The sequence below is a fragment of the Mya arenaria genome, chromosome 4, assembly GCF_026914265.1.
Source record: "Mya arenaria isolate MELC-2E11 chromosome 4, ASM2691426v1".
Lineage (NCBI taxonomy): Eukaryota > Metazoa > Mollusca > Bivalvia > Myida > Myidae > Mya > Mya arenaria.
The window spans coordinates 9,153,880-9,225,968 of NC_069125.1; the positions used below are offsets into that span (position 1 = coordinate 9,153,880).

A 72,089-nucleotide genomic window follows, 5' to 3' on the forward strand; every position below is an offset into this window, starting at 1 on the left:
TTTGAACATATTTACAAAACCGTATTTATGAGGAATAAACTACCACGAGTGTCAGAATATGTATTCACAAACATATCTCTAAGGCATATATTTCTTACCGTAAGACAGTATATTGGTTACAGACAGAGTGTTAGGAAGTTTTATTTATACCTTTCACTAAACGTATCCAGGTCAACGAGTCAACCTGACCCTCAAGTGCATCGGTGGTGCAGTTTCTGATGAACGCATGCTCGGGGTCAGTTTTTATATGTATTTGTTCAACCAAGTACTTCCCTGTTTTGTAGCTTTAAAACATAATATCTCTCCATATGTTCATTTTATAAAATCACAATTTATAGAATATAATTTCATCAAATATTAAAAAGACGCTATTTGCAAAAGGATACGAAGTAGAGTTGAATATTTATTTAGTTTGTGCATCCCCCAGTGTACCCTCAGGCCACGATAGCAACTTGCAGTATAAAATTTGCATTTTATCAATATGATGTTCTAGCTTGAATGACACATACGAACAGACTAGCGTAAACTTATACCAAACAAGAAACTCGTAAGAGGGCACTGTAGAAGCCATTTGCTACACATCGTTCGTCAATAAGTATTGAGAATTACATTGTCAGTCAATAAAAAACAGTTTGTGATGGCTAATTACACCGTAACTTGGTCAATATGTATAAAACCTCACCAAAACAAACAAAGGCAACAAGTGCATGAATTTATTTGCGCCTTAACTTTCACTTATTGGACACAAACACTTTCTAAGTTTTTACGAAATTTACTCAATATTTTTAGTCGCCAATGAATTGTGAATGTTTTATGTACTTGTGAGACTTCCTGAGTTGTACAATGGTTGTTGATGTATACTTATCTTTGTCGCGCAGGCATAGTTTACCAATAATATAAAATACTAATGAATTATTAAACTACATAACAATTTAATTACGCTGCCACATATCATAAATGTATTTCAAAAATACATCAATGGTGAATGAAATGCCTAAAATATTAAACTTTCAACATGGCTCGTGCATTCGTCTTTCATAAGGAATGACAACTTCATGATAACTTTTTCAAAGTATACAAAAACAATCGTGTTAAATATTGAATACTTTTTAAACAAAATATTAATGAAAACATTGAAAACAACATATATGAGACGACGCCTGTGAAAAGGGGTATCAAAGGTGGAACAATTACAATTTTTATTTTTAACGAAACCTGAAACAGTACTCTTTTGGAAATTAGATCAAAATATCTTAAATATTGACGTTGCTTTTGCAATTTTTGCTTATCTTGAGTACTGTCAAAAATACATGAAACGTGTCATGACAACAACAAACACATTCATCAATAAAAAATAGATGTTGCTATAGCAACTGATTTCAAAAACCATCTTAAAACAAAAAAATAACGTATTCATACATAAAATAGTGTCATTTTAGAATATAACTGCATGATGAAACTGCGTATTCGACGTTCGCTAAGAAAAACACTTTTTTATAAAAGTATACTTTTGTTGCCATAGTAACACTATTGAAATGTAGAAATTAACTCATTAATCTCCTCATACACTCTAAACATACCTTAAAACAAAGCAGTAACAATGGCATTTTAACTCCGTCAAAAATTATAAGTGTTTTTGTTTAGATATTATCTTAAATCATGAAATTTTGTACATGATGTTGTTTCTTTCAATTTTGATTCAATGGAGCGGTTATAAATTTAGATGTATAGATTTATTGTAACCACAAAGCCGGACGCTGCATTGGAAATGAAAAAAATAACACATTGACGTGTTGCAATCGTTAATTCTAAGATTTACGACCACACAATAGGATGCTGCATCGCAATTGAAATGAAACAGTTTTGTGGTTGTTAATTTTAAGATTTATTTTAAACACAAAATATGACAGTGAACAATATTTTGGATTTATTTCACAATAACTGCAACGTTATCCTTATATCTTTCAACAGCTTAGGTTTGTCGAATGTTAGCGCCATTTGGGCCTGACTTTTGACATATGATCAACCCTAAAATGTAAACATGTTACTAGATATGTTTAATGTGATAATTGCGCATTTTAACGTTTATAACATTAAACCAAAGTACTTTATATAAAAAATGACACACACTAGACATGTAATTCAATGCATTGTCTAACTTATTTTCACTGTAACAGGTAAATAATTACAGGCATGTTTCACGCACTTTGACATAAATGCACCAAGAATGGACCGTTGATTTATATAGCTGGTGAACTGACCGTTTAAGTACTGGTATTAATACACACCTGAACTGATATATGGATGACCCTTGAACCAGGGATGGCTAAGTCGAAACTGATGACTTGAAACATGAAAACAAATAAAACAACAAAATAAAACTGAAAAAACGTTTACTCAGATGGTGAAGTCATTATATGCAATCGAATGAATGTCTTATGAAAATAATTGAATAGAAAAACAAAAACAAAATTTAAATAAAATAAGTCTAGATAACAATTCAACGTGTATAATAAGATATTCAAGCAACATTTCATTGCATCAAGCAAAATTCTGTACATAATTGTGCGTTTGTTTAGGCACGTTTAAACTTTTTAATTTGTACGTTAATAAATTTGTACTTTTTACAATGTGTTGCATAATCACTAAGGTTCGGAATCATTTACATTTTGTGTTATATAATGAATGTAGATATCCAAATCCCTGTACCCATATATGTATTTTCACAGCTTTTCCAAACCAAGGGCCTTAAAATAGTTACAAGGGGCGTAGCCTTAATAACAAGATGGTTTCTATGGCAGCAATATCAATATACTTAACCGTTTTTAGAAGTTCTAGTGCAACCCATCAAATGTAGGATTGTGCAAAATACTTATTCGTGTAAATCAGCCAACACATTCACATGATTTTCCCTGAGTGTGCACACATCTGATCCATGTAAGTCATTTAACACATTCATGGAATCATAAAAATTCATACACAAAATGTATCCAATCAATACATCAAATCCATCTGAGTGCAGTCGTACGAAAACAAACTGTAGGACATTACAAACAGTGATGGCCCATATCAACCGCCGCATTGAAAATGCATCTAATGAAGGTCAATACTGTTTGTAATGATAGTGCAAGGCAGAGTAGGTGCTGATTGCTGGCAAACAGTGTCATCCCTGATCTGATGCCGCATTTTCATTGCGGTGGCTGGTTTGGGTCAACGCTGTTTGCGACATTGTAAATTAGGGTTTTCGTACAGCGGCGATCATTAACATGCCAAAAGCAAACACTTTGAAACTTTTGAAATCTGATATCAATGTACACGCAAACGAGCCCATGTGATAAATTCTTAAGCAGTGTACATTAAACCTTTGTTTACAGAATACATATAAGCAATATCCCGTTTTTCAAAACTGGATTAAATATGCTAACTGTTTGGACCTAGATCTGATGCTGAGTATTTAGGCATCTGTACTGGTATACAAAATGTTGGCCAATTTGACTCTGTGTTACCTCGAAATAGAGAACTACTTTCAAAACTTCGGAACAGACAAGTAAAGGACGATTTTGCCCCAGGATGAGAGTTGTTTACTTTTGTACGTGTTCTGCAACCCCGTTGAGCACTATCAAAACATTCACTGCCAATAGGTCTCAGCTATCAGCATGTGGTAACTGATCATAATACGCATGGTAGTCTTTTGGAATCACCTCTTTTTTAGGAACGTCGGTCATGTACGGGACACGTCGTCTTTATTTACCGAACAAATGTGCCAAGTAATTGAACTCTTTTAGTGCATGACGAAGTAACATCACCGAAACGACCGACTATATGTGCATTATTGCAGCATTCCATAATGATTTAATTCTTAGTGTGACCTTGAGCTTTAAAGAAGGGTTTAGGGTCATGCACACGATATGTTGCCTTTATGTATTTTCTTTTTAATCCTTTTGCAAATGACAATATTTTTCAGCCCAGACACAAACAAATATACTTTATATATTCATACATGCAGCATTTCTTAATAAAAAACCTGTGAGTGTGACCTTGATATTTTGAGGTATGAAAGTGAGTGAAAACCGGACGGACGATCGTTCGTACGGTGCGATTTAAATATGACCACCTTTTAGAGCATTAAATACCATTGCATGAACAAGGCAGGTTATCAGAAAGTCTAAGGGTAAGCATTTTAAAATGATAAACAAACTGCACAAAGTATGTCAAGTACAAGTGGCATTTTTCCATGATTAATATATTTATTTCCCTGTCGCTGTATATAGAGAGAACTCGTTGTTAAGCAACTTTTATTACGGGAACTATTGCAAGACATTTTCAAAGACAATGGCCTTGTAAATGCAAGAAGGCAAGTACGTCGACTACAATGTACGTAGTGTTACTGATTACAATTTGTGGCTATCATGATGCGTAGAATGTTTGAAAAAGTTTGTGCCGTTTAATTATGGCGACACTTGGTCATTTCGAAAAGGAATGGTACTTTTTCCAGAAAGAGAGACACACTAGTCTTTTCTGTCTTCACAGTCGGAGATACATTGTTAAAGTTTAAACAGTTTTCCCGGCAATAAAAGGACATAGAAAAACAATTATCATGTTTGAACATATTTACAAAACCGTATTTATGAGGAATAAACTAACACGAGTGTCAGAATATGTATTCACAAACATATCTCTAAGGCATATATTTCTTACCGCAAGGCAGTATATTGGTTACAGACAGAGTGTTAGGAAGTTTTATTTATACCTTTCACTAAACGTATCCAGGTCTACGAGTCAACCTGACCCTCAAGTGCATCGGTGGTGCAGTTTCTGATGAACGCATGCTCGGGGTCAGGTTTTGAATGTATTTGTTCAACCAAGTACTTCCCTGTTTTGTAGCTTTAAAACATAATATCTCTTCATATGTACATTTTATAAAATCACAATTTATAGAATATAATTTCATCAAATATTAAAAAAACGCTATTTGCAAAAGGATACGAAGTAGAGTTGAATATTTATTTAGTTTGTGCATCCCCCAGTGTACCCTCAGGCCACGATAGCAACTTGCAGTATAAAATTTGCATTTTATCAATATGATGTTCTAGCTTGAATGACACATACAAACAGACTAGCGTAAACTTATACCAAACAAGAAACTCGTAAGAGAGCACTGTAGAAGCCATTTGCTACACATCGTTCGTCAATAAGTATTGAGATTTACATTGTCAGTCAATAAAAAACCCCAGTTTGTGATGGCTAATTACACCGTAACTTGGTCAATATGTATAAAACCTCACCAAAACAAACAAAGGCAACAAGTGCATGAATTTATTTGCGCCTTAACTTTCACTTATTGGACACAATCACTTTCTAAGTTTTTACGAAATTTACTCAATATTTTTAGTCGCCAATGAATTGTGAATGTTTTATGTACTTGTGAGACTTCCTGAGTTGTACAATGGTTGTTGATGTATACTTGTCTTTGTCGCGCAGGCATAGTTTACCAATAATATAAAATACAAATGAATTATTAAACTACATAACAATTTAATTACGCTGCCACATATCATAAATGTATTTCAAAAATACATCAATGGTGAATGAAATGCCTAAAATATTAAACTTTCAACATGGCTCGTGCATTCGTCTTTCATAAGGAATTACAACTTCATGATAACTTTTCAAAGTATACAAAAACAATCGTGGTAAATATTGAATACTTTTTAAACAAAATATTAATGAAAACATTGAAAACAACATATATGTGACGACGCCTGTGAAAAGGGGTATCAAAGGTGGAATAATTACAATTTTTGTTTTTAACGGAACCTGAAACAGTACTCTTTTGGAAATTAGATCAATATATCTTAAATAGTTTTTGCAATTTTTGCTTATCAAATAACGTATTCATACATAAAATAGTGTCATTTTAGAATATAATTGCATGATGAAACTGCGTCTTCGACGTTCGCTAAGAAAAACAGTATCAAAAGGATGATTTTATCACCTCAAATAACAACTTTCACAGCAATATCATTTTACAAAATCGAATGAATTTATTTAAAAAATACAGAACTTGGTGAAAATTGATAATCTTTAGCAACGTAAATTATAAATGTTATTCAATACAAATTATTTAAACTTAAAAGTATTAATTGTTCGGTCAATACTAAAATTTCTTCAATATCTTCAAGATATTGGAAATAGTTGCAATGGTTTAATATATTATTTAAAATAAATGTTGTTTTCGCATTGTTGTAATGTTCAAGCATACAGTTAAAATTAAATATATAGCATGCTTTGTTAATTTATGTTTTAGTAGTTATATGTGTTAGGAAAAAAATGTTTGTTTTTTTATAAAAGTGTACTTTTGTTGCCATGGTTACACTATTGAAATGTAGAAATTAACTCACCAATCTCCTCATACACTCTAAACATACCTTAAAACAAAGCAGTTACAATGGCATTTTAACTCCGTCAAAAATCATAAGTGTTTTTGTTTAGATATTATCTTAAATCATGAAATTTTGTACATGATGTTGTTTGTTTCAATTTTGATTAAATGGAGCGGTTATGAATTTAGATGTATAGATTTATTGTAACCACAAAGCCGGACGCTGCATTGGAAATGAAAAAAATAACACAGTGACGTGTTGCAATCGTTAATTCTAAGATTTACGACCACACAATAGGATGTTGCGTCGCAATTGAAATGAAACAGTTTTGTGGTTGTTAATTTTAAGATTTATTTTAAACACAAAATATGACAGTGAACAATATTTTGGATTTATTTCACAATAATTGCCACGTTAACCTTTTATTATTCAAAAGCTTAGGTAGTCCTTATGTAAGCGCCGTTTGAAAGCTATTGGACATGACATTTGATATTGATAAATGATCAACCCTAAAATGTAGTCAGGTTACTAGACATTTTTAATGTGATAATTGAATATACGTGCATTTTAATGTTGATATCATGAATAACATTAAACCAAAGTAGTTTATATAGAAATGACACACCCTGGACATGTAATTTAATGCATCGTCTTATTTACTTTCACTGTGACAGGTACTTAATTACTGGCATGCTTCGCGCACTTTGAAAAAAATGTACCGAGGATTCACCGTTGATGAATACAGCTAGTGAACTGTCCGTGTAAGTATGCACCCGTGGCAATCTAAATATATAGGACAACATCTAACAAAAACAGGTAAACTGGAATGAATAAACACCAGAACTGATATATGGATGACCCTTGAACTAGGGATGGCTTAGTCAAAACTGATGACTTGAAACTTGTAAACAAATACAACAACAAAAACATGAAATATGAAACACATTTGACCAGACAGTGAAGTCATTATATGCAATCGAATAAATGTATTATGTAAATAATTGAATAGAAAAACAAAAACAAAATTTAAATGAAATAAGTCTAGATAACAATTTAACGTAAATAATAAGATAGGCATGCAACAATTGAATAGAAAAACAAAAACACAATTTAAATGAAATAAGTCTTGATAACAATTTAACGTATATAATAAGATAGGCATGCAACATATCATTGCATAAAAGCATCAAGCTGTACATAACTTTACGTTTGTTTAAAATTTGTAATTTGTACTATAATACAATTGTAATTTTACAATTTGTTGCATAATCAGTAAGGTTCGAATTCATTTACATTTTGTTTTATATAATGAATGTAGATATCCAAATTCCTATATCTAACAGATATGCAAATATGTATTATCACAACTTTTCCAACTCTGGGTCTTAGAATGGTTACAAAGGGCGTAGCCTTAGAACCAGATGGTAGTAATATCAATATACTTAACCGTTTCAAAAGTTATTACTTTCAGCTTATTACTTTCCGCTTAGTACATTCCGCTTGTTTCTTTCCGCTTGTTTCGTTCCGCTTACGAACTTTCGGCTATAGTTTATTTTGCTAGTATTGCCGAGTCACCATTTAGTTTTAGTTGTTGGTCATGATTTGAATGAAACCAAACCATATGTAACGAGTGGGATTTGTGTTTACTGTGTTGTTTGCTTAACGCATGAATAAATCCTTAAGTTCTTCAATTTATAATAAATATAAATAAACAGAAGTGTTAACTGCATCAGCTTGAACATAGAATAGTAAATTCATAACATAACTATGCACTAATATCAATACAATACCATGTAATACAATATAGTGTAAACAATACAATACAATGCAATACAATACAATACAATACAATACAATACAATACAATACAATACAATACAATACAATGCAATGCAATGCAACGCAACGAAAAGCAATACAATACAATACAATGCTATACAATATAATGCAAAACAATACAATACAATACAATACAATACAATACAATATTAGTATTGTATATACCAACGAGATTGAAAGTGTTGCACCCACTAACGGGCTTGACAGTGTTTCATCAACTAACGGGCTTGACAGTGTTGCACCTATCAACGGGCTTGACAGTGTTTCACCTATCAATGGGTTTCACAGTCTTTCACCCGCATACGTGCTTGACAGTGTTTCACCCGCATACGTGCTTGACAGTGTTTCACCCGCATACGTGCTTGACAGTGTTTCACCCGCATACGTACTTGACAGTGTTTCACCCGCATACGTACTTGACAGTGTTGCACCTATCAGTGGGGTTCACAGTGTTGCACCAATCAATGGGGTTAACAGTGTTGCACCAATCAATGGGGTTCACAGTGTTGCACCAATCAATGGGGTTCACAGTGTTGCACCAATCAATGGGGTTCACAGTGTTGCACCAATCAATGGGGTTCAGAGTGTTGCACCAATCAATGGGGTTAACAGTGTTGCACCAATCAATGGGGTTCACAGTGTTGCACCAATCAATGGGGTTCACAGTGTTGCACCAATCAATGGGGTTCACAGTGTTGCACCAATCAATGGGGTTCACAGTGTTGCACCAATCAATGGGGTCCACAGTGTTGCACCTATCAATGGGGTTCACAGTGTTGCACCTATCAATGGGATTCACAGTGTTGCACCTATCAATGGGATTCACAGTGTTGCACCTATCAATGGGGTTCACAGTGTTGCACCTATCAATGGGGTTCACAGTGTTGCACCTATCAATGGGGTTCACAGTGTTGCACCAATCAATGGGGTTCACAGTGTTGCACCTATCAATGGGGTTCACAGTGTTGCACCTATCAATGGGGTCCACAGTGTTGCACCAATCAATGGGGTTCACAGTGTTGCACCAATCAATGGGATTCACAGTGTTGCACCTATCAATGGGGTTCACAGTGTTGCACCAATCAATGGGGTTCACAGTGTTGCACCAATCAATGGGGTTCACAGTGTTGCACCAATCAAAGGGGTTCACAGTGTTGCACCAATCAATGGGGTTCACAGTGTTGCACCTATCAATGGGATTCACAGTGTTGCACCTATCAATAGGGTTCACAGTGTTGCACCAATCAATGGGGTTCACAGTGTTGCACCAATCAATGGGGTTCACAGTGTTGCACCAATCAATGGGATTCACAGTGTTGCACCTATCAATGGGGTTCACAGTGTTGCACCTATCAATGGGGTTCACAGTGTTGCACCTATCAATGGGGTCCACAGTGTTGCACCTATCAACGGGGTCCACAGTGTTGCACCTATCAATGGGGTCCACAGTGTTGCACCATTCAATGGGGTTCACAGTGTTGCACCTATCAACTAGCTTGACAGTGATGCACCTATCAACTGGCTTGTCAGTTTTTCACTTATCAACTGGCTTGACAGTGTTGCATCTATCGACTGTCTTGACAGTGTTGCACATATCAACGGGGTTGAAAGTGTTGCACCTATCAACAGTCTTGACAGTGTTGCACCTATCAACGGGGTTGAAAGTGTTGCACCTATCAATGGTGTTCACAGTGTTGCACCAATCAATGGGGTTCACAGTGTTGCACCAATCAATGGGGTTCACAGTGTTGCACCAATCAATGGGGTTAACAGTGTTGCACCAATCAATGGGGTTCACAGTGTTGCACCAATCAATGGGGTTCACAGTGTTGCACCAATAAATGGGGTTCACAGTGTTGCACCAATCAATGGGGTTAACAGTGTTGCACCAATCAATGGGGTCCACAGTGTTGCACCTATCAATGGGGTTCACAGTGTTGCACCTATCAATGGGGTTCACAGTGTTGCACCTATCAATGGGATTCACAGTGTTGCACCTATCAATGGGATTCACAGTGTTGCACCTATCAATGGGATTCACAGTGTTGCACCTATCAATGGGGTTCACAGTGTTGCACCTATCAATGGGGTTCACAGTGTTGCACCAATCAATGGGGTTCACAGTGTTGCACCTATCAATGGGGTTCACAGTGTTGCACCAATCAATGGGGTTCACAGTGTTGCACCAATCAATGGGGTTCACAGTGTTGCACCAATCAATGGGATTCACAGTGTTGCACCTATCAATGGGGTTCACAGTGTTGCACCAATCAATGGGGTTCACAGTGTTGCACCAATCAATGGGGTTCACAGTGTTGCACCAATCAAAGGGGTTCACAGTGTTGCACCAATCAATGGGGTTCACAGTGTTGCACCTATCAATGGGATTCACAGTGTTGCACCTATCAATAGGGTTCACAGTGTTGCACCAATCAATGGGGTTCACAGTGTTGCACCAATCAATGGGGTTCACAGTGTTGCACCAATCAATGGGATTCACAGTGTTGCACCTATCAATGGGGTTCACAGTGTTGCACATATCAATGGGGTTCACAGTGTTGCACCTATCAATGGGGTCCACAGTGTTGCACCTATCAACGGGGTCCACAGTGTTGCACCTATCAATGGGGTCCACAGTGTTGCACCATTCAATGGGGTTCACAGTGTTGCACCTATCAACTAGCTTGACAGTGATGCACCTATCAACTGGCTTGTCAGTTTTTCACCTATCAACTGGCTTGACAGTGTTGCATCTATCGACTGTCTTGACAGTGTTGCACATATCAACGGGGTTGAAAGTGTTGCACCTATCAACAGTCTTGACAGTGTTGCACATATCAACGGGGTTGAAAGTGTTGCACCTATCAATGGGGTTCACAGTGTTGCACCAATCAATGGGGTTCACAGTGTTGCACCAATCAATGGGGTTCACAGTGTTGCACCAATCAATGGGGTTCACAGTGTTGCACCTATCAATGGGATTCACAGTGTTGCACCTATCGATGGGGTTCACAGTGTTGCACCAATCAATGGGGTTCACAGTGTTGCACCAATCAATGGGGTTCACAGTGTTGCACCAATCAATGGGATTCACAGTGTTGCACCTATCAATGGGGTTCACAGTGTTCCACCTATCAATGGGGTTCACAGTGTTGCACCTATCAATGGGGTTCACAGTGTTGCACCTATCAATGGGGTCCACAGTGTTGCACCTATCAATGGGGTCCACAGTGTTGCACCATTCAATGGGGTTCACAGTGTTGCACCTATCAACTAGCTTGACAGTGATGCACCTATCAACTGGCTTGTCAGTTTTTCACCTATCAACTGGCTTGACAGTGTTGCATCTATCGACTGTCTTGACAGTGTTGCACATATCAACGGGGTTGAAAGTGTTGCACCTATCAACAGTCTTGACAGTGTTGCACCTATCAACGGGGTTGAAAGTGTTGAACCTATCAAATGGCTTGGCAGTGTTGCACCTATCAACGGGGTTGACAGTATTGCACCTATCAACTGGCTTGGCAGTGTTGCACCTATCAACGGGGTGGACAGTGTTGCACATATCAACTTGCTTGGCAGTGTTGCACCTATCAACGGGGTTGACAATGTTGCACCTATCAACTGGCTTGGCAGTGTTGCAACTATCAAATGGGGTTGACAATATTGCACCTATCAACTGGCTTGGCAGTGTTGCACCTATCAATGGGGTTGACAGTGTTGCACCTATCAATGGGGTTCACAGTGTTGCACCTATCAATGGGATTCACAGTGTTGCACCTATCAATGGGATTCACAGTGTTGCACCTATCAATGGGGTTCACAGTGTTGCACCAATCAATGGGGTTGACAGTGTTGCACCAATCAATGGGGTTCACAGTGTTGCACCTATCAATGGGTTTCACAGTGTTGCACCTATCAATGGGGTCCACAGTGTTGCACCTATCAATGGGGTCCACAGTGTTGCACCAATCAATGGGGTTCACAGTGTTGCACCTATCAATTGGGTTCACAGTGTTGCACCTATCAATGGGGTTCACAGTGTTGCACCTATCAATGGGGTCCACAGTGTTGCACCTATCAATGGGGTCCACAGTGTTGCCCCTATCAATGGGGTTCACAGTGTTGCACCTATCAATGGGGTCCACAGTGTTGCACCATTCAATGGGGTTCACAGTGTTGCACCTATCAATGGGGTTCACCGTGTTGCACCTATCAATGGGGTTCACAGTGTTGCACCAATCAATGGGGTTAACAGTGTTGCACCAATCAATGGGGTTCACAGTGTTGCACCTATCAATGGGGTTCACAGTGTTGCACCATTCAATGGGGTCCACAGTGTTGCACCTATCAATGGGGTTCACTTTGTTGCACCAATCAATGGGGTTCACAGTGTTGCACCTATCAATGGGGTTCACAGTGTTGCACCAATCAATGGGGTTAACAGTGTTGCACCAATCAATGGGGTTCACAGTGTTGCACCAATCAATGGGGTTCACAGTGTTGCACCAATCAATGGGGTTAACAGTGTTGCACCTATCAATGCGGTTCACAGTGTTGCACCAATCAATGGGGTTTACAGTGTTGCACCTATCAATGGGGTTCACAGTGTTGCACCAATCAATGGGGTCACAGTGTTGCACCTATCAATGGGGTTCACAGTGTTGCACATATCAATGGGGTTCACAGTGTTGCACCAATCAATGGGGTTCACAGTGTTGCACCAATCAATTGGGTTCACAGTGTTGCACCTATCAATGGGGTTCACATTGTTGCACCAATCAATGGAGTTTACAGTGTTGCACCTATCAATGGGGTTCACAGTGTTGCACCAATCAATGGGGTTCACAGTGTTACACCTATCAATGGGGTTCACAGTGTTGCACCTATCAATGGGGTTCACAGTGTTGCACATATTAATGGGGTTCACAGTGTTGCACCAATCAATGGGTTCACAGTGTTGCACCTATCAATGGGGTCCACAGTGTTGCACCTATCAATGGGGTCCACAGTGTTGCACCATTCAATGGGGTCCACAATGTTGCACCTATCAACTAGCTTGACAGTGATGCACCTATCAACTGGCTTGTTAGTTTTGCACCTATCAACTGGCTTGACAGTGTTGCATCTATCGACTGTCTTGACAGTGTTGCACATATCAACGGGGTTGAAAGTGTTGCACCTATCAACAGTCTTGACAGTGTTGCACCTATCAACGGGGTTGAAAGTGTTGCACCTATCAAATGGCTTGGCAGTGTTGCACCTATCAACGGGGTTGACAGTATTGCACCTATCAACTGGCTTGGCAGTGTTGCACCTATCAACGGGGTGGACAGTGTTGCACATATCAACTTGCTTGGCAGTGTTGCACCTATCAACGGGGTTGACAATGTTGCACCTATCAACTGGCTTGGCAGTGTTGCACCTATCAAATGGGGTTGACAGTATTGCACCTATCAACTGGCTTGGCAGTGTTGCACCTATCAATGGGGTTGACAGTGTTGCACATATCAACGGGGTTGACATTGTTGCACCTATCAACGGGCTTGATAGTGTTATACATGCAACTGTTCTCAATTTTCAGTTGCCACAAATCGCGACTGCAAATTTTATACTGCGTATCTATTTTGGCCTCCCGAAGAATCACTTATCAATGATACAATGACATGTATATAAAATAAACCCTGTTTAAGGGTACAAGGCAAGGGCAAAAAAGACAATTAACTGTATACATACACATATTGACATCACATGCAAAAATACATACACCACAAACAAAACATACCCTCATCAAAATTGATTAATCGTAAAAATATGGTTTGAATAATCTGGCATTTGAACGGTGAAATCCATGTTCATAAGTTCTGAACTCTTGATAAGCCTCTGTAAAGTATCCTACAAAAACAATATAGCCAAACCAAACCATCTGGCACGGAGCACTTTGACAACGTCATGGTGTCGTGAAGAAAATGCTTTATTTGAAAGAACTGCCTTTTATTTTTGCCAAACAGTATTTTACTGTTGTTGTTGTTGCCTCAGTCTTTAATAATCTGAACATCTAAAATATCGTTCATAGTCATACAGACAAAACGTTTAGATGTTTTCTTATGTTTTGTCATCACTATCTATGCACGTTAAATTATGCGTTCGTATTGTTGTTAAACAACATCTCATATGCATTTAAAACGGTTTCAAGGTCAGTGATATTTTGTTTAAGTCTAATAGATGTTACTGAGAAAACGTATGCATGTTCGTAAAACATGTAAAAGCATTCGAATTGTGTACAATGTTTCAAGAGGTATTCAGTTTTAATATAATTTTTAGATAAAGTAATATTAAACATTAAATGTGTGACATACATTGAAATGTATTGTTCAACTTCTAAAACACGGTAGAAACGCTGAAGTACGACGAAACAAGGTTTTTAATATGGGCAATCCAAAATCATAGCCATTAAATTCCTATATCAGTTAGGAAAAGGCTATTTTTCTATTTTTAGTAACAATGAATTTAACCTCAACCCGTCCCTTCAAAAGCAATCACAAGCTAGCTCTTCACACAAGCTATCTACATGGCAATTTTTTACTACTATCCATCGACGCTAGCTTAAATTATTGGGCGAAATTCAATCCGCCATTTTCCTATGTTTAGTAGCAATGACCTTGACTTTGACTCCATCCCCTTAAAACTAACCCTTCGCTAGCTTTTCACATTATTTATTATCCTCAGACAATATTGTATTATTTTTGAACTATCTTATATTCTACAAAATTAATATGTATTTAATGTTGTTAAATAATTTGTTTGGACAATGTTTTTTTTAAACAAGGAATTTATGGTACTCCAAAATGTTGATGAACTTGAACATTGTATTAAAAATGTTCATAATTTTCTATTTCATGGCAGTATATGCAAAAAGAACAGTCTCTGCATTTTCAGGTGAAAAGAGTCAGGTTCTTTGCTACAAGATTGTGTACAGCCTTATAAAAGAATGCCGAATTTGTCATTTCGATTAGCATTTTACAGTCGAACCGTTATTAAGTGGCCACCTTTTGGAAAAAGGTCAACGTGGGTGCTTGAGACAAGCGGCCACTTAATCCGGGTGGAAATTTCCGCCAATTCAGCCATTTTTATACAGAGGTCGATTATACATTTAAACAACCAACCATTACCACCATCATTATCATCATGATCATAAAAAGAGTTTAAATGAAATGGAGCAAAATTCTCGTTGGTAAATACAATACTATTAAAATAAAATAGAATGCAGAAAATAAAATCAGTCTACGAATATATACACAACTACAAAACCAGATTCTCTTAGTAATGTTTTATTAACATTTGCTTTTACACCAGTCTTTAATTTTAAGTGCATGAACAAGCCCTGCCAAGCATGTCACTTTGTAAGCATTGTAGAGCAAATGTGTTAATAATGTCCATACGATCACTCACTTCACTTAGTGAAACCACTTTTTCTGACCTTATAAACTCATCATCTTGAAAGGTGTTTTGCTTACCCATAATACTGGCAAATCTGACAATAATAGTGGATGCACCTTCTGACCCACCTCTGGGCAGTCGCTGCGCACTCTTTATGCAAATGATATCGACGTTGTGCATTAAAAGGGTGTCACTCAGAAAATGCTTGACTTTATTTTGAGTCACACTTGACGATTCGTATATCTCGCCCTGACATCCATCAATCAGTAAATTGTTTCTGCGTGACTGACCATCCATTCCGTCACCAATTAATTCAGGCTTCCCTAGTTTAGTTTGCAGCTGAACATTTTTATCCTTCAATAGATCCTTCTCTGCTTTTATGAACATGCAAACCGAAAATACTTCATTAATTTTAAAGTTCACTGAATTGAGAGAAATGTTTCTATCGTCCATACCTTTGTTAAAGTCAGATTTCAGTGACATCATTAACCCAAAAATATTCTTATCGCCGCCATTGGCAGCATGGCCACTGGTCGATACACCGATAACCCCACTTTCATGTGTCGATAACCGAGCTTCGGCGGTTTCTCGTTGAGCTACGAGAGCCCATCCATAGGGACGACGACGACAAGCCGCTAGGAGAGCCTCTACCCGGCCCGGGATTTGTTTCTGTAGTTCCACATGTGACCACCAGCATGGACTAAACAATCGCGGCCTCAAACACAGAGAGACACAACGCTTCTGCGCTATAAATCCATGCATACACGACTTGGTATGCAATGTCATCCTAAAAATCCCAATATGCATCCTATACAGGGATTAATCCTCTCCCATTTGGAAAAAAAGTGAAATTGTCAGAGCAAATAAACACGTGTAACCACGGGACGAAACTCTTTTTCCTATAAATATCAAAGGATAAACAATTCGGTTTAAAAAGATAAACAAGGATTTTAGGATATACAGTATTGATATGGGCATTGCGTTAAAGTATCGTTTTGTAGATATCTATCAAAAGGTAAACTGTTCGGTTTAACAATATGGTAGACGCAACAAATCATGTATGATCTGTTTGTACAAAAAAGTGTGTTATCTACGCATTACAATACGTATTATAAAACTAATGTACTTTGCATGCAGTGGTAAAATATTTTAAATACCGTTAAATGTAATGTCAATTAGAACAGTTGAATAAGCTGGATTCAATATAATACTTGACATCTGAGTAAACAATCTGTATACGTATATTGGACAAAAGGAAAAACAAACAAATTTATTTTGTTTTTTGAAATAAAACTTTGATCAAATTTATTAAAAAGGACATGCTCCTATAGTGCAATATACTAATTGTGTGCAATATTTTACTTTATCTGAATTTATCAATCTAACTAATGCATAATACATCTATATAAAATAATCACAAACTTTGTGCAGTATTTTACATGGCTATATAAAACGTGCGCGCACACTTCAATAAATTTACACAGTTTATTGTTTGTTATTAAAGTCTTAAAGCTGCACTCTTACAGATTGAATGCTTTGCCATCTGCCATTAACTTCACCTTGTCATCTTAATTAACTCAATATATATATGTCACTTGTTGCGAATTCTCTATTAACCTTTTAAGTGTGAAGATTCAATCTTTGGTGCAATGTCTTTGAACATTTCTGTATGACTTTTTCATTCGTGTTTCTCAGGTTTTCTTTACCCAATAACCGCTCATATTCCATAAGAAATACGAGTCTTGTTTGTTTTGGTCAACAGTTACCGAAAATTGACCACTGTTATTTTTGATTTTGTTTCAGTGATAAATGAAAGCGTTTAAACAACAGTACCTTTTAATTCCTAAATACATATTGTCCTCTTTAAAAAATCTTTTGGCTATTGATAGCTTGTTAATATGAGGAAATAAGCATAATTATATCCTTACGAAGAAACACAACCATGGTACATGCCGCTAACGTCACGTAATCAACAATTTTTTTCATTCATTTTGTTTCTATTGCAATAGGAAGTTTTATGTTTGAGGTTTGCCTAGACAAGCGTTGGTGGTCAAGTGATAGAAAGGAACATGAGAATAAGACGTAGTAAAATTTCGTATAAAATGAGTATGCTAAGGCCGCATTTACACTACAACTCAAAATGCGATATACACTGAGTGTTTGCTTCTTGATACTTGCTCTGATTGGAAGTACGTGGGTTCGGCGTGTCGAAGGTAGGTTATATTATGTACATTTATAAACAAATATAGAAAGATAAAGTCAGATTGTTAATGGGAGGTTATTAAAAGAAAACTATTAAAGTTATCTCTCTGCGAAATAAAAATAAATGCGATTTTGGTGTCGCCTTGAAAGGTGACATAAAGGTATCATTTTATAAGGTATAACATTATTCAAGTTCGGTTCTTTGGATATTCGCATCAGGTATTAAGACCAATTACATTAGTAAATTATAGTCGGTGGTGTACGTACTCGTCTTCCTCGGGGAATGTTGCCATAATCACCTTTACTTTCCTTGATGATCTCACGGATGGAAAAGATAATCATCATTGCGGGAAGGAATTTCCATAGGAAAATGTTACTATATATAGTAACATGTTTATTATAACGTTGTGACAACAATCACACGGATGGAAACGATAATCATTATTGCGGGAACGAATTTCTATAGGAAAATGTTACTATGCCTTGGTAATGGAGTAAACCTCCACATAAGTAACATTGGGAAAAGTAATGGCATATCATTGCTACATCTTTGTCACAGCGCTGTTACAACGGCATGAGTTAATAGCGGAAGATGGAAACATGTTGATGATCCAACACATGTATAATACAATATGATTGTAATAATATGACTTTATACTACTGAATTGTATAATTATAATATCTTCAACATTGACGTTCTATATAGGCAATGGAATCATTTCATATTATTGTTTCCATAAAAAGTGCAAAATAAAAGCAAAATCGAAATTAATTTAGTGAAATGGGAGATTTTTAGCCTAAAATATTGACTGATTTTTATCACTGAACAACATCAGCAATATTTAATTTGAAACTGTTTGTATTAACTTGTTTAGGAATTCTAAAAAGATATTAAAAAGAGGCAGGAATAAGGCAAATGTTAAGTTATTTGTTTTCATTGGAGTAAAGAAAAATGAAAAATATGAATTTCGTTACTAACGTTCTAAATTAAGCCCTTTGTTTTGGTCGAGTTGACACTTGCAATATGTTTAGAAGAATGCACTTGAACGCCCTTGGTGGCATAAACATAACAGTAACTTTCGTAACGTGCATGAATCAATGTTCTGTGTATATCAAAACGTCCAGGACAATGTTATTACAACGTCATGACAACGTTATTTTCATGAAAGGAAACCATGGAAATAAACAAAGTTTGTCAAAGTTTTAAACACAAATGTTGTACAATGTTAATTTAACGTTGTCCCATTACAGAAAAAAGTACAATATCTTTTTAACAATTGTATATTATTATTAGATGTTTGCCTTTAATTTAATATTGCATAGTTCATACTGAATGATAATTAATGTAAAATAGCTACACAATGAATTTTGTCACCACGTTGTGACAGTGTTATACAATATCTTATCATGTTGCAATATTCACAAAGTGTTATACTAAGTTATATGTTTGCTGGGAATGAACTAGTCGTCACGATGCATATACATACTTTCAACATAGAACAAACGCCATTATATGAGGATAGAGTTGTTTGAATAGTCCAAAACATGAGGTACACTGACGTACAATGATATATGTACAAAATGGTTCTCTCTTATAAATGTTGAAGGAATCTTTATCATTGAACATAAGAACTATACGCACAATACTATTGAGCGGTCACTTGTAAATCGTCGGTGTAAATGAAATCAAACACACAAAAGAGTAACCGATTTTGACCGTGAATTAAGTTTTTCACTTATTTCAAGTCAATTGGTGGTTTTCGTTGTCCTCATCAGCAACAAATATTCATTTGATGCAAACGAGGCATGTCGCCATACCAGTGCATAGTGATATGTTACAAAAAACTGTTAAACTACGGCTACTTTAACACGTTAACTGCTCCAGGAATACCAGTCTCGTGGCCTTATGGCACGTACGGACTTATCAAAACTCGTTCGGGTTGTCCTGGCGACCAAATCAACTGGCAGTCGGGCTGGAGATATCAGGACACAGAGAATCGGCGTAATAGGAACGAATTCAGTAACAATATCGCTAATTACCTGGCAGGTAAGGCATTATGTTTGTATTTACAATAACAGTTGTAATACAGTAGTTTTGTTTGGTAATAAATTGATGTTGCATGCGTACATTTATTCAAACAATCTTTAGTATGATACACTTGATAAACTTAAGCTTAAATTATTGTCATGAATAAGCATACCTTTCAGGTGATTTTGGATCCGACATCAAAACAGAATTTTGCATCAAAACTCGCAGTAGTACGCCAGATAACGGGAGTAGGTGGCCAGCGGGCTCATACTGTATTCTGAAATACAAAATATGCCCGTATGGTAAGTAGTCAAATTTAGTATATTTCAATTAACCTGAATTAAATTGTTTTGCAGTAGTATGAATCAAATTGCATTTTGTTTTCGAATTTAGTTGTCGGAATGAACAACAGGGATTGAAACCGTGTTTTTTAAAAAAAACATACTTGTTCTAAAAAAGGATGTAAAAGCACAATTTGGTAATTATCTTTACGGAATGGTCATACGATGATAAACAATCCATTGTTCACTATCTAAAAGCAACTAAAATTTTAACAATATTTTAAAAAGTCGTTTTTTCTACGGTCTAAATTAAAGGAAATGATTGGCTACAAAACATGTATTTTAATTACTTTAATTAACAGTAACTGTTATTTTCGTAACCTTTCTCTGAAATCAGTCCTTCGTTAGTGAAAGTTACGTTTGATTATAGTTAGCTTAAAATTGTAATAACCTAACAATATCGACATTATCGTTTAATTAATCATAGGCCGTCATATAACTAGCATTTCGTACAAGATCAAGTTTTCTAATATAAGTAGTGTTTAGTTTTGATTGTAATGCGATGTTCATGCGGTTATGAAACACCCTTTTCACATCAATTTCCCAATTTGCAAAAATAATCAAGGTTTATAAGTTATGAGAAGGGGGGGGGGGCAATTACTAGTACTGCATTTCCCTTTATGTTCCCAACAAACCATGCTGCAGAGGCAATAAAACAAAGTTTTGTTAGTAAGTCTTTTTCTGACGAGATATTAACTGAATAAATGTCACTTTTTGAAACTAAGGTTTCCATGAGGGGCACATTATCTGGGACGATGAGGATAGAAACAATAAAAACGACAAATGGGGCGTCATGCCAGATGGGGACTTTAACAGAAACACTCGCATAAACTACTGCTGCAGGTACGTGGTTCACGTATTGCACATCGCAACAAATGTTAAGAGGAGTTAGTTTGTCATCTAACGAGCTCTTTTATGTTTGTATAACGCTGCAGGATGGAATCAGAGACACGCACACGGGTACAAATTTCACTCAACACACATCATAACAATGACTATTTTCCGGCTTCAAACCTATGAAACAAAATATAGACGTAGTATTTGTGCTTACTTGATTTCACTCAATATATATTGCATTTCCAATAATCAACCTTTAGTCCATGCTATGTGGCTTTGGTTATGAATCACGTGATAAACTCACTGTTGGCAGCAATATAATTTCACTGTTTTTAATGTTTGGACAATTACATTTTAAACATACAACATACAAAGTGCTGAGCATAAAACACAAATGACGCCATTTCTTCTTATACGTGAGGTTCTCAGGCCGTTGTTCAAATGAGGCTATATCCCTGTTTTACCAATTTGAAGCAGTTTATGAAACAATTAGTGTTAGATAAATTTAAAATAGTAATAATTAGAAATGAGAGAGAACCAGAAGTTATATTTCACGGAATGAAACATTGTCTTCTATGCAGTGTATAAATGCAACAACAACAGGTCACTGACTAAATTACCGATGATGGTTGTTGATAAAGAGAAATCGCCGCGGGCGGCCGTCCTGGAAACAACGTCGTGATCTACATATCGAAACTCAAATTAACGAGCACAAAGTAGACTAACAATAGCTTTGCCAAACGTATTTCAATTTTATTGTATATTCAATTGTGAGGTTTCACTAAAGCCTTCGGGGAGGTCTAGTGGAACAGACCGGCATTTCAGCGAACCGGTTTTGATCCTCAGCTTCGGGGGCTAATGTTTCACTGCAAATGTTCCTTAGTCGTGTCTCTTTTTCATAAATCTACACTTTAATGTGTGTTAAAGAGAATTATGAAAATGAGTCGGGTATGTTGATATTGTTCGAACTTAGCTCTCCTTTTATATAGTTGTTTTTATCATATATTAACAGAAAAGACGGGCTGTATAGCCACGCCATAACGCTACCTAAAGACCGTCCGTTCGTCCTGTTGCGCTTCGGGGGCACGTGCCAGTCGGTGCAAGGAATGGACGCGCGTGATTTACACATTCGTTGGGATAACGAAGACAAGAGAAACAAAGACAGTGCCGAAGGAATGTATCCAGACGATACAGCCGATCATAAAAATCACAAGTTGCATTTCTGTTACTACCAGCAGTGGGTCACGGGTTTATAATGGGATATTTGTTTGATATAGTTGCCCTTTGACCCGCAGGATATGTTTTGCCAGACCGAAACCTGATTGGGAGTCTGCATGTTTCCTCCTAACGTTTTATTAAATAATAAAAAAAATACCCCTAAACCTTATGAATTCATTGTTATGAAGGCGTAAAAATTTGTTAAATTAATATTTACATGAACGTTACCCAAACATATATCGACTTTAAGTAACCTGTCAATTTTCGCGGATTTGTTTTTATCACAGACTGACAGTGAAATGCTGTGCCCTGTGCTTTTTCACATAAATATTAACTCGGATATGTTGCCTAGTACCAAAATATCCACTTAGACAATATGCAAGTCTGTCAGACAGACAAATATGTTTTTACTTGTATGTTATTAAGATATAATATAATCTGTATATAAACAAAATTAATGACAGACAAAAACGACGATGACTTTAACAAGATCACAGATCGTTCAATTGATATGACGCTTAAATCGGATTACATTTACCCTCAATAATTACCTTCTTTATAAGACTGAACCAGTATTTACTTTATAAAGGAATACATTAATCTTTGAAACTGATGATAAATGAAAAAAATGTAAAGTGAATTGAAATATAATGAAGAACAATGCTTACAAAAGTATAAACTTTACAGAATATTTACAATTGTATTTTTCTTAGTCTCTCTTCATTTCTCCTATTTTGTTTAATAACAGATATTTTGAATCCAAGTCCACGGGAATTTGTTTCTCGGTGATTAATTATATGTCTAGCAAATCCCTCCATTTGTTTTGAATACTTATAGCAAGTTTGTTTATGTGATTTGTTATAGTAATATTTTTACTATAAAATACCATACTTTACATATAGTAAAATAAATGATGACAATATAAATATTGGAAAAGAAATCATTTTGTTTATATATACATATATATAAACATGCAATTTATATATACAGATCGATCATTGCATTTCGGTTTAATCAAAACGTTTCATTGACAGTAATGAACACAGCAACACTTTCACACGCCCTCAACAGGTGTCATGGTGCGTCCTTTCAGTTTGGACGAAGTATTGCGCAACTTTTGTAGCCGCAATGAATGAAACATAGTTTTAGTAGAAACACGGAAAATAACACGAGTTTTAACATTCATACGCAGGCGAGAAAGAAAATATTTTTGAGAGAAATTGATATCAATAGAAAGTATGTTAAGGAAACATAAATTGATAAATTTTGATTAAAAACAAGTATATTTATAAAAACGGGCCCTTGAACGAATAATTATAATGAATCCCTGTGTCTTGTCGAAGCCGAGGCTGTGGGCGTTGTTAGGGGACAAGGGGCTTAGAACTCTCATTTGACCATTGTTCAAAGTTTGTTAACAGTCAGAAATATTTTCACTTACTTAATACATGAAATTTTAGCTATAATATACATGTGGAATGGAAGTAAAACTGGCGTTTATAAAACTTAATTAAGGGATACATATCATAAAAAGGAAATTTCTTAAAGACAAACGAGGCATTTTCAATATCAAATATCATAAAAAGTATGTTTAAAACCTTTTCTCAGTCGTTTTTCACATAAGTATGGAAATGAGAATTCTGCGTTTAGGCCACATGGAAAATTCTTCGATAAAAACGTTATACAATTAACTATCAGACAATGTTAGGGCCTCGATAGTGACAGCAGCAATCTTGCTCTTTAAAAGTTCCGCTAATTTAAAGTATTCTGGTGCCTTTTTCGTCGTTATTTGTAAAGCCTGTGGTGAAAAGCGGAAATATAAACAAATAAAAAGATAAAAGTTTTAATATACAAGACAAAATCATTTATAGTTTAGGCCGTGTATATGATAACAAAAATATTAGATAAATGAGTTATTTTCCGACGAACATACATACAGGTTGCATATTGGAAAAGCCTTTTCTATTTATAATCATGCAGTCAATTACATAAAAAAGCAACATGTATTAGAGCACTGAGATATCAACTAGATTTTTCCCGGCTATTCGGCCAGTCTACACGTGCACAGTTCCGTTAGTTGACATTCAATAGTAAAATGGTTAGTTTTGTTTTCAAAGGTTCAAATTAAGGATGAAAATAGTATTGTTACAGCAGCAAAGTTGAAAATATCATTATTTACTTGGGCATAGTTCAGTAATGAGTAATTGAAAACAGTGTTTTTTTTCACTTAAGCTTGCTAGAAAAAATAGCTTTGAAACGTATGATTACTAGGATATAGGATAGCACTATATTTTGCTGACATCATCATACAAAGTTGCATACAAAGACATGGTTGCTTCTATGATTGGATCAACCCCTTCCTACAGTTAACCACCAAAATGTCTGCCCGGTCATCGTCTTGACAATATTATCATCTTCCAGTCATCTTCCAGTGTACAATGATCAATACATTAGAAACAATCAAAACTACACATCAGTCTTTGTTATTTAATTTTAATAATTAATATTCATATTCAAAATGCCCTCTGAAATATTTTCTGGTATTTGAAAACCACATCTTGTCCAGTGTGTGTAAGCCATCCCTCGAAAAATAAAATTTCATTTTCGTTAAGACAAAGGATAAAAGATACTCAGTGAAACACCCCAATTGAACAACACATTGAACATTTACAAGAGGGATCTGCCAAGTTGTGGAAATTCTAAGTGGTTTTGATAACACCCTTTTTTCTGATTTATTAATCAGGCATACCTTATCTCGGCCTCCGGAAGATCGACTAAAATTGAACGGAACCCGCCTTACTTAAGGGGGACAAAGAATGTTGCAATATACGTTTTATCCAGCTTTCCAAGGTTGGGTTTGGTGTGTCTTTCTCATGTAGCGTTAAATGATGCCAAATATGACCCCATAAGAACAAAAACGACACCTTTCAGAATAGCCTTTTGAGATACCATTCGAAAATGTGTACCTGTAATGTTCCCCTGTCCGCCATCATTATTTCCTTCCACCCACAAGGCAGCGCATGGATCTATTAAAATCGTTGTTAATGTGGACATTATTTGAACTACGTGTCAGATAATGTGACTTTGATGATAAAATTCTTGTTCACAAATAACCCACCCACCGGGAACACCTTGTTACATTTTCGGATAAAACTGCAATTTAGTTTGGACATATGATTTCTTTTACAAAATTTATGTTACAAGCTACAAGAATATTGAGAAAAAACAGAAAACAATTTATTAATTTATAAATATAACTGTACACGTAACATTTTCTTGCCAGTGAGCATTCTATTTATAGAGATATACATTCATATCCTGGCCCTGCCTTTTAAGGTTTTTAAAAGGAATACAAAGATTTCAACAAGCGTTGCCTTTATTTTAACCATTCCAACATCCAAGGTTTTTTTTACCAAATTTAAACGAGCAACGTTCATAGGCTTATATAACTAGAGCTGCTTGTATTTCTATTCCAGAAACTTTACTCGACGAATGTGTTTTTGACTCGGAGTTACTTTGTGAAGATTATGATATACAGCGTTTAGATAGAAATAGGCAGAGCGTAGGTGTTTAAATCAACTTACGAAGTGACCTAGCTTCCGATTCACGAGAAGATCTCAATCAGAAGGAATTAGTTCCTGTTTTGGTCTTAATTTTTCACATAAGTATAAGAAGAGAGAATTAAACAATGGACGGAACCAAGGTTATATATGAACATATGTTTTTCGAGTATTGTATGTTTTACTGTCAAGTTATAAGCAATGTTTCTGTAATTCTGCTTTTTTGTTTTTTATTTTACATTTAGTTTAAACAGTATTTATTTCAAATTTAAATATACAAGGTATTTAACAACAATACAAATAATAAGGATTGGAAAACAAGTTACTTAAAACTTATGTAAATTCCGTTCCTAGTAGTTATTTAGTTCAATAAACATATAATATTCAAATCCGATCAAGATGCCTAAAAAAAGATGTGTGGTATATTTGCTTACATACTGTTATCATTTCTAAAACATGTAGCCATACATTAGGTCTATCATCTCATGCATGACACACTGCCCCCGACACCGAACACTATCCGAACACACCCGATCAAGCATCAAATCTCTTTGAACTTGATATAAACCTCTGCACACACAGAAATATATCCTTGTTTTGTTCAAAAGTTAGGTGATCGTCACCGAAAAATAAATTATGAATAGTTGGTGCACAAGGAAGGTCATTGAAACATCGCTGTCGCTGGGTGGAGTATAAAGGGCATATCATGAGGAAATGGGACACATCTTCAATTGCGGTGCATGTACATGAAGGGGAGTCATTGATATTTTTTTCTGTGAAGATCATGGTTAAGCGAACTACACCCAAGTCTTAGACGACAATGCATGATTTGGTTGCGGCGCGAACCGACATTGTAAAGTAAAGATGATTTTGTGGAGTGTGTTTGATTTTTTTTTTAAAGATTGGACTGTTTCCGAGTGTCTTGTTGCTATTGGAAGGGCATTCCAATCTCGGACTGTAGCAGGAAGGAATGATGATGCATATGACTGGGTGCGACAAACTGGTAGGGGAACATTTTCGGAGTTTCTATGTGGATATCTGACCTGAGACTGGGCGGGAATCAATGACGATAGATATTCGGGTGTCATACCTTTACTCATCTTATAAAAAAGAACAAGCCTATGTTTCATCCTTCTAATTGCAAGGGTGTCCCACTTCAAATCAGCCATAAGACCCTGTATATTACACAATTTAGTGGCACCGGTAACTATCTTCGCTGCTTCGGTCTGAATTGCAAGGCAGTTACGAGAAAGCATGAATTTAAGGGAACGCTTGATACCCAATCTCTTCCAAGTTTTGTCGAGAACCGTAGTGATATGATCTTTCCATTTAGCATCATCAGAAAGGCAGAGACCAAGATGTTTGTGAGAACAAACAAGGGAGGTTGAATCCCTCTATCACGTTTCCTAGAGAAAATAATTGATTCTGTTTTGGAAGGATTGAAAGTGACAAGCCATTTAGTTGACCAAATAGATAGTTTCTGAAGATCAGCATTGATTAGAGCAGCTGAAACTTCAGGTTTCTCGACCACAATGTACAGGCTAGTATCATCTGCAAATAAACGAACATTAGCTTCAATATCATCAACGATGTCGTTTATACAAATGAGAAAAAGAAGAGGACCGAGAATAGAGCCTTGAGGCACTCCCGCAAGCACGTCTGACCAAGATGAGGAAGAATTTGAGACAACGACTCTTTGTTTCCTACCGTAAAGATACGATGTAAACCAATTGAGTAGATTCCCTCTGATGCCAAAAGAAGACAGTTTGTGAATTAGGCCTCTATGCCAGACTCGATCAAAAGCCTTAGATATATCGCAAAAAACTGCCCTCACCTCCTTCCCTTCGTCAAGAGCTTGACGAATTTCATTATAAAGGAAAGTAAGTTGATTAACTGTGGAGTCCCCTTTGATGAAGCCAGACTGATACGGAGTAATGAGATTGTTGCTGACAACGTAATTGTAAAGCTTTTTGTGAATACAGCGTTCCATGAGCTTGCATAGACAGCTAAGGAGAGAAACAGGACGATAGTTTGAGGGCTTGGAAGGATCAGACCTTTTGATTAAAGTAACATTTGCAAGTTTCCATGGCGCTGGAAATGTACAGGAATCAATGAGTTTGGAGAAAAATGTAGACAATGGAGCCACCAGAACACATGCACCCTCACAAATGAGTCTAGGATTTATTAGATCTGGGCCACTAGCCTTTGAAGTATCCATACAACTAATAGCATCCTTCACATCCTGTTCAGAAACATTAATGTTCTCAAGAGAGCTTCCAGTCACATTAATACTATCAGGAAGTGGATTCTGTGAATCGTGAAGAGAGGATTGTGAACAAAAGAAGTTATTTAACAAAGTTGCTTTTTCGACATCTGTTGAAGCTTCAATGTTGTTATCAGACAAGGTGGGAATGTGGTTTGACGTGTGTCTATTAGTGATTTGCTTGGCAGTTTTAAACCATACCTTTGTTGAGACGTTTGTTGAATTTAATATATCTACTAATTTGGTATTATGGTCTGCTTTTGATTTTCGAATAAATTTGTTCACATCATTTCTTGCTTTTTTGAAATTACTCCAGGCTTCATTGGTATTGAGGCGTTTTGCATGTTTGTGTAATTTGGTTAGTTTTCTGATAAGCTTTCTGATATTATTATTCATCCATGGAATATCTTGTGGCCTAATTGTTGCTATTTTATTTGGGACATTCTCTGAAGCACACGATAAAATGGATTGAGCGGCAACATAGTCAAAATCATCGTTGTGTATAAAACTCCAGTCTTTCATCGCCATTTTGTCTCTGTAGTCATCATAATTAACATTGTCATATAACCAAACACGACGTTTATAACAGGTCACTTTAGGTTTGTCGAATTTTAAAACACAAACAACAAGACAATGATATCTTGTAAGATCAGGAATAAATGGGTCAGCAACGAAACTTGTAATAATATTAGTTGGTGTTTTTACAAATATAAGATCAATAAGTGAGCATGACCTTTCGGTGAAGCGAGTTGGTGAGTCAATCAGTTGGTGAGCGTTGTATGACGTTATAAGCCGAGATATTTTGTTTGATACAGACAATTGTACATCTATATTAAAGTCACCGGCTACTACGATGTTTGCACAATTTTCGTTAAAAGCCTGGTCTATACTCTGCTCGAGCAGAAGCCAATAGTTATTGTTAGCATCTGGTGGTCTGTAAAAACCACCAACAAGTAATTTACGATTATTGACTTTGAGTTCAAGCCATAGAGCTTCCAGGCCATTTATGCTCAGGTCTTGTCGAATTAAAGCATTGATTCCTTGTCTAATATATATGGCTATACCGCCCCCAATTCTACCGACACGATCGCAACGAAATGGTAGGGAGAAATTTGGAATTATTAAATCGTTGTCAGAAACTCGATCAGATAACCATGTTTCCGTGAAAATCAATACATCATATGGTTGGGCTTCTATCTCAAGAATGTCAACTTTAGGTTTAAGACTTTGGATATTTAAGTGCATAATGCTTAACCCGTTATTAAGACAATGAACATATGATGAAGAAGATGTGTTTGCAGATACATTACTTTCGGATGGGCCGGGGTTTGGGTGAATATCGCCTGAATTGAGGACTAACATTGCTAACAGAAACACAAGCGAATACATACAGTGTGGCAGAGAGAGTACATGTACCAATCGAGAATACCGAAACACTAAGGCCATCTGACTAACTAATTCGTATTTAAGGTGGATGATATGTATCCACAATGAATAAAAGGCCATGTGTGTAACGGTTTGCCTGATGCTGGATGGAGACATACACGGAAGCAAAAAGCACGAACAGGGGCAGTAAATCAAGCATGAAAACAAAACAATACTTTTACAGCCAATGCAAGAAAACAAAACAATACAGCTAAGCAGATCGTACATAGATACTGGTTTCTATAAAAAATAAACTCCGGACAACTAATAAAAAGAAAAATGATGCTCAAAAAGTGCATACTGCTTTTCAAATTGATTAAGTGATAACGGTAAGAAATAATCTAATAGTCAATATATAGAACACATGTCACTAAGTTACGTTTTAGTCATATATGTTAACAATAAAAATAGTATCAATCATGATAAGTTTCTATGTCAAATACCATACAGTTAATTTCATTGCCCAACAAGTAGTTGTTCAATATATACTTAGTTAGCTCTGGTTTATTAACTAAATTACGTTGATAAAATGAAAACAACCACAAACACAACAACCAGGTAAGTAGTAACACCGAGGTCCTACAAATAAAGATTTAAATCTTAAGTTGTCTTAATAGTACACTATAGCTGGCCCTTTACGAATATAATAACCGATAAATGGTAATATAAACAATGCACACCTGACCACAGGTGCGTGCAGTTAAAGGAACTCGTTCGCGTTTTGTGGGGTTAGATATCGCAAGCGTATAATCGGATGAAATATATATATAATTATTTTTTCAATGATAAAACATTATCAAATTGCATAAATATTTCACTAGGACATAAACTGTTAAAATGCAATAACCGATACCCATACCTATTGATGTGTGTCTATATAAATTATAAGTTTAATAAGGCATTAGACCAAATTTGAAAATAAGCAATATCGTCATAATATGCGTGGACGAGTTCCTTTAAAGGAGTAGGTTACATCGGGGATATATAAATTTGGAGCGCTCGACCATGTAATTTTATCTCAATGAAATGTTTATAAATTGATCTATAATCTGTACTGCAATACTACGTAGTTTACTGCGCGGCAAAGCAAAGTAATTTAATTAAGTTCTTTCGTTGTCTTAAAAGACTCGAAGGCATCAGGTGTTTCAATCCTATGGACATTTTGAGATTTGTCTTTAATGAAAATGACTCCGTCGAAGGTCCACACACTATCGACAAGTTCCTCCTTGAACAAACGACGGGTTCTGGAGAAAAGTTCAGCTCGTTGTTTGGTCAGCTCTTCATTAATAAAAACCATTTTGTATCCAGCGCTTTTCAGTTTTGTACGCGACTTGTAGACCGGTTGGCGAAGCCTGTAGGATACAAACTTTATAAAAATATCCCGTGGGCGTTTGTTAGCCGGTTGGTTGGGTCCCATGGTCCTAGGTTTGCCAAGCCTGTGGGTGCGATCTATCTGATCAAGTGAAACATCAGCTCCAATGGCTTTGATTAGATCAATAACGATTTTGTCAGTGGACTCGCCCTGGCCTTCCTCGATACCAGATACCCTCAAGCAGTTACGCCTAGAGTATTGATTTGGTTTGTCGTTATCTACTGATAGGTTGTTAATTCTTTCCTCTAGGGCGGACATTTTGGTTTCGAGCGTAATGACGAAGTTCGACATTTTCTTGCTCTAGGGAAACGACCTTTTGCTGGAGACCTGATAATACACCTGTAACAATGCTGTTAACCAAAGATGTTAGTTGGTTTTCGCTTAGCTGTACAACTTTAGACTCATCGTCAGATACAGTGCATTCAATATCATTAGATAAAATACGAGTTCTTTTAAAGTCATCTTGATCTAATAGCGATGCTGCGGTTCTCTTTTTCATCTCTATTTTACATTTAAATTAGTGGGTCATTATTATAACCAAACATTATAGTCTTTCGATATTTTCGTATGTGATAGAAAGTGTCATGATTCTCTTTGTCATACTTGCCATAACAAGTACAACAATGGAAATAAGGGTTATTTTCTCTCTTTCGTAACACTTTTGGTATGGATGTGTGTGGGATGGTTTTCTGAACTCATGCGTGTTTAATATTTTTTATTTTGTTATTACCATGTATATATACATCTTATACTGAAATAAGAGTATTGTACTAACCTGTGTTTGTGTCTTTTGTAAATTTTGAGGCATTACATTGGCTTCTCAATAGCGTTTTACTTCCTGCTGTTCTGACCTTTTCCTATATTCCGGAATGTACTATCGTATATCCAATTATACCGATTACGTTTCCCGGAACTCACTGCCTACATATCATGTCCCTAAAGATTATTATTTCCTGTAAACACATACAATGGTTAAGAATATAAATATATAACTTACCGCAAACAAGAACAAGAAAATCCCTCAGCCTATAGAAATTTTATATTATATCTGTTTTGGTATAAATGAAACTCACATGTTTTTATTTTATAAATAGGCATATATTTAGGCATATCAAATTACTTCCTTGTTAACGACATTCAATTTGAATATAATTGCCTGTTCTCACAATAAGGTTTATAAGAGGGGAACACTTTTGAGTAATTGCAACGTACGTGTAATTTATCAAATGAGGTCAAAGGAAAGCTGTTTACTATTATGAACATACGTCAATGACATGTGAACTTTCTTCAAATAAGAAATATTGAATTTTAATTCCCTGTTTTCGCTTAAACCTTTACATGCAATTTGTACATTTGGACAATTGTAAACTCGTCGTTTAGCAACATTTACTACGGTAACTGGTACAATTGACGATTTTCAAGACAAAGCCCTTGTAGATGTAAATAGGCACGGGCATCAAGTCAAATAAAATTCGCTTTTTAATTTATTTTAGGGTGTACTGTTTACAATTTGGGGTTGTCATGAGTCGTTCAATGTTCGAGAAGTTATTTTGTATAAGCCGCTTAGGTATAAGCATAAATGGCCTTAGCGACAATGCTGGTGTATCTTGTTCATATAAATATAATTTATCTGATTTCTTTTGCCAATTGTAATTTTCCGGGTAAACAAAAACAAAGCTTCGTTAACAACTTAATTACGTGCCCCAGGCTCGGAATTTTAATCCGGAACGGCAACTAACGCTAGATATTATTGAACTTCTTTTTTAAGTATGGACATCAATAAATATAAAAAAGCAAAATAAACTAAAATAGATACAATATATTTCGCTGATGATAAATGGCTTATTAAAAACTATAAAACTCATTGTTTTCCAATAAAGAGGGCGAGAAAGAGAGAGAGACAAAAACATTTATAACCTCGAACGTCTCACAGACATTTTAATGGGCAACACATTATAACTACAAGCAATAAGAGGAGAAATAAAACACAGTAAAAGTGATGATGGTGCTATAACGTTTTTACAAAAACAACAAATTTACGAGGCATACACATATAACCGTGGTGCAATGAACTGGTTGCAGACAGATTATAACGTTTTATGTTTGATTTACATTAGACGCCTCAAGATCACCGAGATTGTTCTCTTTATCCACCTGGTCCTGGTGTCTCGGTGTTGTGGTAATAGAAGAGCGCTAGTCATGTCTTGTATGTACGTGTTCGTTCAACAACGTTCATCCCTTGAGTAAAATTAAAATATATTTTTATATTTTTAAATATCTACTCAAACCCTGTTTATAAATTCTCAGGCCAATAGATCAACGTTGGGATCCATCCAATCGCTGGACAAAAGCTTCAGGTAACTGTTACAAAAGTGGCATTTCGGAAAGAAAATGATTTTGTAGGTTTATCAATATGCCGTTTGTCCGGACAGCGATGTTTTGTGTGTGTTTTAGCTATGCCACGAAGGCATACTATACAAAATATGTACTATGTAGGTGGATGGTGTAATAAATAATAAAAATTCTATTTCAAAGTATACAAATACTATGGTAAATATTTACTACAGTTGAAACAAAAATGTGAATAAATGTGCTTGAAACAACAACTGTTATTCATATTGATTTATTTATAATGTTCCCAAATGTCAATATCTCACAATTCATTGCGGAAGCCCAATTTTCTGAAATTAAAGTTAAGTATTGGTTTTAAGTGATCAAGCATTATTTCCAAGATTATTCATCCTCAGAAATATTTGAAGATACGTCGACAAACAGGGCGACTATTACGAGACAACCATTTGTATCCCCTATTTACAACATTGATATGCTTATATTGTAGTATTCCTACTGTTTCATCGGGACCAGGTAAGGGATACTCTTTTTCATGTGTAGAACATACATCCTTTGCAACATGTTTTGGGGTAAATACTTATTTGAATGCCTTTATACAAATATTGAGAACATTAGCAAAGCCATGACTAAAATAAATGGCAAAACTGTTATAAGTTTAAATTCAGTATGTGGTAATCCATCTCATACTTCTTCAACTACATGTTTAATTAATGTCATTAAGACATTTATTAGGTGATTGTTCTACCATATTAAACAGTGAAATTTTAAACCAAAGAACTGCACCGGAAATAAGTTCAATGGCTTTAAATGGGCCACCATTGTTTATTACACACTATACTAAAATTTACTATGTCCAGTTTCTAAATAAATTTTCTGATTTCTTCGTTTAAATATGCATATGACATTTTGAAGCCTTTAAATACTCCTTTTGTTCTGCAGAATCTAATATTTTTAATATCCTTACTGATAGAAATGTAATGTATTATGTATTATAAACTATATATTGAGTGTAAACTGAATACTCGCCAATCACTCAGACCTTACGTTGTACGTCAATAATTAGTATGTGTACAGTTGGATATCTATATATAGCTTAATATGGCGGTCATGTGCGATATACTCCAAGTCGGCATATTTGGTAAATAGTGATGACCCTTGACTTATCAGAAGTACCATATTTAAGCTTGCTTAATTGTAAGCACAGGTACAATTTCCATCTAGTCTTCATGAATGTCAGAATGATGATCTTTATGAAACCATGTGAACACAACTTTTAATTAGGAACCCGCAAAAAATGCGATTGTCCTATAGTAATCCCCTTGCCTCTCCGTCCTTTTGTCCGTCCAAATTTTGTTATGTTTTATTTTGTTAATGACTTATCAGCCATTTAAATTAATACTTACATCACAGTAACAATACGCTCTTTTGTGACAAGTTTTGTAACTAATGCTTAAATATCGTTAGTTTTTAGTCCTTGGTAGACTTAGAAATTATGACATTTTATGGTTTTGTAAATAACTTAAAAACCCTTCAATATAGAATATATCAGTTATGTAACTTATGCTTAAATATTTTCAGGTTTATGGCCCTTTCAATACTTACAAATTCTGAACTGTTAATGACAACTGACGGTTAGAATTTTGGTTTTATTCTTTTACATATGCTATCATTCGGGGCCCTTATCAGTCCTGCGATGGCTCTCGTGTTCATTGCATTAATATGAAACGTATTCAAAATGAGTGTCTTTATCAAATTATATGGTTTAAGTCAGGTGAATAAAATTGCCCACAAGCTTTAAACATAATAACATATTATGAACAAAACATAAATACCATCGCCAATGTCTCTAATATCAGAGGGGCGATTAATGCCCGTGTGGGCAGTCTTATTTGCTTTTAGATTAATATTAACAAAGGCCTTATTTCGTATCTCAAAACATTATTGAGGAACAGTATCATTGAGTTCAATATCGAGGTTGAGAAGATCAAAGGACGCCTATTTCCCCCACACATTAACTTAATATTTAATGATTTGTAAGGCTAAGTATAAATAAGCATTTGCTTTCCGAGAAGGATGTTTGATGTCGTCGCATGGTATACTCCTTAAATACCACGTGTCTTATAAAACACCACTATTGTATGTTTATGTCGACATATCTTGTATAAAAAAGTAGATGTATTGTTATCGTGTTGACAGATTGGAACTTGAAATAAAAAAGAACATTTCACACATTATTCGGTGAGTACTCATTGAAATAAATTTATAATGTTACTCAGCAGTAGAACCCGTTCTCGTAAATTGTTGCATAAAATGTAATACACGTTTCAATTTCCCAGCAGCACACCGCACACCCAGACTGATGGTTTCTTGATAACTGTAGTTCCATTGAGTTGTGAATGTATTTCAATGTATTGAGGTATTCCTTCTCGTCATGTTCATTGAATAAGACAACATAATTAGATTTATCTATGATTTATTGTTCAAGTGAAACATTACCCTGTTTTTTTTCTGTTAGGCGTTATGTTCAGACCTTTGAAGTTTACCATGACAGTAACGTATACATTCGTTTGATAGACATGAAAACATGAATAGAAAGAGTCTGCCTGGATAGATTGTTGGCTTCACCTTCTCTAACTTTGTTTCAATTAATATAGTATTAGGCGTTAAAAAAACTGGGACAACCAATGGGAACCGACGGACTATTAAGTATTCACAACCGCCTTACATTCTTAAAATTCATTTATGTCACTTTAATTTAGATGGCCAACTGATATGATAACTTAACCTCCCCCTTTCCCTTCCCCCTTAATGACTGCTGATTTTGTTTAACAAAATAATAGCTTAAATCTAAATCGACGTTTTTAGGTTGTCCTTGGTGATCATGTGACTAATTTTCCTCTGTATTGTTTAAACAGTCCTAAATATATTTATAATAAGTTGGATCGGCGAAATATGAATCGACATCAATGTCTTACATAATAGTAAATTTGGATGAATAAAATGAATTTATTCAGAATAAAAACACTAATACCAGAATAGTAATTTATTTTAAGTTGACTTATATGACGTATGTAGTAATTTAAAGGCTGATGGCTGCTGGTATTAGGCAGCTTTATTAAAGCGGATCAATGTCATGTTGAAACCTCATATATAAAATATTGTCGAATGCAATGATATTCAGGTAACTAATATGCCTTAATAATAAGTATAAAACCGCTATCGTGTTCTGCTCAAATACAGTGTCGTATACTTTTTTCATGTTGTTCTTGGCTGCCAAGACTAATAAAGAACTAAAAGACATTCCTCAAATAATGATGTAAAAACAATGTCATTAGTTGTAAATAGTATAGGACCGAAAAAAGTGGGAAAATCAATAGTATTTCCAATTTTTGTTAAGCTTCATGTTCAGGCCTTTGCAATTCAACACCGTAGTAACGTATCAAATCGTTGGTAGAAATGAATACCTGAAGAGAAAGAGTATGTCAGGATACACTGTTGGCGTCGCGTTCCTAAACTTTGTTCTAGGTGAGTTAGTTGGTTACTAAGAAAACTGGGTCAAACAATGGGCTCCAACGAACTATGAAGTAATCTCAATCACCTCATACAAAAAAAATATTTAAGTTAAATTCAACGTTTATGTGGTGATCCTTGGTGGTCACGTGACTACTTAATATCTCCATTGGCTTAACAGTAATCAATTGTCATATCAGGCTGGTTCGTCGGTATGTTTATGGCCTACAATGACTTATATACGTACATGTACCGGTAGTTGGTAATTAGGATGAGAAACAAATTGCAGACCAGTTTATTAATTTATTTTAAGTTTACTTATATGACGTGTGTTGTATCCTAACGGCTGATATAATGCAGCTTTATGAAAGCGGATTAAAGAAGTGTTTTAACTTTGTATAAATGTTTGTCGATTTACGAATTATATTCCGGACCTTCTGCATTAATTATAATCAATGTGTTTTTGTGAATCAAAACGCTAAAAGAACTCGTATCTCTTATGATAATGTTAATTATAATGGTATTTTTTATGAAATTAATATATAATGGGGTATTACACATGCATTAATTACTCCTAAATAATCCAATATAAACCAAATAGTTTTAATTATTACATATAAAGCCAATTGTCCACATTCTCGTTCACCAGAGTTACGTACCTTTCACCTGAGTGACGTACCACAGTTAGATTTTATCAAGATCGAACCTCTGATGAATGAGAATGATTGTTCAGAAAGTAATTAAAGTTAACAACGTTGTGAACGCCATCGTTGCTTTTTTAAATCGCTACTTTTGGCCCCAATTTCTCGAAACTTCTTAAGCTTAACAGACTTAAGTCGCTTAGTTCAATTTGCCAAAATACATACTAATAATGGATTTTGATAAACGAAAAATGGTTTCTTCTAATAAGCATACATATTTCCTTATATAATTTATAAAAACTCTTTTAGAAGTAATATATAGTATAACGCATATTACAGAACAACAAAAATAGTGAGTTTAGCTTAATCCTTTTATAAGAGAATTAAGAAGTTTCGAGAAATTGGGTCTGGAAGATAAATAGATTCATTTGTTAGCTGCTGAATTTCTAAGAAGATTTGAGAAAACCAATTCACATGTACTTGTTAGCGCATTATTAAATATTTCAGGTTTTAAAGTAAAAAAATGGTGTCTTAAATCGCAATCTTATCCTAAACAAAGTTGTGATAAATCGGCCAATAGTGAGTGTTTCGGCTAAAACTGTATAGTAAAGGAGCCGATTTAATTTTAGTTGACGTTTTACTGCATCTTGACTTTGTAAGGATTGAGTAAAAACCAATATTATACAAGGCGATGCAGTAAAGTGAAAGATTTGTAAAGAAAATAGTTGATTCATTCTGTCATTTGGTTCAATTCCGGCCTTTGTGGAACTATATCTGGCTTTGTAAAGTAAGTCATGTTGTTTATATCTTGACGCTTTTATTATCCTTGAGATTACCTTATTTTCCTAATATTTTAAGGATCTGTAATTTAGTGTACATGTAGCAGACACACGTCGACGGATAGAAGTTGTATTTTGGTCACGACGTCGGTGACCAAATATGTATTCGACGTGTGGTCGACGTCTAATCCTGATATAATGCCGACATAAGGATAAGGCGCTGCCTTTATTCTAAGATAATATTCTTGAAGAAATATTGCTGGACACGTAGTTAAAGGTTTACTTAACGACATAGTAAATCTTACTATGAGTGAAAGGGAAACGTCATTTAAGTTAGTGCAATTTGAATATTTTTTCATGAACTGTATTTGAAACAACACTATTTTGTGTGTTTATATATATATAATTTAAAAATAGTGTTTCTACTCCTTTCAACTAAATCAGAGCAACTAAGCATTTTTAAAGTAAACAAATGCATCATAATAATATGTAACAGACATAAAATGAATCAAATGTATCACATTACTATAACGATTGGACAGAAGAAAATGATAAACAAAAGCTATTGTATTTTCTACAAGAGTTGAATAGACAAAAATACATTTGAATATGATGGTAAATCATGTCCAAACATTTACTGAATTACTAATAATGATTAAACTAAAGGGTTTACAACTCTGAATATTTTTTAATTGTACATGCTTGATGAACTGTATGTGGCATGTACATGCTAAATGTACTTAATAAAGCCTATCAACTCTTACACTAAATTTGCAAAACATCTTAGTGAAAAATACCATCAGCCAATACCAGTTAAAAACTGTTGCAACAAGTATGAAAAATGAGTTGTTTAAATTTAAATGGAAAATAGAAATACGGCTTTTATTTAAAGACCAATACAGAATAAGAAACTTAAACAATTGTTTCTGAAATTATTAAAATGCCTTTATTTATTTTTTGAGACGAAAAATGAATTTGCCAAACATAATGCTAACAGTTTAATACGGGCTTGAAGACAAACGCTTCGCGTTTGTCTGTACAAGCCCTCTTACGGTTTGTACGTGTATGCAAGGGACTACTTCTTTTTTGCCGGAGTGATAGGCATTAAAAAATTTGGGCACCACTGAACCGTGAAAATGAGAACCAGAAAAGCTCGTCATACATTGTTCATATAAAGCGCGTGCATGCCGGCAAGCAAATTGTACATGTTTAAGGCGGGGTTTGACCTCCGTTAACCAATGAAAATCAATACGGAAATACCCGAGGTACATGTACAATCCACCTTCGGCACTTCCATAAAAGGAGTGGAGAACACATATAATGAATACAAGTCTAAAAAGTATATTTCATAACTCTGCAATAATAGTACAAAACGAACAGGGTTTGTCATAATAATTGTTTTTTTTAACCCCACATTTTAAAAAATACCGTCTAAACCGGATATCTAAATAATTAAGATAAATGTATTTATGCGCATTTTGCGACAGTTGATGTTAACAATGATTTGCATATATCAATATCATGATGCAATAACACGGATTTAACATTGTTTTCACGGTGAGTTGAACTAAGAATTATGCTTGTTATTGTAAATTCAATCGGTCATACGTTGCTGTTTGGACACCATAATGACATAACGTTGTTTTTTTACGTAATGAACAAGCTAAAGTGATGCAAACGGTATCCACATCAATTCCAAAGTGGGTGGGGAAGGTCAAAAACTAAAACGTTGAAAATGCTTGTTTTGTTTAGATTTGTGAAACGATCTTTTTGGGGGTTGAAACATTTATTTTTGGCGACATGTTTGCGGTTATTTAGGAGTTGAACAAATTTTACAAAAAAGGATTTTAACGGATTATGGATCAAAAAGCATTCACATTATTACGAAAAAGTCTGTCGACATAAGTACTTCGTCATTATGTCAAAATGCCACAGAATACTTATCCAACAATGTCTTGAGAGATACTGATAATATTTTGTCAAATAAGAATGTTATTCTGAAAAATAATGAATTTTCGCGGTTGAAATTCATTTCCGGGTTACAAAAATGCATACATCTTTTTAAAAATAGCTGCAATCAACACAAATCCACAAGGCATTGTTGATTGGGAAGTCCCGATAAATTTGACTCTCAAACATATTTTTTTTGCTTTACGACATTTCCGGGAAAACGTAAACTTACGCTTTTTTAATAGAAATCTAATAAAATATTCTTTTCATAAAAATTGTTCAACTCCTAATTACAGCTTTTTATGTTGCATCGGATATATAAGTCATGCTTGTTAAATATTGAACCTCAAAACTACATAGAAGTTGATTTTTTCAATATTTTAGATTTTTGGTCCTTCAATCGACTTTTTCATCGCTCAGTAGTGAAAACTAAATCTAATAAAAACATTTCTTTTTCATTAAAAATCATTTGTTTTTCATTAAAAATCATTGTGCATGTTTATGGTAAACCTGAGAAGAAAAGTGTGCCTGGTGTGGGGCTCAGACTCACGGCCGCAGAAACACTAGCACGGCGCTCTTGCCAACTGAGTTAAACGGGCAGCTGGTCACACAGGCTAGACTCGTCCGCCCATTAAAGGGGCTGTCTCACAGATGATAAAATCAAAATTAATATTTTTGTCATGGCAGAGTGGGGCAGATGACTCGCGAATACTTTAAGCGATAAAGATGTATGAATGAAATTACAGAAAAACACTTCAGCACAAATAATGAAATTAAATGTTTAGTAATTCATAATCTGTTTTTCAGGGGAGGGTTTAGCATGTTTGACCTGGTTTCAACAAGCATAATAATGTGAGTATTATAGATTATGAACCCGGGGGAGATTTCAGCATAAAAGGCAGCATTTCTTTTTGGCAGAATTACATGATAACACTATAGCTACAGCGTCTTACTGGTGATTTTTTTTTACCAAGGTTTTCAGAAGGATACCAGCAGACGAGATGAAATGTATTGACATGTCTCCCTTAAACTTGCACATATTTCCGCACAAAATTTCTTTTAAGTTAACATATTATCAAAATTATTCAGCTGAAGGCATGTATAAGCATGCAAGACAGTTTTAGACAAACTCTTTCCTACAAAGTAAAAAATGACATTTAAGTAATTAATTATTAAATTAGTAATTAACAAGACATTTAAAATGGGAGCTCTAATATAGTAAAGCATAGGCATAGGAAATTCAAAACATTTTTATTAAATATGCTTTGTGGTGATTTATAGACATTTATAAACAATAAAAAAACACACAATCTTTCACTGTTTCAAACAGCTCTCAAATAGAAATTGAAAGCCAGTGCTAAGAGGGCTGTGACACAATTTGAACAACTTCTTTACCAAAATAATGTAACCTTTGTATACAAATTATTATTAAAATATAGCTTTTGATTCTCACCCAGTGAAATTCATGTACATCAGGATTTTACACTAAAACAAAACAAATTCACTATTTATTCTTTCTTTAAGTTATCGCACATAGGTTATGGCATGGTACCATCCTCTTTATTTAGATTGTCAGAAAATGTGAATGCATCTCAGTAGCTCAGTTGGTGAAGAACTCGCCCTGTTAGCAAAGGGGTAAAGGGGTCCCGGGTTCCAGCCCTGCAATTGTCGTACATTTTTCTGTCCCAATTGTACTTCAATGGATAAATTCAAATTCTGACAATGAATAATGACAATTGAGCAGGTGGAGCTATGATCCTATTCATGTCATGTGTTTTCATTTCTCAGTGATTGAATTTAAAGCTGCACTCTCACAGACTTACCGTTTTTACATTATTTTTTTTTTGCCTTGGAAAGAGCAAATTTTTGCGTAAATATCTGCAAACCAATGATAAAAGATTGCTAATAAAAGATCTGATTGCAGATTTTTATATTTCCTTTAAATTAGGCATCAGTCAATTGTAACCACGCCCCCCACCCCAGGTCTGGGGGTATACCGGGGATAGCCGGGGAATTGGCAGTGTTTTTACTTTCCAGGTGGCCCCGCAGGGCCGGGTGACCGTGGTGGTTTTGTCTTAGCGCTAAATTTAGCGGAGATTGGGCCTTATATTGATGCGGGGGCATTTGGCCGGGGTTTTACCACCAGTTCTTTCCCGCAGAGCGGGGATTTTACCCGGGGTTGGCTGGACCGAAAGTCAAAGTCCCCGCTATTCCCCGGACGGGGGGGGGGGGGGGGGCGTGGTAACATTTGACTGGTGCATAAATGTTTTATGTTTTTAAAACGTTACTAACGGTTTAAGTAAAATGAATAAAAAATCATTTTTTTTTTGAAAAAAAGATATAAAAATCTGCAATCAAATTTTTTGTCAGCAGTCTTATATAATTTGTTTCCATGCATTTACACAAAAATTGGCTCATTAAAAGACAAAAATAAGAAAGTTGTCAAAACGTTAAATCTGTTGGAGTGCAACTTTAAGGGACACCAGATTGTACAGTTGCAAGAAAAAAGAAATAGTGAAAACCTTTGCTAATGGCGCAATGCTTCTTTCCCTGTTTTTTTTTTTGTGTTTTACCAATTTCAAATTTAACTGTTTGTGTACCATATAAATACCTGTTGATTTAAAAAATTTGTCAGTATATGAGTCTGTTCTTATCAAGCCACTTTTACATGCTAAATATTCACAATATGAACTGGGAAATATTAATATATTTGCTGATATTTGGACCATCTGGTGTCTAGCCCTTTCATAAACCATCTAGCTGCCAATGTGAGTTTTAGATACATATTGGACAGTTTCATTGGAATTTATTAGTATAAAAAAATATGTTTCATGGCTAAAAGCGTAGTACTTACTCAGGGATTTTTCTATAGTACCCACGTGTTCGACTTTCGGACCCATTCCCAAAGCAAAATATAAGATGTTTTTCCCAATCTTCAGAATTTTTTTTTTTTAGAAAGTCTTTTAAAATGTACTGGTTCATTTTCAACATCCTTATAAATTATGTGAAGTAAAGTTTTTTGATAATTGTACTCGGAAATCATTGATTTTCATCACATTCAGATATATCTGTATGAAATATTATCTGTCATGATTGATTAATTGCAATAGATATTTACACCCAAGGATTGATATTTCAGCCATTTTGGTTCTATTAAAGGGAATTAAACTAATATAAAATCATTTTCTAATTCGCAGGAGACTAGACAGCTTTTTCTTTTAACAGTTAATTTTCCCAATTTCAGCATTTTCACGACGCAAAATTATCCCAAATGTCTAGAGCTTTTCCGAAATTGGGCAGAAAAAGCCCTGTTACTTAATAATGTTTTAGGAAAATTGTAATTCAAGGGACATTTTCATACACTTGAGATCTGTTTTTGTAATGATACAAAAATAAGCTGATTCGTTCATCTAATACAAAAACTAAATAATGTCTAAACTGTCAAATGTGAGGTTGCATCTGTAAACTTCATCTTTGTTTAGGAAATCTGTGAATATAACTTTCACCACCCAGAACAATAAGTATTAATATAAGAAGTAAAAACTATTCTAGTAACTATTTCCTCATGTCAGGGACAATTCAATTAAAAAATCGATGGAAAAAAACTGTTAAATACTATCATGTTGTTGTTTTTTTCTAAATTTTAATAATATTTATTCTTTGTGGTCGGTCGGTTTGTCGGTCGGTCCGTTGCAACTTTGTCCGGAGCAAAACTTAAAAACTACTGGATGGAATTGGATTAAACTTCATACAATGGTAGAGCATAATGAGAGGAAGTACCGTGTACAATAACCATAACTCTATTCTTGCTTAAAACTGAGTTATTGCCCTTTGTTACTTTTTTTGTCTGGAGTATAACTTGAAAAGTACCGGATGGAATTCATTGGAACTTTATACAATGGTATAGCACAATGAGAGGAAGTGCGGTGTTCGAGAACCATAACTCTACTTTAGCTAATTACTGAGTTATTGCCCGTTATTTGTTTTTTTTTGCTGTCAATTTTTTTTCCAGACATTTACTTGCAAACTACTATACGGAATTAATTAAAACTTCATACAATGGTAAAAAACAATGAGAGGAAGTGCAGTGCACAAGAACCATAACTCTATTTTAGCTTATAACAGAGTTATGGCCTTTAATACTTTTTTCTTGTCCCGAGCATAACTTGAAAACTATTGGATGGAATTTGATAAAACGTCATACAGTGATAGATCATAATGAGAGGAAGTGCAGTGTATAGAAACCGCAATTCTTTTTGAGCCAATTACAGAGTTATTGCCCTTTGTTACTCTTTCTTGTCCAGAGCTTAACTTGAAATCTACCGGATGGAATGTAATAAAACTTTATACAATGGTACAGCACAACGAGAAGGAGTTCAGTGCACCTGAATCATTATGCTATTTTAGCAAATTACAATGACAATAGTCCATAAAATAAAGTTGTTATTTATAGGTTGGCTTTCCAAACAGTTGACTGCAATTTCATATCAGGGCGGCGTTCGGGGATATTAATCACCTTCATTGGTAGCTCTAGTTACCGTTCAGGTGGCCCCGCAGTGCCGGATGAATGCTGTGGTTTTGTCTGCGCAAAATATAGCGGCGAATGGGCCTACCAAGAGTCCCTGGGGTGCGGGGGTATTTGGCAGGGATTTTATCATATGTTCGTCCCCGCAGGGCGCAGATTTTAGCCGGGGTTAGCTTGACCGGGAGTCAAAGTCCCTGCTATTCCCCGGACCTGGGGGGGGGGGGGGGTTACAATTGACTGGTGCATAAATGCCAGCTTCACCAACCCAACTCGAAGCCTTAAGTGAATGTCCTTATGAAAATACGATTTTTAGTAATTACATCAACCAGGTATAGTGGATATTTTTTAGTAATCCAATCTCTTAATAACTCCAATTATTAATTTGTTATTGTTTGCAACAGGTTGGAGATGGGGATGATGGCAGACCAGTCAGCCGAATTCAAATTGGATTAGACGTCATGCGATAAATTATTAGTATTTCAAAATCACTTTATGAAAATGTCTCCAAACTGTAGTGGGTTTGAATCTTTTAAGTTTATCTTTTTCTGTTTGTTTCATTCCTAAATAACATTGTTTCATGCTGGTTGTAAATTATTTCCGGTCACGGCCATGAGATTATATCATTTTCTAATAAACTATTTTGTTTGCTTTTTTATAAATTTCAGGTTTTTGACTTATCCTTCAATACTTCTTAATACATTTCAACATTCTGTAAAAGCACAAATGTATTGGTTCTTTTTTTATAGCCACCTGGTTGCTGAAGCTCGAGAGGACCTTTATGGACAAAAAATCCTGTTCAAGATAGTTCTGTCTGGAATTCCACAACACCTCCAGAGAATGGAAAATGTCTTCAAGTAAGAAGAGATTCTAAGCAAGTGCATTTCTGACTCCTCCAAAATGCTTCATTGTAGTCAATTACATTGGAGTTGTTTAATACTCACTGCAAATTATTCAAACTTAATAATTAACATTAAGCAACTTTTTTGGCGGGGTGTGGTGTGTTTTTGTAACAAACAAATAAGAATATATTCTTTATTCTCACTGAGATATTTTGCAGACAATTTTCCAGAGCTGCTTGGCTACATATTGTATAGGAGGTCATAACATATTGAGCCTTTAAAAGTTAGAAAATTTTAACATTAATTTATTCATACAATTTTATTTCCCACCAGATGTAAAAAAAACAACAACCTTTTTATCAAAAAGCAAGACAAAAAGGTCACTGTTGGTGATGTGTAAAAAATACATGTGTTGCTGCATATTAATTGCCACAGGTGTTTTGGTTTATACCTGATATTAGCAAAGCTGTTTACAATATTCATTTATTGAAATTTAGATAATTTTGATCATTAGACATGATGTTTGTCAGATTTGTCATTGCAAACACAAACTATTTTAAAGTTTATTGAAAGCATCGTTAAGATAATTCTGTAATTAAAGCAGAATTGTATTTGCCCTTAAAATCTAAACAACACTTTTGTTCAAAATTAACATTTTGCAACTTTTTTAGCGGGGTGTGGTGTGTTTAACAAATAAGAATATATTCTGTATTCTCACTGAGATGTTTTGCAGACAATTTTCCAGAGCTGCTTGGCTACATATTGTTCATATACAATCATAATTATTAGTAATTGATTAAATGTTTTGCCATGTTTTACCATCATATTTAAATAGATTTTTGCTCATTCAATTTTAGTTAAAATTATAAAATTATAATTACCTCAGCTTGTAATATACTTCAGTGCAACATTATTGATATGTGATCATTTTAAGCTTGACTATTCGATGAATAAGGAAAGCTATCATAGTCACCAGAGTGTCAGCGTCAGCATTACCACTTATGTTAAAGTTTGCGTACCACCTCAAATATTTTCAATGTCCATTGACATACTGTTTTGAAACTTCGCACGCTTGTTCACCATCATGCTCCCAACCTGTACACAGAAGGAGGTCACTTTATCGAGCATTTTGACATAATTATGCCCCTATTTTACTTAGAATTTACGTGTAAGTTTGCGTACCACCTCAAATATTTTCAAAGTCCATTGACATCTGGCTTTGAAACTTTGCACGCTTGTTCATGCCCCCAATCTGTACACAGGAGGCGGTAACTCTATCAAGCATTTTGACAAAATTATGCCCCTTTTTCAACTTACAATTTATGTTAAAGTTTGCGTACCACCTCAAATATTTTCCAATTCAATTTATGTTAATATCTCAGCACATCATGTATTGCATTGAAATCTAATATAACAGTGATAAATGCATGTTTCTCCAAACCTTTTCAGTCCATACACCGAAAAGCGGCGGAATAGTCGAGCGCGCTGTCTCTGTGACAGCTCTTGTTTTTATTTATTTTCTGTTTGTAACATATTCTTCAAATGCGTTTGTGTACTTGATCTCAAATGCATAGTAGCTTTATTTAAGTTAATTAAGAAGAATAACTCTAAACTTCATATAAAATATAGAGTAGTGCATTATATATAATGTATACACTATTATTGAAGATTGTTGCGTATACACTAAATAAATTGCTAACAGCAACAGAACTGCTTGTTATTTAAAAAGTTTTATTAACATATACAAAAAAATGTACGTTTCCCTTTTACTCCTAATATGTTTCACTTAGTCATTAAGTAAACTTAAAGTGTCCGGCAATAACACTTCAAGCCCGTAGAGGCAGCGCCTTAGTTCATATTAATTACCATGAACTTAATTTCAATCCAATAATGATTCACACAACCATTGCTCAGTTCAGGTTTGTACGAACAGAGTTCTGCAGTAACATTTCACAGCAAAATATGAATGTACACATGTTTTCTTTGAAAATATTTATCTTCTATAGTGTGCTAAAGGCCCATTATGTTTAAGTAATGTAAACTTACTAAGTGACTGTATGTATATCAAAATGACTTCTCTTAAACAATTTGAAATTTGAACTTCCAGTATGATAAAATAAATGCATCACAATAAGAAACATGCTACACAACTGGTAGTGTATTCTAAATTTAGCAAGGAAAGAGTCAATACCAGATTTGCATATCACGTGACTTTCTTAAAGGCCCAGTATGTTTTAGTAGTGTAAACTTATCAACGCGTATTTATGTACGAATGTCTTCTCTTTACTCTCTGAAATATTTAAACCAAATAAATGCATTTATATTAATTACAATTAACATTCAACAGAACCGAAAGCATATTTAGCGCCTATATTGCAAATGAACAATCGAGTCAGCGATAATGTTGGAAATTTCCAGAAATTTTTATTTAATACAGCATTTTGTGTTCATCGGGGGTTTTAGCAGATATCATCTGAGACACTAGCATAGTTTTATACGCACATTTAACATTCTGGGACTTTGGTATGATCCTTATTTACTATCGACCTAGAATCATGCCAGATGTCACAGCTGGCAGTTGAGCTTGGTAGTCACTATTTCATATTTGTTACGGAGGTCAGACCACGCCAAAACATTTACAATTTGCTCACGTGCCTGTATGCACAATATATGAACAATAAATAACAAGCTTTTTTCTAGTTTCAATTTATTGTTCAATGGTGCTCCAATTATTGGATCCCATCATTGCAGAAAAGAAAGGAAGTAATTTTTGATGCAAAAAAGCAGGCGTACTTAACGTCCAGCTGCGCTGGACTTCAAGCCCGTGCTAATTAAATCCGACGTCTAACCGACGTCGAATTTCTAACGCCGACTTTTTAATCAGTCGATTTAAGTTGTTATGCTTTACAACTTTTAGTTAAAGTACTTGTATTTCAAATTTCAAATATAATGCAATTTGAACATTTCTAAAGTTTTGAAGGGACAAGATCAAAAGCCGATAACCCTTTTGGATCGAAAACCTTGTACATTCACATGCATACGGTCGTAATATCTACATAATATATTTGAACATAGGCGTTCGTGCTTGTGTATGCATTGCATTAGCGAATGCATTATACGAAGTAAAAAACGATCACTGTTCAAACGAACATATTGTAACTGATCATGTATCGAACATCCTTTTTAATAGCTTCAATAGCCTTATTTCCGTACAAAGTCCCAAGGAATTGTATTTTACGGAAATCCACGGGCATTTCCGGGTTTTGTTCGAATAAGAGATTTGCGCCAAGTTGTAGAAATTGTGTAAGATTATAGATACGAGTTTTCATGATATTGTACGATGTATTGTATATAAAGTACGGGGAATTTCAACTTTGTAGGTCATAAGACAAACTTTGTATGAATTGTTTACCAAACGATTGTTAAAGTCACTAATTTGCAAATGCAAATGTGCCCTTATAAAATACAAATAGTTAAACAGTTTTTACGGGTTGTATAGGTATTAACTGACTGATATCAACTTTAATTTTGTATTTTTTGTATTTTGTTTCGTGATTCTTCATACATTTGCGTGACAATGCATAGGTATCTTATTGATATTTCTTTATATGAGCTTGGTTTCCTTTAAACTAACAAAAGCTTCTGCTTTTAATTTCCCTACTGTTTCTGCAATAAAAATGAATCTTAACAACACGACTCGAGTGTAAAAACTCCGCTTAGAAATAATCAGTGTCCTCTAGTTTTGAGGAGTGTATTATTCTGTTACTTATTTGTTGTGTAAAATAATTGGGTTTGTAGTTCCTTTTACTTTAAAGTTGAAACCACTTCAGAGAAATAATCCGGCTAGTGAAAGTATTTATTTCCATATATATTTCTATAGTTTAATACGAGCGGCTAAATACCGATACTTTCGGCCATTGACCATGTTGTACTTACCACTGTCAATGAACCTTCTCTCTTTTTATCTAAGAATTATATTTCTATTTCTGGTATTTTTGATTCTATCTATATTTTCATGATACCAGTCAAAGGCTTTGCTTCCTACTTGCAGTACTGATAAATTTCGGCGACATGATCAGTGAAAGTGAGTCCTGCTGAATAACAATAAATATACTGTTAGACGGCATGAAGTCAAATCTTATTGATTAAAAATGGCGGAGTGAGCATAGCGAATCATTAAGAATTTACTTCAGGTCATCCAAATGATCTAGAATACAACCACAATGGCGGACACATTGTCAACGCAAAATCTGATGCAGGGATTGTGTATCAGATATTTGACTGTACCTTTAAACTCCCGTGAAGGTTGATATTCGCAATGATTAAGCTCAGTGCTAATTGCCTATCAGTAATTTCATTGTATGAACATGTAAGTTATTATCTTGGGTTATCGTTGTATATATGTGTGCTTGATTTTTTATCATGCACAAACGTTTGTGTTCAAAGTACTTAATACATGTGTTGAATATTGAATCTTAAGTCTAAGTGATGTTTCCATTACAGCAAGCAATTATAACATGTCTTACATATTGTTTTAAAAATATTGTCCTACGGCACATGAAACATGGAAAGGAAGAGTGTGTGGATGTGAGGTTGGAAGAAGTTGCAGACCATTTTACCATTAGTCTCCAATAACAATCCCTCTTATTTATCAATTTCAATGTTCATGACTTACTTAATGTTATCTGATATATATTATGGTTAATCCGAATCGGCCCACCAGCTGATGTTATATTGTGATATTTCAGACAACACTATGATGTGTCTGCACACCTTGTGAATTTAGATACTGAAATATCAAGCAATTCTCTGGCAGACTTGCTTTTATTAATGGTCTTATGCTTTTATCAATGATCGTCATATTGTGATTTTCCTTTGAAACTTAGTTTTGTTTATCCAGCTGTTGTACTAAAACATATCAGTAGTTTAAAAACATCAAATGTGTGTAACCAAATTCAATATATTAAAACAAATTATTCTGATTGTGGATTTAATTCTGTTTCAATTATTACATTGTGTTGCATTGTCATATGCTACTGGGGCGGTATTCATACCTTCTCAAATGATTTCATAACAAAAAGCCAATTTCCTAATGTTTTCAATGTCAAATTAAATGAAAACTATGTTTATTTTGTATAAAACAATGAAAATGAAGTATTTGAGATATCATACAGACGAAGTGAAAGGCATTGCTATTTATGTGTTCTTAATCATAAACCGTCCACACGTGGAATTAGATCAGCTGCATACTATAAACTGTTAAGGATGATCATAGTTTTGGAACGTCTGCTTTGAAAAAACGCAAATGATAATACGGAAAAATGTTTCATATTTTATTGTAGAAATTGTCCCGAGAACTATACTGACAAGGGAATTTTCTAAATTAATTGGATCAAATTTTCAATCAAAAAACATTTTTAAATATTGATGGCATTAGTTGTTGAAAGCTTGTTAGTATGTATTTGGTTTGATGCAACGTACATTCTAACAATCATTAAGATTTTAGAGGTCAACGCAATATTTTGTAAAACTACCCTCACACTGACTAAGCTACTGGATATATCTACTCCTTCACCAGATTAAAATCACCAACGGCTTACTACTGATTCATTAGAATTAATGTATCGGAAAATGTCTCCTTTGATGGCTCCCGTAATCATTGGATTACTATGAAACATCTTCAAAATGATTGTCTTATCATAGAAACGTCTAATGAGCGCAATATATAAATACCATGGCCAGGGTCTCAAATATCAGACGAGCGATTAATGTCCCTGTGGGCCATCTTATTGACTTATATTAACAACGATCTTATTACATATCAAAAAACATCCCCGAGGAATAAAGTAATATTGAGTTCAATATTCAGGTTAAGAAAATCAAAGGACGTTTAATTCCCGCCCAACAAATGAAGTTAATATATTAATGATTTGCAAATCTGCCTATATATTACTATTAGCATTTGCTTCCGAGAAGGATGTTTGAAGTCGTCGCATGATATACGCCATAAACACCAAGTGTCTTTAATAACACATTGACTAGTGTGGCCAATTGTGTTACTGCGAAACATCTTGTATGAATACTTATGTAAACAAATGAAGACGTATTTGTATTGTGATCATGTTAAAATCTTGGAAGTTCAAAGAAAAAGAACCCCTTGAACTCGGCAGTAGAGCTCGTTCTAATAGGTTATTGCATCAAAAGTAGAGTGCGTTTAAATTTCATAGCAGCACAACACACATCCCCAGACTGATAGTTTTTTTTATGAATGTAGTTTCATCGAGTAGTGTGTGAATTTGTATTTATTCATTATCGCCATGTTCAATGAATGATATAACAATACTCGATTTATCTATCATTTGTTTAAGAGAAGCGTTTAATTGCTTTTCGTTTTTGATAAATTGATTGATTTATAATGTATGTAACAATCATAAAGTTTGAGTGATAATTCTGAAACTACTTACTAATTATTCCTTTTATAGAAAACATGAATGACTGATATCAAAATGGTAACTATGCATTTAACAGCTGAAAACATACAAATATTAAATGAATAATGGGTCCATAAAGAGTTTCGGAAATCAACGAGTGTCTCGGTAAAAGCTTCCGGGTGATATCGGAAATGCTCTTGACCCAATCTTGCATACTAATGAGATACCGGTAAAATCAAAGCAGATGCAACAAGAGTAGGAATAATGTCAAGTTAAGCATTTAAACTTGTTGCTTTACTGACAGATAGCAAGACAGCGAGAAGTGAACATGAACTGGTGACTCTTTCGAACATGTTCGAATGCGATTCACTTGAACTCCACCGAGTATTCACGGAAGTCATAGATGATATTTGTTTATTTCAGTGTAAGATCGTATTTTATTTCACGAGTGTCATAGAAAAGCATATTTTCACGAGTGTCGAAGCCACGAGTGAAAATGTAGTTTTTTATGATCACGAGTGAAATTAAATACGATCTTACACTGAAATAAACAAATATCCTGTTTCTGTTTCTTTTATGCTTATTTTCGGAGTTTTTTTTATTATTTATTTCTGAATTACCCCCTTATTTTGAAAAGGGTGGGTTTTACGCTGCTAACCGTGGGGCGCCCCTCATGCATAATTATAGCTGTCAACTTTTCTATTTTCGGTTTGCTGAGAAATAGTTCTCTGCTATTTATTCTTATAGCTTAATATTCGCTCGTTTTTTATTGCAAAGCTTTATGAACAGTAAACAATGAAGTTTTATTTGTGCACATATGTTCCAAAAAATAATGAAAACACTTTTATTTTAAGATGGGCATGAATACATAACCAGATTACTACGCCGCTATTTAAAGAATGAAAATTTCGAAGGTCAAATGTGTAAGCAAAACAAATGTGGATACTCATTGGATTTTAAACATTCTTCTTAGTAAAAGACTGCATGTATTTCATAGTAAATTAATATTCAGTCATCTTACTGTCAGAGACCAGTCTGTTTCGCTTTAAAACAGGTTTGTTTTCCAGATAAAGAGTGAATGCCACGCTAGTTTGTTGACACATTTTGAGGTGTAGGTGGGGTAAAAAATATCGGATCTATCTGTAAATTGTTGTGTGAATTTTCCAGGAAGCTCATTTTACGTACTACAACGGCAAACAGTTCAAAATACATTTGAACGATGATATAAAATTTTATTTATGTTCGAACAGTTGTTTTCGTCTGTAATTTGTTTGGTATGAAAGCAAATGTTCGAACATTAAGCTTCAAAGATCAGGAAAATGTTTGAAAAACGGGATAACCGGTAATAAACGGTAAGTTGTTAATTTCCAATCGTATATCTATTTAAATTTATAAAACATTTCTTTATTTCTTAAACATTTTTTGACATAATTTACTGAAGTCCAGTGTTCTGTTTTGATCAAGGCAAGTACATGTAACAACAAAGGAATTTAAAAGTAGTTCTGATAGTTGATATTTTCACTCCTTATTTTGCAGTGAAAATATCAAATTTATATTTTCACTGTTGTTATTTCACTGTTAAAACCCCATATTTCATCGTAAAGCATGAACGAAAACGTAATAATTGGAAATTTCAACTGAAATTTATACTCCTTTATATAACATGCATGAATACAATAAAAACATATTTCACCTAGAATGACAATGTGTCAATGCCATTCCTTATGCATTGTACTTTACTTTTTTGTGTTGTTGTTTCGATTTGTGGCTGGCTTTCATTATTGAAATTAGCATTTTTCTAACCCGATCTGATGATGGCGGGCTTTTGAAAGTTTATCGCTTAAAAAGGTGGAAATACCATGTTTTCTGCACTTTTTTTATCAAATTAAACACTGTATCCTTCATAAAAATCACCGTGTTTGTGTTTATTCATCCTTTTCGATAAATTAAAACAATTGTATCAATTCTGGTACTGTTTAATTGGGAGTAAGAGTGCATCTTTAAGGTTTAAATCTTGGCCCTTAATGTCCACAACAATAGTGACTTATCCACTTGTTTGATATACATTATTTGCTTACGAGAAAGAGTACGTCAAGATTTGTTCGTTAGTCGTTAAACAAACCGAGACAAAAGGGCTCCGATGGACTTTAAAGTATTCTCAACCACCTCGTATCCCATTCTTTAAACGTGACATTTATGGTGGCCAACTGGAATGACAAAATCGACCACCCTTAATAATTTCCGACTTTGTTCAATACAATATATTTTTTAATGTAAATCCACGCTCATTTGTTGGGTTTTGATGATCACGTGACAAGTAAATATCTCCATTGGTTCAACAGTCATGAATATTCATATTAGGTTGGTTCGGCATATTGTGGATGGGCAATAAATGACGTATATATTTGTTAATTTGGATGAATACAATGTTATTATGCAGCATAACACCAATACCAGTATAATTTACTTTAAGCTGACTTATATGACGTATATGATAATTTAGTATAAATCAGCTTTAGCAAAGCGGATCAAAGTATTATTAAATCTTTATAATCTTTATATAAAAGTATGGTTAATTTATATTCAGCTTAACTGATATGCCTCAATAATAAATAACATGTTTTGTGGGCAAAACCGGTATTATAGGAACCCTTATCTCTTATGAAAACGTTAATGATTTTTTTATCATTATGAAACATAATATATACCGGGTAATAACATACAGGTGTTGATCCTGATTTATCTTCTAAAATGTTATTAATTTTATTGACAAATATACATGTAGTACCAATTGCTCTGAACTTCGACGCTTATAACGTCAATATTGCTTACTTTTAAATCTTTACTGCTCTAGATGTTCAATACATATATGCTGTAGTTGTAACACGATTTGAGAAACTACTTAGCCTGAACTTGTTTAGATTTAAATGTGCGAGAGCATCATTAAATATTTCACGTTCAAAAGTTAACAACGATGTAATTAATCGCGTTGTTATCTTTAATAACGTTCTAAAAAATCGGCCTCTGGTAAATATATCGGCCTTGACAATTACTGTATAAATATAGAACCGATTTTGTTAAGTTGACATTTTACTGTGTCTTGTTTTATGGAAACACTGAGTTAAAACCAATATTAAAGAAGGCGATGCAGTATTATAAAATAATTGTAAAGGAAATAGTTGATGCGTTTTGTCACATGCCTGAGATTAAACATTTTGTGGAAAAATATCTGGCTTTGAACTTAAAAAGTAAGTCCTGTTTTTTATGTCTTGGCATTATTTGTATTTTCTATATTTGCTGAATATCTTAATATTCAAGGACTTATACATAAGTGTACACTCAGCAGGAACAGTTCGTCGGATAAACGTTTGATTTTGGTCACGACGACGGCCACTAAAAATGCGACGTCTGATCGACGTCTAAAGCTGGTATAATGCTGATGCTAGTATGCTAATAAAATCTACCATCTTACCGACGTCAAATTTATGACGTCATGTGGACTTTGAAATACGTCGAATTTGGTTGGTGTATTTTACAACTTTTAGTCAAGGTATTTGTATTTCAAATACGATAGAATTTAAAGGTTTGGAGGGACAAGAACAAATGCTCATTAACCTTATGGATCGAAAACATTGTGTATGCAAACGATCGTGAAATAATGATTTATAAAAGGATGCAAAGTTAACCGATGATATTTTTCAATATATTAACATAATAAATTTGAACATAGGTGCAACCATTGTATCGTCGAATGCTTATAGGGAAAAGCGGTCGCTAACACTGGCTTTCATATTTACATGAAAAACAGTTTAATCATAAACCCCATTTAATGATACAGGGTAAACGCCAAAGAAAGAGAACACAAAAACAAACATCATCAACAAAAACATGGAACAACAGCAAAACGCCACAGAATACAACAAAAATGACCTTTAATCGGAACGCAAAAGTTCGAAATGTGTAAGCGTAAACTATATCTAAAGGGGAAATATGAATTAGTTTATGCTTTTCTGTAATATGAAATGAATTATGTACGTAAGTTTGAACCTATTGTACTTTTTTTGAATTCAGATATCGGTCGTTTAGAACAACGTTTTCCATTGCCTTATTACCGTACAATTTCGTCAGGAATTGTTGCTTTACAAAAATGCTAGAGTTTAAACATACGAGTTTGCATGATATTGTACGATATAGCAACAATAGTACAGTTTCTTTCGACTAAGTACGACATAAAGCTATCTATGTATGAGTTGTTTACCAAACGATTGGTTTAAATATAGTTTAGTTTCGAAATAAAACTATATGAAATGTCATATATAAAATATCAAAATATAGGGTTGGATTTGAAAATGGTAAAAAAACTTATGAAAGCCTTTTCCTACTAGTTCATTATGTACAGTTCGCGTATGGGGTTTCAGTGAATATCGACTTGTCGATGAAAACATTACAAACCTATTACTAAATTAAAAAAAATAATCATATAATGCTTCGCCTTTAAAAAGGTTATTGTAAGAAAGTTGAAAACAAGTCATGGAAATATGGTGAATATGAGAAGTAAAAAATATGTTGAGCAAAAATCGTAAATAAAAAAGTGAAGTAGTGTGGATTAAAATGGCAAACAAGAACAGGTTTGTTTTCCCTGTACATTTTTTGAAAATGGATCTCTTGGATTCAGGATTAAACAAACAACATGGCAGTTGATGCTATTGTCTGAGAGTTCCTCAAGTGCCTGCAGTCGGAGAGCCAAGTATGAGTACATTTAAAAAAGAAGTGAAGACTGTTGTCTTCCTTTCCGAATATGACACTGTACGGACATTCAACAAGGTCAGCAGCTAGAGCACTATAATTGATGCGAAGTATCGTATGAAGCTCTTGGAGGGTTCTATTTCCATGATAGAATTAATCAGGCACATGCGGAGTATTTTCATTTAGCAGTGTCTCGAATGATAAAATCAAGTCTGCTGTTTGGAAACATTGGGTGAGGGCATTCAAACTACGAAACACAGACGGAAGAAAGATTGCTAAAGGCACTAAAGCGCCAATGTTTATGTACCGTTAAATCAAATACCAATTAGTGATAAAGATTTTGTACTGTCGATTTAATAATTTAGCCAGCGAAAAAGAAAAATAAAGCGCAAGAACGAAACAAAAACAACAAAAAAAACTCTTAACGTACATATGCGCTTGTATAAATTATATATTTAGATATATCATTTCGATTTGAGCCAGAAATAGCGAATTTCACTAATTGGATGTTGATTAACCGATTTTGAATGTAATTATTGTTTTTTGTTTTGCAAATCTTCATACATTTGTGTGTCAATGCATAGGTATATTTCTTAATATGTTCTTGGTTGCCTTAAAACTTACAAAAGCGTATTTATATTTTTTTTTGATTACCCTACTTCATCTGCATTGGAAATGAATGTCAACTCATCAGCTCGACGAAAGTGTATAGTGAAACAATTTCGTTCAATCTCGTACAATTGGAATAGAACAGTCGCATATTGTCGTTTAAATGTCGAAAATACTGAACAAAAATACCGTAGAGGTTCCGCCTATGCTTCATTCGCTAAGTCGCAGCATTTGGAATGGTATTTGCTTTGTGTCGTTTTTTGTAGCAATGACTCTCTCTGTGGTCTTAGACGTTTTGAACAGTCGAGAACATACGACAACAAGCTTTTAGAAGATATGTAAGAAAGTACAAATATGCATTGGCGAGTTACAATATTTGGCGAAGATTTTAACCGCTTACAATTATTATAGGCACTTCCTAGCAATATGCGACAACCAGTGAATATAAGTTCGACTTTATGCTTGATATACATCAGCTCGTTCATGAGCGCAACATGTTCAGATTGTAGACTTCCAGATGAAATGAAGCGACTGTGTGACAGAGGTTTACAGCCTTTTACAATAGTTCATCTTTCATTTGTTTAAATCCGCTCGGTTAAGGTCATCTATCAAAGACGTATATATTGAATAAGGAATCAATTACTTTTCGTCATCTAATTACTATAGAAAAAAGAGACTAAGGTATTGCCGTAGGAAAAAACAGTTAGCATAATTGTCGTAGGTAAAAGACAGTTTACATAATTGTCGTAGGTAAAAGACAGTTAACATAATTGTCGTAGTGAAAAAAACAGTTAACATAATTGTCGTAGTGAAAAAAACAGTTAACATAATTGTCATAGGTAAAAGACAGTTTACATAATTGTCGTAGGGAAAAGACAGTTAACATAATTGTCATAGGTAAAAGACAGTTAACATAATTGTCGTAGTGAAAAAAACAGTTAACATAATTGTCGTAGTGAAAAAAAACAGTTAACATAATTGTCATAGGTAAAAGACAGTTAACATAATTGTCGTAGGTAAAAGACAGTTTACATAATTGTCGTAGGGAAAAGACAGTTAACATAATTGTCGTAGTGAAAAAAAACAGTTAACATAATTGTCATAGGTAAAAGACAGTTAACATAATTGTCGTAGGTAAAAGACAGTTTACATAATTGTCGTAGGGAAAAGACAGTTAACATAATTGTCGTAGGTAAAAGACAGTTTACATAATTGTCGTAGGTAAAAGACAGTTAGCATAATTGTCATAGGAAAAGACAGTTAACATAATTGTCGTAGGGAAAAAACAGTTAACATAATTGTCGTAGGGAAAAGACAGTTAACATATTTGTCGTAGGTAAAGGACAGTTAACGTAATTGTCGTAGTGAAAAGTCAGTTACCATAATTGTCGTAGGTAAAGGACAGTTAACATAATTGTCGTAGTGAAAATTCAGTTAACATAATTGTCGTAAGTAAAGGACAGTTAACATAATTGTCGTAGTGAAAATTCAGTTAGCATAATTGTCGTAGGTTAAGGACAGTTAACATAATTGTCGAAGTGAAAAGTCAGTTAACATAATTGTCGTTGTGAAAAGACAGTTAACATAATTGTCGTAGGAAAAAGACAGTTGACATAATTGTCATAGAGAAAAAACAGTTAACATAATTGTCATAGGGAAAAGACAGTTAACGTGCGCAGCAATGCAACGTAGATGAAAGCAAAACTGCTAACGTGAGGGATTGTCAGCCTTAAAGATGAACTCTTACTCCCAAAAAAGATGTTCTACAATTAATACAATTTTTTTAGTTTACCGAAAAGGATGAATACATATCAAACACAATTAAGGAATCTATCTTTTCATTTGGAAGGAAAGTGTAGAAAACACGTTATTTCTACCGTATGAGACGATAGCTGGTAACCGTAAATCATTTAGAGATAACCAGAGTCATTTTACAGCTATTGAGATTTTTACAGATTCTGATTTAGCAACATTCGAGAAGAAAAAAAGTGTTTATAATCATATCTTAAGAAGACTTATCGCAATGTTTTGTTCTCATAAGGGAAGAAAAAGTACATTTCTATTTTTCTTAACATTTTAATGGCAGAGTAGCATTTATATAAAAAAAAAATAATATTTTTTTCCATTCCAATATTATATTAAAAAAAGTCACTCACGCATTCTTCAATTCCTTTTTACACATTTTGTTTCTTACATTAGTTTACGCAAGTTTTAAATCGTAATATTCCTTTAATTATATATCTCTTTTGAGTCTTTCTACGTTTTGAAAACCTGGAAATACTCAAAAGAGAAACATGTATATAACAAAAAGAATATTACGATAGGATGCTTTTACGACGACGACATCTATCACGTCTTCTTTGGTGTTAAAAAACCTCCGTTTGGACCGCAACTCGTTTTCGACGGTACACGATAACACACCGAACTGAACGATAACAGGGTGTCAGAAAAACATCCTATTATATTATCCCACATCGCGCGTTGAAGCAGTATGTACTGTTACTCCGGGTGGATTCATTCATTTGATTGTGTTATCCATATTCGCTCGTTGTTTGCTAGAAGTGAATTTCTCGGTTGATACATTTTGATTAAAATATATTTATTCTGTTTTTGTCCTTAAGCTGATTATCTTTTTTAAGGAGGGTTATAAGTTTAATACTGTAGATGTTATTGATAATAAAGTTGGGTCTAGTGTGACTAGTTAAGTACTATTTTAAACTGGTTTAACCCTTTGAAGAACTCCGGGACCTGATTTCTCGAAATATCTTAAACTTAACATACTTAAGTAGCTTATTTTATTTAGCAAAATTACTTATTTTAACCTGATTTACATGAATAAAACATAGCTTTTCCTGATCACCAGACAGATAACTTCAATTAACAATAAAAAACTTTAAAGACATTACATATTTCACAAATTATAGCAGATTTAAGTAGTTTCGAGAAATTGGCCCCAGGTTCTTACTGACCGTTTCTAAGCTTGTTTCTTATGGGTGTGGGTGTGTCGGTTTATTTATACTCACACTCGGGTAAGACCATTTCGGCGAGTGTTCCGAAACAATGTTGTTCATATTTGGGTTTTGGAGCATAGTGAACAAAAAAAACATTGTTAGAGCTACCCTGTCTCGTTTAACATTCACCAGTGTATATCACTGCCTTACTGATCCCAAATTTAATGTCGTAACATGATTAGTTTTCGTTATAGTGCGGCAGATTCGAAACCAGCGACCTCTGGAATGACTGTCAAATGAGTTACCGCCGAATGTTGGTAATGCCCTGGCCATTGCGCCTTTGTACGCTATCAAATGAAAGTTTGGGCTCCTTGGCTTGTCTTATATACCTTCCATTAGATAATTACGGTATCTGGTATGCCATTACGACTATTGTAAATATCTGGTGACCCTTAGGTAACTTTGAAATTGTTTGAAATGGGTTTACGAGTAAATTTTTAAAATTCGGATATATGAGGCGCCATCAAAACCTGAGAACCCATGAGAGTCGAATTTGACATTTACTATTAATTCTCAGTATTATAAACCATTTGCACTACTGGTAAATCACTTTAAAGAAACTCTTAAATGACGCACTTTTTTGTTTCATGACGTCATTTTAACGTCTCGCATTGATTAGCTTATGATGTGAAGTCAGCATAGTGGAATACGGCCGTACTGCACTTTGGTTGGATGCGGACAACCGTATTTTGCAACATGTATTACGTGTGGGTTTATGATTATAATATAATATTATTTTTTTATGAAGTGATGTCAGCGGAGTCACATAAGACCGTATTGCACGGACTATCGTATTTTGCAATATGTACCGCTGGCAGGTGTATGCGGTGTATATGATAGAAAGTCTGTGCATATTAATAAAAAAATAATATAAGGAATTAAATTCATGTATATAATAAAGTTTATTATCCGTCTGTGACTTTTATGTTTAAATATTAAAAAGCCTGCATAATATTCATTACAAACCTACTTGTTTAGAGAATGAATGTCGTATAAAGCAATTTAATTTTCAAGGAACATTTATAAATATCACGAATAAAAGATTGTTGTATTTTATAAAGTGATATACGATCTGTAGACGTTTTCCTCCTCATTTTCTTGCAATATAATATTTATAATGGATTAATAATAGATTTAAAATGATAAAGTTAAACGTAAGAAATACATAATGTTTTTGGACTAGGACACTTGTGCTATAGTTCGTAGTGGTGCACACTATTTCTGCAGCTTCAAGCCGCATAATGGGGCTCACCGACGTAATAAATCCTTACGCTGTATTTTGGAAATCCGTTAGCGAATTCGAACATGGCCGAGGAGTTCCTAATGTGAATAATCAAAGTAGTACCAGGACTGTTAACGATGAACAAGAACGTGAGAAATAGTTCTTTTTACGAGGCATTCTGAAACTGATTGCAGCCTTTGCTGTTGTTGGATTATGCCAAAATAACAACATAGAAATGACAACAAGCCTAGCAAAATGCATGACATACGTATATTCAAGTATTTTCTATAAAAATGAAAGTAATCGATCCAATGATATACAACGGTCAATCAAGTCTTGCAAAAATTGACTTGTCAAGATAGTCTCGATCATCTAGACGCTTGCATCTTATCCGGGTTTATATCTTTCAATGTGTGTTGACGTCATTGACTCTGCTCAGAGCGGCTGAATGATTGAGACTAATGTCAACAACACTAATGAATGCAGATAATGTGAGTTTTATATGTCGTTTCAATTGAAGTTATTTATAAATAAGGCCGTCCATGCAATGATGACCATCATCATACGGATTTATTAACATCTTACCTTGGGTAGCATGTATAGTTTGACTCGAAAGATTACATGAAATACAAATTCGCTTGATTTCGATCAAATATGGGTCAAATTCAAGTAATTATTTTGCGCAAACGGAATAAGATAAGGAATTATCAAAAAAATGCGCATGATTATTCATAAAGTTTCTTACTGAATGAAGCTAAATGTATGAATATGTGCATAGCACCTAGACTTTGATAATGAAGGCAGGGAAAATTGTTCTGTGTGTAAGTACATATTTACTTCATACATTGTACACATACATTGTGATAAACCATTGCCATTGGATAAACAGTCTTGTATGCTAAATTTGGATTCTATCTGTTATGCGTTCTTTCCGTCTGAGTGAATTTTCATGTTACACGAGGTAAAGTTATGAATATTTAACCTGGCGATAGTCAGTCTAAAGTGATGTTTAGCCTGGCTAGTATGACATTATGAAAAAACCTGGACGGCATTTTAGAATGACTTACCTGGCGATGTCCAACCAGAACTCCTCTTGGTTTGTGATTGGATCTTTGGCTTGTGCATTCAGATTCAGGGTTTACTTTAACCATTATATATTTTACAACCATTGTGAAGGAAGCTATGATAGCTTATATTAAGTCACTCTCGTTGGCACGATGTTGCGCGAGAGTTTGGTCTTGTGTTGTGGGGGAAACCTGAGTACCTGAAGAAAACCCACTTGTCCGGCTTGGTGACCACCAACCAAACTCACATGCGGCCAGGCCGGGCATCGAACTCGGGTCGCCTTGGTGAGAAGCGAGTGCGCTAGCCACTGCGCTAACCGGACAACCGGGATTCAGGGTTTTAGTGCGCAGTTGACAAATTAACTCCAACCCAACAGTGATTGCCCTTACCTGTCAGGTAAGGGTAATCCGACACTTGCTTAAAGGTAGTTAAGCATATGTATAAATAAAAAGTTAACATTAAATTAGCTTATTATTAATCATAATGTAATGCTTTTTTAGATTCAGGCAGACATAAGTTAAAACGTTAACATAATTATTTTTTATAACATCGGGACTTTGTTACAACTTGGAAAGAAAGCTTCTATTTTGAAACTCAAAGTCAGCTGGGAGTCGAATGTTAATGGTCCCTGTTCCAGGTGTTAGGTAAACAAAATATACATTATTTTCCTTATGAAACAGAAAAAAAACTACCACATATGTTTAGTATTGTTTTGTTTACTTCTTTTCTCCATGATAAATAATGAGTTTTATGCAATGATAATAATTATTCATTATTAATTTAATAGTCATATTGTTTCTTGGCAGTGTATTTATATGCAAAGTATATACAATGCAATACTGTTGTCGCAAGCAAAATGTAGGTTTATAATTTAAATGATCATATAAACAGGGTTAGATTTTCAATAAGGGTATTGCTCCCATTTGTCCAAGTTTTGTAAGAGAATTTTAATTTAAAAAAAATATTTTTAATAAAAAATGTATAACATAGTGGTAAAACAATGATATACAGTAATAAATGAATAAATGAATTTCATTTCAACCAAGTTCTTTCTTAGCAACCAATGACCTTCTTAGCAACAATTGTCTTTCTAAGAAACCACATTCATAGCAACCAATGACTTACTTTAAGCAACCAGTGACCTCCATGGAAACCTTGACTTTCATAGCGACCACTTTCTTCTTAAACAACTTATACCTTCCTTAGCATCCAACGACTTCCTTAGCAACTACTAACTTCCCTTGCAGCAAAATACATTCATAGCAAAAATGACTTTCCCAGCAACCTATGACTACCATAGTTACAATTGACAACCTTTGCAAATACGTTCATTCATACTTACCAATCGACTCCTTAGCAACACCTATCTTTCTTAGCACTCCCTTTATTCATAGCAACTCATTATTTACTTCATTGTTAATGTCAATTTGCGAGAATCTAAGTTTCATTACATTTTTTATTCAACAACCTTGACTGTCACGTTTAAAAAGGCATGACCGCATTCAGCACTCTTAGTGCTTTGATATATGCATGTGTTTTAGGTTATGAAACTCTAATGCAATACCATACATAAATTATAATGCTTTTTGCTTTGAAATATACTAAAACTGTGTACTTTGGTGATCATACATCAGACATGTAATTTAATTGGTATATCTGATATTACGTAACTATGAAGATTTGATCCAGGTCCTAAGTAACGAGGCTTTTACCATTTTCTATGCAGCTCGCAAACATTGTCAGCCTAAAACTAGCCCATTTATCGTCCCTTGTGTTGGGAGCCTTTTTTTACAATGCTTAGAACACAGTTGTCAACTTGTCCCTAAATGAAGTCCTAACCCATCAGTGCTTTCAGCACTTCGATATTTAAATACCTTGACCGCGTATTGCTTGCTAATTGCAAATAATAGACCGAACAATCGATGATGATGATGACGATTATGATGATGATGGTATGCTGCTTCATCTGCTGCTGCTGCTGACGATGATAATGATGCTGCTGTTGCTGCTGCCTATGCTGCTGCCTATGCTGCTGCTACTGCTGCCGCTGCCGCTGCTACTAATGATGATTATGATGATGATTATAATGATAATGATAATGAGGATAATGATGATGATGATGATAGTTTATCGCATTATCACCATAGTATTGTCGTATTATCGCGATTTCGTAATCGTACTGTCGCGTTTTCATAATCGCATTTTCATCATCGTCCTGTCGAGAATCACGTTTCAGATCAACACATTCATAGGCGCCGGCCCTAACGGCATTCCTTAGAAAGGATATAAAATGACAGTTTATCGTGACCTTATCCGATGCTCAAAGTTGAAAGTGGTGCTTCCTGCTTGAACACAATGTTATGTCCGTCCAAGATAATACTTTCGGTTGGATTGAATAAAGTAAGAAATGTGTTATTATGTGATACCTGTCATAAGAGAAGCCATAAATGTCAAATGATAAGATCATTTGTCTGCAAATAACTTCCTGTTGTTGCAAAGCTCTATATATGGAAATCGCGACTGCACCTTAGAAAAACGAGTCTTGGAATAATTAGAAGTTAATTGTCTAAAAGTCTATAGTCAACGAGACGAAATGAAAACAAACAACAGATAACGTATGACACATAACCAAGATAACGAAAATTGGAGTCTTAACTTTTCTTTAAAGGGATTAGACACCGGATGATAGTATTGTAAGAAAAAAAAGAACAAAAATGTAAAAAAACATGACTTGGAAACCAGTATTCGATATTTTAAAACGTGTAAACTCAGCTGAAACAGGGAAACAAATATCATTTTAATTATTTAAAATAATGTATTATCGGTCTCATACAAGTTAGTATTGATAAGTTCACGCTTGTGTAGGGATATACTGTATTTGCCGATTTAGGGACCATCTGGTGTCTTTACTGTCTTACTGTTTAACTGTTTTACCATGATATTCAATAATACAATAAAACCTACAGGTACACTTACATTGGCCAAAATAACTCACTGGCTTCTTGTTTAATGACATAAAACAGCAGGGATATGCAAAGTCCATTTTAAGTAAGATTATGTGTATGAAGTATAGGACTTGTATAACACGTTTTTATACAGGGTTTTGTTTTGTAGTTTCCAAACTTTTATTGAAATAAGCTCTCCTGGTTAAAACAGAAATAGTGCCATAGCCTTGGTGTTGTTGTCTTCCGCGTCGTTTTATTTTACCTTAGCCATACCTAAAGAAACATTAAAAACATTCAATTAACACTTTGAACACAGGTAGCCAAAATAGCAAGGCCATAAACTAAGGCTTTGATAATACCTCAGTCAATATTATACAATTATTGACTAGTGAGTCTCTGAATATTTATAGAATAATACAAGGTTGACCATTGCTTTTGGTTGATAATTGAAATTATCACAAATCGGGGATATAATCCATTTGTCTGTTCGAGGTTTGTGATATTTCAGCATTCTTAAGATTTGTGAAGTTCCTTTAATTGAGTTGTTCCCAGTATGACAGATTCTCAAATAAACTATATACTTAATGGTTTAAGATGTGTAATACGAGCTTACGTATTTCTTTTTTCGTTTCTGCTTTACTGTACAGTTATATGTTTTCTATTTCAATATGGTTTAATATAATATCTATTTTGCATCAAGGGATGCTAGATCATATAAATAATATATCTGGTTTTCATCTCTAAACGCTGAAACTAGAAACTTTCCTTTCCATTTTACTTCATTGTGTTGATAGTGATTCCACAAATGGAAACAAATTAAACATATTTTTTATCTAAATAAGATCTTAAATGCATGTTTATCTTCATATAAATGTTCGCTGATTGCTCAAACGTTCTTAAAAGGTCGAGAATTGTATGACAATTTATAAGTCAATAGTGGATTCCATGTCCTTCGTAGAATTAATTGCTTCGTGTGAAACAATATCGATTAGCTATTCACATAAATGAGACTAAAAAACGTTTAATAGAGTTCATTTTCATCAAAAGGGCTTTAGCCACAAGCTGCATTTTCATTTCCTGCATCACGCCATGTTCATTTGCGTCGCTAAAACAATGATTACTACAAGGCAAACACATGTAGACTTCAAGCTAGCTGAAATGCACAAGGGTTAAAACGTTTGGTTGTATTTCCGGATATCTTCGTTTTTTGACACTTTTGTTGATAAATGTTTTGAAAATTTGAGGTTGGCATCCATGGGCTACGTTAGACCTACTCTAGATGTTATGCTTTGCTTCGGGGCAATGCTTTGGATAATACAAATGGGATTCAAATAAACTCGAACTGCAGAAGGTGAGAAACATTAAAGAAGAAGTGCAGATCCCAAGATTTATTATTCCTATATATTCCGGATTTTTTCGTGTCCGATCTTAATCCTGACAGTGCATTGTCTACGGGAACGCTATACGTGTATTACACATATTTTTGAAGGAGGTAATTGGTTGGAGCATTATTTATAGAGATGTGGAGAATTGTTAGAACATATATGAATACGGACAGAAATTGAACTATTGCAGCAATTGTAATACACATAAACGGGGATGGTTTTAGTATGAGTATGATGTTCAAAATTGAATAATGCACAAATATTGCAAAAGCAAGGTGGGAACATGTATGAGTGTGTCAATGATTGTTATCTTGAAATGAGCCTAACACACTAGGATGCTACCTACTCATTTTTAAAAAACAAAAAAAAACCTATTTGACATTTCAACAAAATGGTTCTAAAAGATAAATTGCTAGTATACTGCATGATTAAAATTCTGAGAGATTTTCTCTTATAACATTTCTTATTATTATAATCATCATAAAACATCACCACATAACAATATCCTTTGAAAATGAATAAAAAAAGAGTTATGTTTAAATGTTTGAATATCAAAATTCATAGTTTTTCTTCTCTAAATGTTTGCATATTGTGACATTCTGCAGCTTGTAAATAATAATGATTCAAAAATTGGTAAAATTGGTAAAAATACATTACGAATATACATATTTCTTTCATAATAGACTTTGATTACGTCATCTGTGTGTTTATGTAGTCAAAATGTGACCCCAAAGTCAGTTAATGTGCATAGTATTCTGTTTTTCTGGCAGCATGTTACAAAAGTCCGTTACATCGATATGACATACAAACTGCTTTGAGCAACAAGTGATAGACAGGTGTTAATTTTTAGACAAACGTGATTTTATTAATGTGATTCATTCTCGTTTATAGTTCAACTTGGATATTAATGTGGCCAAACGTGTGAGTTATTTCATTTTTATAATATTACTTGTACTTTTGTGTAATATTTGAAAATAATGGTATAGTTTGTACAAAGCAATGCAGAGTTGGCATTGTAATATCCGATATATCTGGGGCCGTATTGTAGAAGAAACTTGAAATAAAAAACAATATTTCAAAAATGGTTGTTTTCTAAATGATTATTTCTTGAACAGAATAAGATTGCAAACGTGTATTGATCTCATTAAACAATTCTTAGTGTCTATACCATTACGTATTATACATATTATTTTCGTTCATATTTAGATTTTTAAGAAATATATCACAAGCAAGTGTTAAACATTGAATAAGAAAAATTTACAATCTGACCCTTTTCATTATGTACGCAATTGAGATTGATCATGTAGACCGCATATCCGGAAGATGACTAACGTATTTTCAGCATATCTGTTGCCTGGGGTCTGTTCATTATTTGAGAAATAATTCTCAAATTCCTTACGCAATACAGACAGCAATTTCATTTGCGAAGGGCAAAATGTAAATAAAAATAACGCTTTTACGGAACTCGTTTTGCATTAAGAATAAACAGTTGAGGAAAGTATCAACTTCAAGGAAAAAGATGATCACTGAACGTAATATCCTTCTGTAATACGATCCAATTTAATTTCATCAACTTCACTATTATGAAACACATGGTACGAATTCCGTCGTACGGAAATTCACAAGGAAAAAGCCCCGTGTTGACTATTTAGAACAGAATTTAATGAAAATAACAAAAAAAGAGTTTTCATAACATGTATGGTCTATAGTATAGTATAAATTGATCATGCTGTGTAGGTTAAACTTGTTAAAACTTCGTGATTCTTGGGATCGTTGGGATCGTTGACAAAATCAATCTTATTATCATAGATGTCAACTTGGGCATCATGCAAAAACTTACATTAACATTTTGTATGGTGTAATACAATGGAAATAAGATGGCTCTGAATAACACTGAAAAAAACACTTCAGTGCCGCATCGTTTAACTTATTCATTCCACTTTCCTAGGTTAGTTTGTGCTTGGACAATGTCTTAATTATACAGAAAAAAAGTGCATATTTATATATTTATATCTATTAAGCCGGATGATAAGAGATGTTGACCTCTGTCAATGAAATTTCCTTACTTTAATAAATGATGTCATTAGTTATGATTTCTTTTTATGCATTTTAATTCAACTCCATGTCTAGAATATCATTTTAGGCCTTGTTGGCTTTAATATTGTTTGCATTAAATGATACAGAAGTAGTTATAGACGTTTTATAGCTCGTGTTTATTACTTCAAATTTTCATAACAAAATATAGATAAACACTACAGTTGAGAGATGTTTCGGTAGAACATAAAACATTCAAAATCTGGAATCATCAGTCTTGGTTTAATTGATTATATCTTTAGACGCCCTTGACGCTATAAGCGCGGGAAGCCATGCAATAAATAGTTTTACAACTGCACACATAGCACACCACATTCAAGGTGGCGTGTTAGTGCAATTGAGACATTTCTTTATAGTCCTTAAGATGAAAATTGGTTATAGTTGCAGATCATTGTCCGGCCAGAAAAGCACTTCCTGTTCATAAAGCTTCTTTTAAAGACATTATTTCGATTAATATAATATGATAATCGGTTTAAAATTTATTTCAAACTTTTTTTACGAAAACATTTCATTGAATATCATGTCAGCCAACAGGCATAACATAAATACACATTTGCAATGTTTTAACAACGTAGACTAATATAACCGTTTTTGGTATCAATTGTCATAGATAAGAAAATATACTTTTGTTAACCTTGCTCTTGACCATATTTAAATTCACTTAACGGGTGTCCGCGAACACTTTTAAAGAGGGTTAATGTTTACGAATTAAAATATCTTATTGGAACAGTCTCCAGTATCAGTCCCCGTTATCTATCAGTTTCAATGTTTATGACTAATGTGTTATTATTTGAAAGATGTAATTGTGAAACCGAATCGGCGGACCAGCTGTTTCATTGTTATGTTACAGACATCACTGTAATGTGTCTTCAAACCTTTTGAGTTTAAATACTTACATTTCAAGCAATGTTATGGGCAAACGTGCCGTAATAAATGTCCAAATGCCTTTTATAAATGGTCGTTATTTTGTGATTTTTTTTATTTAAACTTAGCCTGATTTTTCCAGCATTTGAACTAAAACATTTAGAATAGTTAAAAAAAAACATAACGTAATCTTATATATATTAAAACAATTGATTCTTAGTTTGAATATCTGATAAAAGAAACATTGTAGCATGTGTGTTAATTAAGATTATCTTAAAACATGTGTTGCATTGTCATACGCTACAGTACCCAATATCACGAAAAATACATAAAGCATATCTCAATATCAATCCTAAGATATTTTACAAGATAACATCAAAAGTATATTTTTTGCTGCGGAATTAGTTTTCTTTGAAATACTGGCATAGGTTTTATCCGAATTTTCTATGGGAAATAACATTTTTATAAAGTGTAAAATTGTACAAGGTTTTGAATAATACTATGCTTTTATAAGGAAAAAATGTGTTGAATTTGAGATTAAGATTTGATATTAAGTTATTTAATAAAGTGGTAAGTCGAATTAAAAAAAATGATAAATCCTGTTAAGAAGCACAAGACAAGGACCAACACGACAATGTATTAGATCTTTACTGATGTTTTTTTTTCAATGCATGTGCGATTGTGAAAATTATATATAGCATATGTCATAATAAAAGCAATTGGAAGAGTAATTTACGTAATATATTCATATTCTCTGAAAACAAATCTGAAAAAAATAAATGACAATAGTATTGTTATAATTTCAAGATCAGAGAACTTTTAGTTTCCTGATGCACAATGATCTCAGCCCGAGTGACAATGAACGAGACATACACCACTAGCAGCTCAAGGATGTGGATGTTTCTGGTTTGTGCACCCCTATATTGTCTAAGTAGTTTTGTATATCAGTATGGTAACGAGAATATTCATACTTTAGCTCAAAATGCACTATTTTAGATTAATTTTCTATGGAAAGGACACCCTAAAGCCCCTTGTCGTATATAGATCCTATGTGTTTTGGATTCCTGTGGATAGGGGCGCACGATCTTAGTTACGCCCAAATTCGCATTCCATCTCATCAAATCCTGGATCCAGCCTGCATAATGAATGAAACTAGAGAGAAAGATTACCTACACAACGAACTATCGTAACAAACCTGTCTCAGTTTCCCGGCACAATGCAAGAAAAATAAAGCGACAGATAACATACACATCGAAACATCGTATCAAACTTGTCTCTTTTTTCCGGCATAACGCAAGAAAATTCGATATGCAGATAAGATATACAACTAAGCATCGTATCGTACATGTCTCGACAAAAAAGAGAATAAATATCCAAACAAATCGAACCATCGTAACAAACTTGTCTCAGTTTCCCTGCATAACGTCACAACATAGCGAGTCAGATAACATACATATCGAAATATAATTATCTGTCTCCGTTTGCATAACGTTACAAAATAAAAGAGACAGAGTAGATCGTTACATTTCATATCATCCATATCCTATCGCAAAACTGCCTAATCAGCAAATGAAATGGAAGAAACTTAGCAAAGGCAAATGACAGCAATGTACTTAATGGTACTTGCAGGGGACGTTCTCAGAAAAATAAAGAAAAAATAAAAGGCATATATATTTTCGTTAGGATTATTATATTGTTTTGAACCCCAGCTTTGAAAAACTAGAAATGAAAACAGAAACAAAAAAGTGTTTTATAATTCTTGGTAGAAATTGTCCTGAAAATTATTTTGAAAAGGGCTGCTTCTAAATAAAAAGAATCAATTTTCCAAGCGAGCACGTTTAAATAGTGATTGAAGTAGTTGTTAAAGTTTGTGAGAATGTATATAGTATGATGCGACGTAAATACACACAATCTTTAAGTTTTTTTGTGGTCTACGTACTATTTTGTAAACTACCCTCACACTGGTCCAGCACCTGTATATATCAACTGCTTCAACTAATTAAAATCAATAACGCCTGAATGCTAATTCCTGAAATGAATGTATTGGACAATTTGAGAAAATTTTCCTTGGACCCAAAACAATCCTGTTCACTAACAATGTGTTATTGCTTATTAAAATCCATCAACATAATAATCCGAAGTAGCCAACAAATTCCTCCCCATTTTAAATATGCTGTCATTCGTGATGGCTCTTGATTACTGATTACTACGAAAC

At 34.3% G+C, this 72,089-nt stretch overlaps 3 protein-coding genes across 3 annotated transcripts; 1 reads left to right on the top strand and 2 right to left on the bottom strand.

The window, feature by feature from the left end:
- Positions 1 to 1,954: 1,954 nt before the first annotated feature.
- Positions 1,955 to 16,610, bottom strand: LOC128230180 (uncharacterized). Its single transcript, XM_052942237.1, has 3 exons — positions 15,740 to 16,610; positions 2,289 to 2,344; positions 1,955 to 2,028 (listed from the first exon to the last, which is right to left on the bottom strand). The coding sequence occupies exons 1-3, from the start codon at positions 16,467 to 16,469 to the stop codon at positions 2,023 to 2,025; spliced, it is 792 nt and encodes a 263-aa protein (XP_052798197.1). The 5' UTR covers positions 16,470 to 16,610; the 3' UTR covers positions 1,955 to 2,022.
- Positions 16,611 to 17,754: 1,144 nt separating this feature from the next.
- LOC128229605 (uncharacterized) lies at positions 17,755 to 23,143 on the top strand. The gene is made up of 5 exons (XM_052941363.1): positions 17,755 to 17,875; positions 19,750 to 19,911; positions 20,073 to 20,195; positions 20,960 to 21,077; positions 22,084 to 23,143. The coding sequence occupies exons 1-5, from the start codon at positions 17,803 to 17,805 to the stop codon at positions 22,325 to 22,327; spliced, it is 720 nt and encodes a 239-aa protein (XP_052797323.1). The 5' UTR covers positions 17,755 to 17,802; the 3' UTR covers positions 22,328 to 23,143.
- Positions 23,144 to 30,517: 7,374 nt separating this feature from the next.
- On the bottom strand, positions 30,518 to 31,933 carry LOC128230550 (uncharacterized). Its single transcript, XM_052942932.1, has 2 exons — positions 31,904 to 31,933; positions 30,518 to 31,245 (listed from the first exon to the last, which is right to left on the bottom strand). The coding sequence occupies exon 2, from the start codon at positions 31,195 to 31,197 to the stop codon at positions 30,631 to 30,633; it is 567 nt and encodes a 188-aa protein (XP_052798892.1). The 5' UTR covers positions 31,198 to 31,245; positions 31,904 to 31,933; the 3' UTR covers positions 30,518 to 30,630.
- Between the last annotated feature and the right edge of the window lie 40,156 nt (positions 31,934 to 72,089).

What these genes read in the sequence shown, in the direction of transcription:
- LOC128230180 (XM_052942237.1), bottom strand. Translation starts at nt 16,469, where the DNA reads ATGCATATTGGGATTTTTAGGATGACATTGCATACCAAGTCGTGTATG. An exon ending in CAGATTTGCCAGTATTATGG is followed by an intron (nt 2,345 to 15,739) that starts GTAAGCAAAACA and finishes TCATGTTTCAAG; the next exon opens with TCATCAGTTTCGACTTAGCC.
- LOC128230550 (XM_052942932.1), bottom strand. Translation starts at nt 31,197, where the DNA reads ATGTCGAACTTCGTCATTACGCTCGAAACCAAAATGTCCGCCCTAGAG.
- LOC128229605 (XM_052941363.1), top strand. Translation starts at nt 17,803, where the DNA reads ATGCGATATACACTGAGTGTTTGCTTCTTGATACTTGCTCTGATTGGA. An exon ending in TATCGCTAATTACCTGGCAG is followed by an intron (nt 19,912 to 20,072) that starts GTAAGGCATTAT and finishes CATACCTTTCAG; the next exon opens with GTGATTTTGGATCCGACATC. An exon ending in ATACAAAATATGCCCGTATG is followed by an intron (nt 20,196 to 20,959) that starts GTAAGTAGTCAA and finishes TTTGAAACTAAG; the next exon opens with GTTTCCATGAGGGGCACATT.